Consider the following 72089-nt stretch of genomic DNA (forward strand, 5'->3'; position numbering starts at 1 on the left):
GCCAACAGTCATGGACCTTCTGAGCCTCTCTTATGGACCAATCAGATTCAACCTCTCGTATCATTTACATTTGTATCAACAAAATGGCGGCGCCCAGTCAAGACGATCTGATCGATAATCAAGTTCTTTTGTGTGATAATACGGGTCTTACATCGCGAAGTGCATCAAACTGCGTGAGCACCTTGATTAAAAACTTGAATAGATTTGGAAAATATTTGTTGACAACGAGCTGGCGGTGAACATGCTTTGCAAATCCTGCAATCGACCGAAATCGACACGACAGTTTACTGACCAGATTTTGATTTCGATGCGCGATTTTGGTTGGACTATGCATAGACTCGTTATAGACTCCATAATACCAGCCTAGTTCGGCAAGGGTTGAAACTGGACTTTTATAGTCAGTTAACTCCCTTGGCTCGGGAAGTACAGATTCTAGTACATTTTTGGGTTGAGTCCCATCCGTGATTCGAACCCACAATCCCAGAGTGAGGCACCTTATCGCCAAAGTAAGCGATCTAAGAATATATTTCACAAACACAGTCAGTCCCTAGAGAACCTGGACACTTTACATGTGAGTTGCATAAATAGCGATAAACATACTACTGTATGTCGATGACAACCGTCGCTGATTGTCAATCAGACGTTATCGAACGAATTCGTTAAATCAGCAGAGATCAGTCTTTACGATATTACTTGTAACAATCTTCATTGATCTTCACTCAGACATTCTCGGATGATTTCGTTAACCAATCAGAACCATCAGAGAGACGTGATCTTGGTTTAAACGGCAACTCCTCTTCTAAATCGAGCTCTCAGGATTTCGCAGTGTATTGAACACGCGACAATTAATACTCCCTTCACATATACCGAGTGAGGTCGAACGTCATATGAGGATATATACATAAAACCACACAGGCACACATTTAAACCAAGATTATACAATTTGTACACAGCGTGCAATCATGATCGTGAAATTGCAACTGATTCTTGATTAACCTAATATTTACCGACGGTCGTTAGAGCAGTACCAACTTTCTTTTTCGACTTATCTGTGCAAATATGTGACTAGTGTGTTAGCCAAGTGTGATGCGACTGACAATCGGGTTATTTTTTATCAATACATGACCTCCTCAATCTACTTCACAAACACTGAGATGGACCTTCAATCCCGATATGTTGGTCTGAGAAACGTGCGTGTTCTTCCATTGCCAATATAAAGATGTATTGTGTTGATGGTTAATTAAAAAACAGCTGCAGCGGGTAATCAGGATCAGCTCAAACACATGAACAAATTTTACTTTAATTTTGTTTTAAATTTGGAAAGCTCTAGTTTATACATTGGTGTTTCAACAGAACTGAGTGAGTGAGTATGGTTTATTCCTGCAATATCACGACGGGGGACATCAGAAATGGGCTTCACACATTGTACCCATGTCGGGAATTGAACCCGGGTCTTCGGCGTGACGAGCGAACGCTTTAACCACTAGGCTACCCGACCGCCCCTCAACAGAACTGAGTAAGTGAGTGAGTGAGTGAGTTTTGGTTTACGCCGCTTTTAGCAATATTCCAGCAATATCACGGCTGGGGACACCAGAAATGGGCTTCACACATTGTACCCATGTCGGGATTCGAACCCGGGTCCTCGGCGTGACGAGCGAACGCTTTAACCACTAGGCTACCCGACCGCCCCAAACAGAACTGAAATGGCAAAAGAAATTAAATACTACAATCCATATCCAGTAAACTGAAATGCAAAATATGCCTGTATTTGTTTCGAAGGATAAGAAAAATAATACTTGCTCATGGCCAGCCAAATGCAGCCGAAATAATTCCATCTATCAGAATTGTATTATTTTGGGAGTTTTACTGAATTTTACTACCATATGCCTCGCATTGTAGGCAAGAATAGTAATGTGCCTTTTTCTTTCTGACTGTTTGTATTATAATATTGATAATTTTATGTTTATGTTCGAAAAAACAGTTAAGCTCCTGAACATTAAAAAATGTGGAATAGCAATGAGATGCTGGGGATGTATTCCCCACGGGGTTAACACTTGATTAAGGTTGGCAAATTATGAAACCAAATATTGTAACATGCCTTTGGTTCCAATCATCTACCTGAAATAAGTTCAGGGACTAAAGAAAATGTTCCCAAAAGCAAGTATATAATATTGTTTAATAGTTGTACACATGATCAACAAATAACTTTCGACAAGTAGCTTGGAACAAGCGCAATATATACTGATCATGAGTAGCATATTATCAAGCCATAAAATGGCGGTTACCTAGAGCAACTACCAAAAGGGTTGAGACCGCCTCCGTGGTCTAGTGGTAGAGCGTCCGCACGGAGAGCGGAAGGTTCGGGGTTCGATCCCCGACCGCGTTACACAAAAGACGTTAAAAGATGGTTCTTGTTGTTACACTGTCTGGCGCTAGGCATTAAGGGGCTAAAACAAGGAGTGGTCGGCTCGGAGTCAGTATACTGTGTCTCAGTGGGGTAGACGTACATGCACGTCGCTATGTAAGTGCAATAATCTTGGACGCGACGTTAAACCCAATTTCACCTCACCTCACCTCACCAAAAGGGTGATTTGGCTGGAATATACTTTTACGTGAGACATGTGTGCACCTGTTTCCTCATGGATCGGTGTATGTGTTCATTGTAGACAACGACCTTCTTCTGAAGCCAGCATCAGGTGAGATGTCAACGGCCGCTCTAAACTGGAAACAACCCGTTCCCTTCATGTACAACATTTTCTTTTAAAATCCGAGGTATATTTCCCCTCCTTTGGTTCAAAGTTCCAATTTTGTTGTTGTATTTTCTTGTTTTTCTTGCTTAAGGTTATATATCACTTACATTATATAATAGTCATGAGACAACAGCCGCTCCCACACCTGTCTTACGTTCATCGATGCGCGTCACGTTCAGCCCTGCACAGTAGTGAGAACAGACGCTAAGCTGTAAAGTCATTTCATCCCAGGAGAACATCAACCTGTCTGCTTTACGATTTACTGGAAGCTGAGTGAGATATTTCATTCCGATTATTTCCATATGGAAATAAAACCATGAGGAAAGCAGCGCCAAAACCAACGACGAACCCAGAGACAACGTTCTCGCCTTATTATCCAAGCGAAGGGAACGCGGCGGGGACGGCCTTTATTGTTTACGGCCTTATTATGTATTGTATATTTCAAGGGATTAATCGGCTGAGTCTTAACCGGGAACATATCGTGATACATAACAAAACATAACACGTGTTATTAGGCAGACAACAAACTCATAAAACATCCCAATTTTATAAAGATACATAAAGAAATGCCCGATGAAGGCTTCATAAGAGGATCGATTGATACGTTCGGAGCCTCACATAGAAGGAATTGCGTAATAGTAAAACCTTTTCTTGTTTTGTTTGTTTGTTGTTGTTTTTTGTTGTTTAACGCCGCACCCAGCACTATTCCAGCTATATATGACGGCGGTCTGTAAATAATCGAGTCTGGACCAGAAAATCCAGTGATTGATATCATGAGCATCGATACACGCACTTGGGATACGATGACATGCATCAACCAAGTCAGCGAGCCTGACCACCCGACCGCGTTAGTCGCCTTTAACAGCAAGCATGGGTTGCTGAAGATCTATTCTAACCCGGTCCTTCACGGGTCCCTTTTCTTATGGACATTACATGTGACATACAGGTAAATCCACAAAACACTTGTGTCGACTGAGCAAATCATTTTGCTAGAAAAAGTCAGTAAAATAAACAGGTGACCTCTGGAAAATGGACAAACTTGAAGAACGTGCATTGATCAAATACTTGCAGAAAAAAAGACAAAGCCGAACGCCATCCCCGAACTCTACGGTAGATACTCCTTCCTATGCCAAGAGGATTCTAGGAGGGACATTCTTGAAGACCACCCCTGTCCCGGAAGGCCTGTGACGTCAGCAACACCACAAATGTTATGGCGAATGACTGAACGCCATATTGCTAGTTCAATAGGCATTTCCGAGAAGAGAGTATAATCTCTATTATCACCGGAAAATTGACGCTGAAGAAAGTATCAACTCATTGGGTTCAAAAGCTTCTGACATCTGACCAAAAACGCGCCAAGCACAACATGTCTCGTGATAACCTAGCTCTTTTTAAAGCTAATCCAGAAAGGTCCTTGCAGTTAATATGGATGAAACCTAGGTTCGCCACTTCCATAATCCAACCAACAATCAACACAGTGGAAGCATTTGACATCACCACCACCAAAGAAGGCAAAGCCTGGCCCATCAGATGGAAATGTTATGACGAGGGTGTCATCATGGTGGTCTATCTTCCAAATGGCCAGGCAATAAACGGACCATATCATGCTGCACTGTTGGGGCAATTACGGGACGAAACTAAGACAAAGATACGTGGGGAGCTGAGAAAATGTGTGCTCTTCCATCAGGACATTGCGCCAGTGCCCAAATCCGTCAGTACTATGACTACAACCACAGTGTGGCTTTGAACTCCTTCAGCACATCGCTTATTCTTCTGATATGGCTGTGTCATTATTCCATCTGTTCTCAAACATGAAGATTGGTTGGTTGGTTGGATTGTTGTTTAACGCCGCACTGAGCAATATTCCAGCTATATGACATCGGTCTGTAAATAATCGAGTCTGGACCAGATAATCCAGTGATTGATATCATGAGCACTGATCCACGCACTTAGGATACGATGACATGCATCAACCAAGTCAGCGAGCCTGCCCACCCGATCCTATTAGTCGCCTCTTACGACAAGTATAGTCGCCTTTTACGGCAAGCATGGGTTGGTGAAGAGCTATTTTATCCCGGATCTTCCCGGGTCCCAAACATGAAGAAACCTTTCGACTCGAACGGTGACGTCATAGTAGCTGTGTAGAAGTGTGGACAGCAAAGATGTGAATAATTGAATGTTCATGAAGCTAACAAAATAACGTGCTTATCCTATATTGATTGCAGAAGACAACTGATTGAGTCAGTTTGATTTAACCCCGCTTTGAAAATTATTTCAGTAATGTCTCAGCGTGCTAAAAATCTGAATGAGGTATGTACAGTACTTAAAAGGGTATCAGTTCGTTGTAGATTTGATGAGATATACGTTTGAAAGTTGCATCATGCAGATATCATCGTTGAAATTTTTACATGGCCAATATCTCCCCAAAGCTTTATCGTGACATAGTTTCATACGGCTTCATGGTATCCACAAGAAATACTTCACTGAGTTAAAAATAAGGTGTATGAAACGTTGGCGACCTCATGCCCAGCTACTCTCAAGCTGTAATGTTAGGATTGGTACAACAGTGAAAACTTAGAAATAGCAATGTCGACGTCATGTGGCATGAATATATCTAAAGCTGTACAAAATGTGATGAGAGAATTACGGAGAAGCTTTTAGCTCTAGATTTATGTAAAAAAGAGTCCGCGGTGGGGACTTGCTATCTGTGCGTCCATTAATGGACATATTTTCGTAGAACGTGGGTGGATGGCTTTCATGCCATGATGACGTCATGTCCTGTTTTTAGGCTTTTTACGTTTTTCGGAAGTTTACAATATTTTGAGTAGATGTAGGTCCAGATTATCTCTATTTGTTTAAAATACAGCAATTCTGACTCAAGTTTCGTAAAAGCAACATTATTCACACTCGAGTATGAAAACATCCAAATAGCTATCTGTAGAGCGGTAGTAGTTTCCACGTTGAAATCCGAAAATTCTTAGGAAAATTTGTTGATTCACTTGGGGAAAGGTGGCGTGGAACGTTTCTATAAATTTCCCAGCACAATGTTTCAGGACACCAACCTTGTAGAGCTAGTCAAAAATACGCTGTTGATGTGTGTTTGCTGTTTAACGCCTAATTCAGCAATAGACCAGCTATATGACGGCGGTCAGTAAATAATCGAGTCTGGATCAGACAATCAAGTGATTGGCATCTTGGGTATCCTTCTACGCAATTAAGATACGATGACACGCATCAACCAAGTCAGCGAGTGTGAAGACCGGATCGCTTTAGCTGCCTCTTAAGACAAGCATGGGTCGCTGGAGACCAGTTCTAACGGGGACTTCGCTGGGGCAATTTAAGTGCAAGAGTTAGTTGTGTCTAAGGCCACACGTTTTTAATTATTTTTATGTTTCACGGGTTTAATAAACTGTTCCACAAAGGGTCGAAATTTAAAAAAATAGCTATTTCAATTATTTATTTATTTATTTATTTATTTATTTATTTATTTAATCTTGTGCAATGCATGGTCTGTGGAATAGGTGCAATAAAATATATGCAACACATTTTTAATGTGGTCTGAAAGATTATCACTACAAACAATAAACACTTACAATGTAAATCTGAAGTGTATTTTTATGAACGATTGGTTTGCATGTTTGATGTTTGATATGGTATAGTATGGCAGGACCTGTTTGTTTTTCAAATTTTATTACCGTTTCGTTTTAGAATATGATATCGAATATATTTGCATTTTCAGTAGATATAAAATCATGTCCAGTGTGTCAGTACTGTTGTATGGACATATTATTAAAATAAAGACAGTTTGCACTGTGTGTCCATTGTCTTTATTAATATCAAAATACATTTAAACTAAATTACAAAAAATACTATCAAACATCAGCAAAACTTAATGTGGGGGACAGATCGGTGTCCTGCAGTCTGTAGACGTGGAGACGTGTGAAGATTCCGGGGTAGAATAGGTCTTCAGCAACCCATGCTTGCCGTAAAAGGCGACTATGCTTGTCGTAAGAGGCGACTAACGGGATCGGGTGGTCAGGCTCGCTGACTTGGTTGATGCATGTTATCGATCCCAATTGCGTGGATCGATGCTCATGATATTAATCACTGGATTGTCTGGTCCAGACTCGATTATTTACAGACCGATGTCATATAGCTGGAATATTACTGAGTGCGGCGTTGAACAACAAACCAATCAATCAACTGTAGACGTGGAACCTAAATGAGTGAGTGAGGTGTGATTTTACGTGATTCCCTCAAGAGGGAGGTTCCTCACACTTACCAATTTGATGAGTGAGTGAGTTGGGTTTAACGCCGCTTTGAACATTATTCCAGTCAAATCACGGCCTGTCAGCTTAATGTGGGAGGAAAGTGATGCAGGTCTAAGACGTTTACCACTTCGGTGAAACCCACCAGCACGGGTATGGTGCTGACAAACCTAGAAATATAATTGGGGCGAACCGGGATTCGAACCCACAATCATAGGTTTCTGGCGTGCCCAAGGGACGCAACTCTGCACAGCGAATCGCGGCGCCTTAGACGCCTGGGCCACCCGTGTTTCACATATTGGGCGTACAATTGCATACATTTGTCTCTTAGAGATGACACTTCTCCATCGCATTCATCAAAATGGCTACAGTGGAAGCATATGTCTCATTTAGAGTTGACCAGAAAATTCCCTCCCTCTCAATGATGTCTTCACTATGTGGCCTCACAATGATGTCTTCACTATGTGGCCCATTATTAAACAAGTACGAGCCACGGAGTAGATTTGTTTGTTTAATTGTTGTTTATCGCCGCACTCAGGAATATTCCAACTATATGACGGCGGTCTCTGAATAATCGAGTCTAGGCCAGACAATCCAGTGATTAACATCATGAGCGTTGATCCACGTAAATGGGATCGATGACATGCATCAACAAAGTCAGCAAGCCTGATCACCCGATCCCGTTAGTCGCCTCTTACGACAAGCAAAGTCACCTTTTACAGCAAGCATGGGTTGCTGAAGAGTGCAAGTTGTCGGTCACTATTATTAAATAAGGTGGATGTGGTACGTATAAGGTGTGTATAATAATATCATTGTACTTCTATTCAGGATGCATAAAATATTACACGAAAGCAGAAAATGTTGTGTCAGTTTCTACTGAGACTATAAAATGACTGAACAAGCAGTATATTATAACTTCATTCAGTCTAAAAACATTTTCATCAGAACTTTGCATTACAGCAGCGACGTTCTGAGTCATAAACTTTTATCTCCTGGAAATGAATTGAATAGAAAGTTACTAGCAGCCCTTGTTGGCCCATGTCCGCTTGGCGGCGCGGCGGTAGTTACGGCCCAACATTTCTCGTTGTATCCGCGGGAACATATAAACTTCAGTCGACATTAAACCAACTTGCCTATCTGTTATCAGAATAATACTGATACTTGTAGGCCTACTTGTATCACGAATTACAAATACTGTCTTTTGCCCGAACTGAAGACTGAGCTCAAGGCATTATGGTGTTAGTGTCTTATTATCTCGAAGATCTTAACATTAAGTCCCATGCGTGTAGTTCTTTTGTGACCAATATTGCCCTCATCTTTACACAGATGTCCACATAAATATGTTTGGAATATACATATTTTATGAACATAAAGCATTGTTGTGCATTAAACAATATAATTATCGCAACGTATATTTTATGTTTTTAATATTGGTATTAAATATTTTGGAATTAAACCGTGTCATAAACAGCAAATATCAACCCCAAAAGTATATATACTTGTATCTATCTATACAGCATACACGCTTTAGCGTTAACAACAGAAACTATCTGGACTTCCCGGGGGGGGGGGGGGGGGGGGGGGGGGGGCTTTTTATTTTGAAAAAAAATCTTTATTTCTGTATAAATTAACATCAAAGACAATAAATAGATCTTAATTGTGCAACCCCTTTTTAAAAAAAGCTGTATCCGCCCATGAATGCACATATAGTTAAATGCATTAAGTGTTCACTCTATATAGTTGTGTCGTATGTGAGATGCCCCCATTAGACTCCTATTGTTTTACCAGTCGCCGACCCGTGAAGATCCGGGGTAGAACTGGTGTCCAGCAACCCATGCTTGCTGTGAAAGGCGACTATATGCTTGTAAGAGGCGACTATATGCTTGTAAGAGGCGACTAACGGGATCGGGTGGTCAAGCTGGCTGACTTGGTTGGTGTATGTCATCGTGTCCCAGTTGCGTGGATCGATGCTCATGATGTCAATCACTGGATTGTCTGGTCCAGACTAGATTATTTACAAATCGCCGTCACACAGCTGGAATACTGTCCTTATGCAACATACCAGAGACCATATAATAGATTATATGGTCTCTGAACATACGAACAGTTGAAACAACATAGATCTACCATGCAGTTTCTGAAATTTTTTTTCAGCAAAGGGTGTCTCCTATTTAGGTAAGAAAGCGTTAGCTTCCGAAATTGAACCCCGGGCTTAATTTCGGATATCATATTTTAAATGAGAAAGCCCTATTTTCCGTAATTAGGCCCGGGGCTTAAATGCGGGAAGTCCCGGTCATCAAAGTGTGATTCGGATTGTTTTATTTCGTTCGTGTTTGCCCGTAAGCTCCATGCCGCGACGAAGCCCACTGCTGGTAAAACCAATAACACGAGCCTAGCGTTGTGTTGAGCGAACAAGCTACTAAGGTGAAGGTCAAAATCATCCATGCTCGCCTGCAGTGAGAACGTTGCGAAGTTTACAATCCTAGTTGTCGCTGACAATGAATTATCTGCCAGGAACTGCCAGTCTAATTCAGGAGATAGATAGTAAGTGCAGTATACGGTAGGAGTCCGGACCCACGACTCATTTCAGTCGCCTCTAAATATTAGAAATTGTCTTGTCACTAGGAGTGTCACACTGTCATTTTAAATGTTCTGTGTTCGGATTAATCAAATCCGTGTTGCTAACTGCATGAACACCTAATATATTCTTATACCCATATTATTGCAGAGAAGCTCCTGGTGGTGTTACGAGATGGGAGAACTTTGATAGGGTTTCTACGGAGCATTGATCAATTTGGTATGTACTTATATTTTTGTGAGCGGCCAGAGGGAATAGTTATTGTCATTTTAGACTTATTAAGTTTCTTGTGTCCCCCGCCATGATATTGCTGCAATATTGCTAAAATCGGCGTAAAACCATACTCATGGTTAGTGCATAGTCCCTGCTCAACTTCCTCACAAATTGTCAGGCCCAGACTCAGTTATTTACAGGCCATCAAGTGGTCTCAGGTGGCCCAGTTGTCTAAGGTGCAACAATCTGCTGGGCAGAGTTGTGTCCCTTGGGCATGCCAGAATCCTATGATTGTGGGTTCGAATCCGGGTTCGCACTGATTGTTTCTAGGTTAGTCAGCGCCATACCTGTGCTCATAGGTTTTATCAAATTGGTAATTATCTGAGACTGGCACCACTTGGGGCTCTCCTCCCAGGTTGAACTGACACGTGGTGATTTAAATGGACTTAAACTGTTCAAAACAGTATTAATCCCAAGTCACTCAAGTACAGGCCACCATCATGTAGCAGTAGTATTGCTGAGTGCAATCAATCAATTCTCTGAACTCAGTCTCATGATAATCATATCTTTTACCCTCATACCATACCTCTCTGCATTAAGATCTGAGGACACCTTCATAGGTTGTATTGGGTGGAATTTCTGATCCACCAATCAGTGTCAAGGCTTCTATGTTCTTGGAAAGAGTGCGCAAAACATTAGGACAAGCATATCTGATTTCTGTATCTCAGAAAACCGAGCTAAACAACCTTTCCTGAGTGCACATCATGAAGGCCGCACAATTATATTGTTTTGAATATTTTCTAGACCCAAGTTCCATGTCATCAACACCAAAAAGGAGTACCTTGCATTGAACGCATATTTGTATCCGATGTGGGTTTTTCTTTGTTAAACAAAAATTTCAAATAGAGGTAGTAAAGAAATGAAGCCTTTCACATTACTGACATGATTGACTGAAGAACCCACGCATACTTCATTTAGAATGGCGGTCAAAGGTCCCTCATGTCACATGACCCACTTCATACAGACATGTCCCCAGATCTCAACACAAAGAAGCAACGTATGAGACTAAAAGATCTTATTTTACCGAGATTGCTCATAATTGAGTGTACTTGACAACATTAAAATGAACATGACTGATTTCTGGGCTAATTGTTTTGATATTTGAAAAGGTTGTCTAAATAGTGAAAGCAGGAAGTACTTAGTCACATTCAAAAAGGGAATCTTGAATAACATGAACTAAAAGGTGAAGAATTAAGAGTTAGATTCTCTAACACAATTGTTTGTTTGTGCAGCAAACCTCGTCCTGCATCGGACAATCGAAAGAATTCATGTGGGGAAGAAGTTTGGCGACATTCCCAGAGGCATCTTCATCGTAAGAGGGGAGAATGTCGTGCTTTGTGGGGAAATTGTAAGTATTGCCAAAATTACAGGTTAATCTTGCCCAAGCCCTGATTTGATTGGCTGATAAGTTTTAGGCGTGAATCCTTCTTTTTCAGGAAACGTATATCCAGGTTAAATGGAAGAGTTTAAGTACATACTGTGCGGGTCCCACCAAAGTCTGTGATTTGCTTGCTTTTAAATGTAGTTTCTTGTTGCAAGTATAATGGCAAGTTAATTTTGCCACTGATCCCAAGGCGGACTCCTTTGAGTAAAATTTCCTCCAGTCTATTTGGAAAGGGGGGGGGGAGATGTTAAGGGGTGTGCCTTTTGAATTTCACTGATAACAAGACCAGTAAAAGAGGAAGTGCTGTTATTGTATTGTACATGTTGTATGCAATGTTAAAAAGCCTCCATATGTAAGAAAAAATAACTTTAGAAAATGCCTATTTTGTACAACATAATGACTTTTTTCCTAATTTGCCAGCCCAAAGGACTTTTTTAAATCCTACATAAATCTCTGACTTCTTGACAGCCTGTAAATAATTTAGTTTTGACTTTTTAACAATTTGAGTGGAGCTTTACAGGCCTGTGGCTCCATACAAAGCAAAATAGAGCCACTGGCTGATAAAGCTTAGCAGAAAATGGCATCATGTTTACTATCGGATTGGAATTCTGTGAACACCTTTGAGAGACACCATAACAGGGATCATTCATACAAAGCTTCAGCTCCATTGGCCTTGCAGTTTCAGAGGAAATATCTCAAGTGTGTCAAACATTAGACAAACGGGCTGATGAAAGTCACATGTACCACAAACTTGCTGCCTCTCAAATTTCATTGACACATACAGCAGTTGCTGAGTAATGGGATGACATTCAATATGGCCACACACTGACTTTGAAAAGCTTAATACATAATACATTTTTTTTAATTGTTTGATAACAAGATCAACAACCTCTTGTTAGCAGAGCCCCATCGTATATGGAGAATTTCACACCAAAATCAGTATAATTAAATATCACTATCATACCTCTGTCAGAATGATCAATGATGAGATCTGATTGGTTCACGCCTTTGAGGGTAATAAATTTCTCAGCAGGGGAATAAATCTCTTATACCCTGCCATGAGCAATACAGGCTGAACGTGAATTTCAGAGAGACAGAATAAATCCCTTATACCTCCAAGCAAAAAGCTGCACGCTTTTTCCAAGTCAATGGAAGTCAGGTGAAATATCACAAGCTAACCTCAGCTGAATTGAACAACTGTTTACTGTCAAATTTGTGTTAATTCTTTTTCAATGTCACATTAAAACATGTCAGAGGTTCGTGGTATAAAACCTAACGAGGGACGCATAAAACCCCACGTACCCCTCGTGATCATGCTGCAACTAATAATATTGTTATATCATGACTCAAGTATCACTATCAGGGGAAGTGAGGGAGGCTAGTCTTGGAACCCCAAAAATGGAATTGTGTTGTAAATGTATGTTCATGTTTGTCTCCTCAGGACCTCGAGAATGAGAATAACCTGCCCTTGGAGCAGGTGTCCATAGATGACATACTGGAGATGCAGAGAGAAGAGCAGCTGCAGAAGCAGCAAGAGGAAGAGAAGAAGAAGAAGGCGCTGATGGAGAGAGGTCTGCAGCCCAACGACCACTCCGTCATGGACGAGTTCTTCTGAGGGTGTCCGAGGGGAGATGTAATACTGACAGAAGCTGGAGACTAGATTGTTGTGGAAAGTGAATATTGTGTTTTCTGTCAGGTCCCCACATTGGCATGGTACTTGTTTGGAGAGAATGCTTCCTGAAGTTGATTGATGAAGGAATTTCATTGGCTGAGGAATGGATAGGTTCCAATGTGTGGCTATAGTGAAAGGGTGTAGCAATTCTTGTTGCATTTAATATTTGTTATACATCTTGCTCTTTCTGGCTGGGTGGAAGGGAGCTTAAGAAAATAATGAAATATTCATCACTAGTTATTATGAACACAAAACACACAAATCAATTAAAATGATAAAGTGCTTCTTTCAGTATTTTAAGGAAGGAGTGATTGAGGACAACAAATCCTGTATTCTGTTGCATAGGACATTTTTCATTTTGTTCATTAACAACAAAGTACCTTCAATAATTTATTTCTCTTTTTAACTAAAATATTTGTTCATGTCATCTCGTTTGTTGACGTCAGTCTCTCGGTTGTCTTTCTTTAATGTATCCTGCGATGTATATACGTATGAAGTGCCAGCCTCAGTTTCAACACTTTGCTGTTAAAAACATTGCAGTGACATGGGGGACATATTTTCTGTAACAGGTTTGGACAGTTCTTCTGTTGCTATGGTTACTGTCTTTATTATCATAATCATCTCACACAACGAAATAAGCTAATTACTTGAATTTCAACAAACGCCTCATTTATGTTTTCCATGTGAGATACCATGGGTATATATATATATTTTTGTCCATCGTCTGTTTGTTAGCAATGAATTACAAACTAAAACACATTAACCTGACGCGCCGATATAACTGGGATACTGTTAAAAGCGGCATTAAACCCAACTCACTCACTCACTCACTATTGGTAATCACTGGCTGTTTTCATTTTATGAAGTCAAAATGGCTTTCTCTCAGCATGCTCAAAGCAGTATTGTAAATGTAAATTGTAAATGTTAGAAATTAAGCATTCATGCCAAACTTGTTTTCTCCGACATCAGTAGGGTGTTTGTATTGGAAAGTACAAGGATGTTGATGGAGTTATGCATCATCAGTTTTCTGAAAAAATATCCGATCAGTTCCTTGTGTGGAACAAAACACAAACTTAATGATGCAGGATATCTTCAATTATTCAGTGTAATATGATATGGTAGTGCTGTTGCAGGACCAATTTTGTAAATGTACAGGACACATGTATTTCTTTTGATGCTGTTTTTTCTCAACCGTTTTCAAAATGTCTGGGCATCATTATTCTTTGAGCCAAGCTTTTGTTATTTTGAATACAATTTCATACTTATTGACTATGCTGCCATAAAAGGCTGGGCCGCTTTTGATCATTAAAGAAGCGTTAGATAGCTTGTGGTCAGAGCGACCTGGGAGATCAAACTGCAGTGACTTTCAACATTGTCTCATGACACAGAACTGTCACTTTTGATCTTTCTTCACTTCCAAACGCATCTGGGTAATTATTGCTTTTTCTCATCACATCAATGTTATTGATTTTGAACACGTTTTGTTAACATAATTGGATTAAATTGCTTTGCGGGAAGTTTTGGTCTGTTGATGTTTGTTTTTTGTTGGATAAAATCGCCTAGTTGTAATAAGAAAGCGTGCGGTTACAGTGTAATGTCATTGTGTGTGCACGTGACCAGTTCCTGCAGGTGCTTTCTGGAAGGTGGGCGTCTTGTTCCGAAAGCAATGTTAACAATAGAATGATCATGGTCAGGTGTTGCCACTTCATCAGGTTAACAATCAGCAGAGCTCCAAGCTGCTTATTTATATAAAATAAACAAAATATATCCCAATTACCCAATTCATTTTGAACTGCTTGCATACAAATATGCATGAACTTTTTTAAGAACCCAATGAAGCCTTTTCAGCTTTACACATCTTTATTTACGGATCAAATTCAGGCATCGTCTATTCAGGCTAAAAGAATAATAGCCTTGGTTCTCAGGCACCTCCCGCGTCACAACTGGTGGTACACTACTGTTTATTTGGTTATATTCTACAAATGTAGTTTGAACAAGCAAACAAAAACCAACAAACCACCGCCCACCTGCAATGTTTTCAAAAGCCATTGCCTGAAAACAAATTCTTTTATTATTTTTAAGCCTCATAAACACTGCTGTAACTCTGTCATGTTTTGTATAGATCACATTGCATTTTTACACAAGCATTGGCCCTCAATTGCATTTAAAAAAGAATGTTTGAGTAAATATCTCTTCTGGGCATTACCTGAAACAGGTTTTATCTTATCTCTTCAGCTTATGATCAGTCAGGCTTAAAATGGATGGGTATTTTACCCGAAGTACCAAGTACTGTTTTAGGTGAGGTTGTGAGGTGAAATGGGGTTTAACGTCGCGTCCAAGATTATTGCACTTATATAGTGACGTGCATGTACGTGTGTGTGTGTGGCTGCTTGTACTAGTCCGGACTGATGCCGATTTATAGAGCTAGCTCACTGAGATACCATGCCGCAGTTTAACATGAATACCCCACTCAGACACAGTTTACTGATTGACCAGTCCTTGTTTTAGCCGAGCGCCAGACAGGGTAACAACAAGTACCATCTTTTAATGTCTCTTGGTATGACGCGGTCGTGGATCGAACCCCGGACCTTCCGCTCTCTGGGCGGACGCTCTACCACTAGACCAAGGAGTCGGTCAAGTACTGTTTTAACACTGCAGTCAACAGTATTCCAGTTAGACACCAGGGAAAGTGTCAATCACAGGTTATTATGTCATTAACTACATCCATACTTAGCAATATTCCAGCTCCATGATGGTGGCTTGTAATTATTGAATCTGGACCAAACAATCCAGCGATTGATATTATGATCAATGATTGATGCTGTCGTGTACAATGACATGCAATCGGCCCAAGTCACTGAGCATGACGCCTTAACCTCTTATGTTTGTTTGTTGTTAAATACCACACTCAGCAATATTCCAGCTGTATGACGGTCTGTAAATGATCTAGTGTGGACCAGACAATCCAGTGATTGACAGCATGAGCATTGATCCCCACAATTGGGATACGATGACATGCATCAACCACCTGATCCCGTTAATCGCCTCTTACGACAAGCATAGTCACCTTTTACAGCAAGCATGGGTTGCTATTCTATCTTCCTATCTTCACAGGTTCGTCACCTCTTATGACCACCACAGGTCTCCACATGTCTAGGGAGGAGTTTCAACCTGGAATCCCCACTGAGTTCTAACTACTCTGAGGGGCGGTCGGGTAGCCTAGTGGTTAAAGCATTCGCTCGTCACGCCGAAGACCCGTGTTCGATTCCCGATATGGGTACAATATGTGAAGCCCATTTCTGGTGTCCCCCCGCCATGATATTGCTGGAATATTGCTAAAAGCGGCGTAAAACCATACTCACTCAGTCTAACTACTCTGAACACAAACATTGACCAGTTTCATAGGGACAAACTGAACCATTTATTCATAAATCTATCTTTATTTGAACATTATAGTCACTCCATACAGTATATCTGTACATCAAAATATCCATGTTGAGCTAACATTTGTCTGGTATGAAACATTTCGCTCAAATTACTTGATGGATTAGAGTCTTCTTTGAGATGGTTCCATGACTTTGAAACCTATTTGTAGTGCTAGTGTTGTAGTAATTGTTTGTTTAGTTAACCGAAAAACAGCACTTGACAACAATCACAACTTGGTTTTGTTTATTGTATATAAAGCCACACAGCAATATTCCAGCTATATGATGGCGGTGTGTAAATACAGTCTGGGCCAGACAATTCCACAACATGGAAAAATCATCATCTTGAAGGATTCTGTTAATCCAGGCAGAATTCTCCCTTAGCTGTAAGACCAGTCTAGGGCTGGAACGAGTCCAATTTTACTACCCAGGTACCCACACCCCTGTTACCCGACCCTACCCTGTTACCCGCTGTTGGTGTCAAGAGATAGGTACAAAATGTCTGATTGGGAATAGTTTGACAGTAGCACTGGCAGCATGTATTTAGATACAGCTATAAAACTGTGATCATGCATACACTGAAGTTGACTGACGTTTTAGCTTTGTTCAAACATATATAAGTCAGAAGGAATGTGTTCATAGTCATGAAGAAATGCGAACATTAGAGACTTAAAATTGTCGTGTAACCATGTAGTTATATTGTGAATTTTTGTTATGAAACGATATATCACGGGACAAACCATGGGTCCAGGTATTCCTGTGGGTACCCTGGTCTTACTAAGTACCTACCTAACCCGAGTACCAGAGTTACCCGTCCCAGCCCTTCCCCAGTCCATTCAGCATGTTTTAGCAACAAAGGTATTTACAACTGCATCGTGGGGATAACACAAACCATTATCTTGAGGACTTTACATAAAGAGCTGCATGAAAATTTACCAAAATTGACAATTAAATTTGACTATAGTCCTTGAGGCATTCAGAGATTCTTCAAACTTCAAATTACACCACGCCTGAAATAATTTACATTTACGAACACAAGTACATGAAATACAAGAAGACAGCCCTGTTAGTTAAGCATCTGACATTGAAATGTGAACATTAGACGTGTCTTCATTCTTCAAGAAGCAAGGAGGACATACTCCACTGTTCAGTGTTGTTTTATTACAATGTGCAGACCTTAAACATAAGACCGATGGAAGTCAAAATGCTTCTCACCAAACTGATCTGCCATGTTGTCGCAATCAACAATTGACACTTCTGTCAGGTGAAAATGACAAAATCCATAGACAACTCCAAGCTATGTGTTTTGGTTTGTTGTTGAGTGCAGCACTCTGCAATTTTTCATCAGGGTATGATGACACACAATCAACTAAGTCACGGAGCCTGATGACACGATGCATTTAGTCATCTCTTAAGACCAGCATAGGTTACTGGGGACACATAGGATTACAAGGAAAATCATCTAAAAGAGTTAAGTTGATGAAAATATGCCATAAAACATTTTTGTATTTCTTACATCAGTATTAAGAGTATTTGACAAGAACGTGGTCATCATGACACAGCCTTGACCTTGGATGTCGACGGCTGATCTGTTTCCTGCTCATATTCAATCTCAACACGAGGACGTTTCCTTCGAGCTGCAGCCTTTTTGGGCTTGTCATCTTCAGACGAGGAGCTGTCAGACGAGTCACTATCTCCCATGTCCTGCACAACAAAGAATGACAACATCTACACCATCAAACCTGCTTCAACATCGAACTTAAAAAACAAACTTGAAGGAAATGCAAGACAACACACAAGGACCATGGGTACTGCAACATGAAGCCATATCTGAGTTCTAGCGCTACACAAGTGGTCACCATATTTCTTGTTTTCTGTTTGTTGTTCAACAACACACTTAGCAATATTCCATCAACATGGCCACTGTAAATAATCGAGTCTCTCCCAGACAATCCAGTGGTTGATATGAGCATCTATCCACACTGTCGGGTATACTGACTACCCGATCCTTGAGTAGCCTCGTAAAACTAGCATTGGTTGGGGATCCCCATGGAGGGTGTCATGTTTGATCATATGATGACATATTTATTAATCTGCCTGTACATGGTTCATACAGAGTTTTAGTCACTACATTTAAGGCCCTCTTAAGGCCTTTTCCAGGCTCCTTCATACAGATTTAAGGCTCTAATAAAGAGAAACATATTAAATCATTGACATGTACAACAATCGTGCTATTCCGTCAAAGCGTTAAATAGCCGAGTGATTTGAATAGCTGAAAAGGTCAGAGTTGATATGAATGACATGTTTGAGTGTAGACTGGTACCCTGTCCTTTGCCTCCTAGCAGCTCAACTGTGGCCAGGCAAACCAGTCTAGCTCGAGTAAGCTTCCGAGGTAACTCCAATGTAAAAACACTCACATTTCTTGCAGTCATGCTGGCAACAATACTTTTTATGAACTCAACTATTATTTCTAAAAAGCGAAATTGCAAAATAAACTTGACTTTGATTGTTTATGACCAATTCCAGGCCTTTTCAAGTCATTTTGTCTGAGATTCCAGGCCTTTTCAAGCCTTTTGTATTTAAGGCTTTTTTTTTCTAACGTCTAAATTCAATGTCTTTTAGAGGTCTGTGCAAACCATGCTGTATAGTTCAAGCTGTTGATGAGTTAATGTGTTATTAGGGCTGTTATGGTTCATTCATGTATTCGGTGAATCGAACCGTATCCCTTTATGAATTGGATTCGTTATTCGTGGACACAAGAATCGAATAAAAAAAAAATAATAAAAAAATAATAAAATGAGCTTTTAACTCAAAATATCCATAAGATGTAATATTATGTATGTGTAGATTTCTTCAAAGACAGCACTCTTATATACTTAATTTGACAGTATTGTAGTCACTGGTCTTTGTCACATTTTAGCAGCTACTAGTACAAATGTACCAGGATAAGTGCAGTATATAAATGTATAATATTATAATAATCAATTTCACTGTCAACATGGTCAAACCATGTCAAATAATCTATTTTATTATTGTTTCACTGAACTGATGACCTGTTACTGTATTTGTGAATAAATATTCATGATACAAATCTTATTCCCCTCATAGCATGCTTAGTGTATTCGTTGCAGCCCTAGTGTTTAGCAATATACCAGCAGAGCTACATCTGTGGTCTTGGCTGGGAATCTATTCATAGCAGTCCATGTTATTGTGGCACAATGGCATACGTTCAGCTTGGTCGCGCTTCAACTGATTGTCACAAAGTCAATTTGTATATATTAAAGCTGTTTAGTTTAATTTGAACAAGAAATATTTGAGGTAGGTGTTATCAACTCAGTCATGACAAGAAGGAAATGGCACCAACGAGAGTGGGAGGCATTGAGTTTGTTGTGCATTCCACACTCAATGTTCAATGTGTGCATTGGGCAGAAAAAATACATATCTGCTTCAGTAATTTCTCTACTTCAATGGTGACTTTCATTTGCTTGGTGATACAATCAAATCAATTTGCACCACTGACATGGAAACCTATGGACTGTGGAGTGGTTGAACTACAGCCCAGATATAGCATCAAGTTAAAATGCAGCCTTAGCAGAATCAAACTAGTTCATGCACACAGTTTACTCATTGGTGGGAAAAAGAAAACAACACGATTAAAGACAATCAAAATTAACTTCTCTAAAAAGTTTAAACATATCACGGGGATCGATTTCAATGTTGAAAAATCTTGAATCTGGCTTTGAAACTGGAGTTTAAATGACCATATTCCATTCTTTCCATTACCATGGTAACTATTATATTTATTCCATTCTTTCGATTACCATGGTAACTATTATATTGACTTAACGTGTACTTTACCTCCATGTCTGACACATCACTTTCATCAAAGTCTTCATCGGCTACATACTCAATTTCACCAACTCCCTGTAATTAAAAAATGATAACAATCACATCCTAAGGAGATAAGTTTGGGAGAACAAATTCTAAAATCTGAAATATCATCTTGAGATTGTAGGTCTCACAATCTCATTAAAATCAAATGTTAGAGCTTGAACGAACTGCTTTGAATGGCATTGTTGGTTTCAAATCCCACTTGAAAGCTTTTTATCCAATCAGTGTTGTGCAGCACAATACTCTGAACCAATCAGGTTGCAGCACTTGTTACAACACAGAACCACTTTGTGACATGTTAGTCTACATGTACTTAAAAGCACTCTAACCTCCATTGTCAGGAGGGGTTGCTGAGTAAAGGGAGGTAACTCTCATGGCGTGCAGCAAACAAATAGGTGTGAAGATAGGCAATGTTGCCTAAAAACATCAAGCAATTCATTAGTGAGTCATGTGGGTTTAACGTATTAGACGTAACAAGCGCCCAGGGCGCTCTCACAATTAGAAATAGGGGGCTCTTATTAGAATATTACTTTGGTGGAAAAACAGAGTTGAAAGATAAATTTTGTGGTTTATGCTGACAGTCTGAACTGTTTATATAAGACGGATACATTTTTCCAGAATTTAATTGCCCATATTAAGGGTGCATATAACACACAAGTGCGTATTATACACAAATAAATAAGCCTTGTGTACATTGATAAATCGGAAGGGGTGCTAATTGGGATTGCTCACTAGCCAATATATTAGCATAAATCGCCGTGGGCGCTTATTACGTCAAATAAGGTAACACCAGTTTGAAGTCCGAAGTGTAGCAGGGCTCAGACATTTATCATTTTGGTGAAACCCACAAGCATGGGTATGGTGTTGATAAACCAAGAAAAAAAAACCCGGGCCACAGCCCTACCAATTAAGGCAAGACCATTATGACTTGATTTACCAACTCCACTGACATAAGATAACTAAAAACAAACTTCTTGCTTCAGCAACACAAAGATCTGAAGACCGATCAATAAAATGACAGGACATGGAGCAGCTTTATGGAGTTTAACAGCACCAGTTTCAAAATATCGACTTCCTTTCGACAATGCTTTGAACATGTGTTGAAAAATATTATGACAAAGTTCTCGATTTAAACTTTGAATTCTGAGATGTCAAATGGATGGCTGAGATTGTGTGGCAGTACCCTTCATAGCCCATCTCTTCCATTTCAAATGTTTAGTCCAACACAGAATGCTTCATATTAACCTTCTTGAGGTTGCCTGACTTGAAAACACATTCAACTTTCCCCTATTGCCTAAAGTGACATTAATTGGTCTGATTGGTTTGATGAAAGGTTATTCTTACGAGACCAGAAATGGGGTTCCTTCAGATCTTTGTGTAGCGGTAGTTAGCACTATTATCTGATTTTTAATCATTTAAATTTTCACCCTTTAAATGGTAATAACAAGGACCCATTGACATGATTGACTTATCATGATAAATTAATAATCATAGGTGGATGCAGAGGGGGATTCCAGGGGGTCCGGACGCCCTTAGGAAACCAAACGTAGAATGTTGTAGGCAGTAAAATTATCTGAGAGAGGAAATGAGTGAGTGAGTGAGTATGGCTTTACGCCGCTTTTAGCAATATTCCAGCAATATCACGGCTGGAGACACCAGAAATGGGCTTCACACATTGTACCCGTGTCGGGAATCGAACCCGGGTCTTCTGCATGACGAGCGAACGCTTTAACCATTAGGCTACCCGACCATCCCCAGAGAGAGGAAAAAAAACAAACACTGGATCTGCCCTTGAGAATTGCTCACACACTATGGTGTAACTCTTGCCGACCACACCTCCTCCACAAACCCTACCATCCCTCCTTCTCTCATCAAGGACACTTCCAACACCTACCTCCTCTTCTCTCTCTAACTCCTCATCATCATCTTCCTCCTTCTCTCCTTCCTTCTCGGACTCGCTCTCACTCTCCACCTCCTCCTCGTCCAGCACCTTGTCGAAGGCATGGGTGGGGAAGTTGTAGATGTCTCCATACTGGAACAACACAGAAGCTAAATACAGCAACACTCTCCGGGCTATAGCACACGATTCTACATAATGACATACAGATTACCAGCTGACAAGTGTTTCAAGATCCACCTTGATGTCACTGTACAAAGAAGGCATGAGGTGCTTGGGACCTGTGGACAAGAAATCCCCTGAGTATACAAGCTTTGCCAACAAGGACCTCATCTGACCAGGAACACCAACAGAAAGAATTGGTATGTGTACAGCTGAGATCTTGTGCTGATGTAACCCAGATTTCCTTTGGGAAAATAAAGTGTTACCTTATCTTCTATTATCTTAAAACAAGTATTTGGTACTAGGAATCTATTCTGAAGTGGAATCCTCAATTACAAGTAATTGGTAATAGGGATCTATTCTGCAGGAAAAACCCAGAGTAAGCAAGTAATGGTAATAGGGACCTATTCTAAAGTCGAATCCTCATACGAAACAAGGATTGGGTACCAGGGATCTATTCTGCAGGAAAAACCCAGAGTAAGCAAGTAATGGTAATAGGGACCTATTCTAAAGTCGAATCCTCATACTAAACAAGTATTGGGTACGAGGGATCTATTCTGCAGGAAAAACCCAGAGTAAGCAAGTAATGGTAATAGGGACCTATTCTAAAGTCGAATCCTCATACTAAACAAGTATTGGGTACGAGGGATCTATTCTGCAGGAAAAACCCAGAGTAAGCAAGTAATGGTAACAGGGACCTATTCTAAAGTCGAATCCTCATACTAAAGAAGTATTGGGTATGAGGGATCTATTCTGAAAGGGAATCCTCATACTAAACAAGTATTGGGTACGAGAGATCTATTCAGTCCCGGAACCTGGAGACATGCATGGTTTCAAGGGACCTAGAATCCCCAAAGATAGACATGCATGGTTTCAAGGAACCAAGAATCCAGACAGGATGTATGTATCTGGAACAAACTGCTTGATTTCAAATTTGATACAATAAAATAATATTGATGTCAGCTCCATGAAATCGGGTCCCTCTGATTGTCTGTACTTACCGTGCCTTTCTTTAGCCTCTCTAGGAGCTCCTTCTCAATTGAGGTCGTCAACTGAGCAGCAGCAAAGGCCTTCTCCTGCAGCAAAGAAAAAAGGCTTAGAAACACACAAAGCATATCACTCAAATTCATTCTATTAAATGACCATAGTTAGATAGGTTTCCTTTATTGATCACCTGTATGCATTGTTTACAAATCATTACTACATCTGTCTTGTGAGGCACAGACAGCCATATGAAAAGTGAATATGGTGTCACTTCTGGCAAAGTAGATGCTGATCTCAATCTGATGTTGTTTTGCTTGTTTTAAGCAGAATTCCAGCTGGCAGATTGTCTGGAAAATCAGGACCAGACAAACCAATGATTGTTATTATGAGCTATGTCTATGTTGTCGGTGTTGACAAGCTGTCAAACAAGTCACTGAACCCAAACACTTGATCCAATGAGTTGCTTTGTACAACAGAAATAGGATACTGGGGACCAATTCTGGTTGACAGTAACTACTTCTTGAAAGTGAGAAATTCAGGCAAAAACAAGTGAGTGAGTATGGTTTTACACTGCTTTTAGCAATATTCCAGCAATATTCCAGCAATATCACGGCAATCTCACAAAATCATTTCACCAGAAATGGGCTTCACACATTGTACCCACCAGGGATTTGAACCCGAGTCTTTGCCATGACGAGCGAACGCTTTAACCACTATTTCTTTAAAGAAATATTGCCAGCTCTCTGTGACATACATATCAGGCTCACCTCTTTCCTTGATTCTCTCTTCTCTACCTTCCGACTGAGGGGAACCAACTTCTTCCTGCAACAGACCAGGTCATGGTCATCTCCACGACAACACAGTTAACCTATGGTTTTGTTTGTTAGATGCTTAACGCTGCGCATTGTTAGATGTTTAACGTCACACTTTGTTAGATGTTTAACGCTGCATTCAGCAATATTCCAGCTATATGATGTAAATCTGTAAATAATATGTCTGCAAAAAATTGAGTCTGGTCCAGACAATCCACTGATTGATATCATGAGCATCGATCCACGCAATTGGGATACAATGACATGCATCAACCAAGTCTGACCACCCGATCCCCATAGTCGCCTCTTGCAACAAGCATAGTTGCTTTTTACGGCAAGCATGGGATGACGAAGACCTCTTCTACCCCGGATCTTCTTGCTGGGGACCTACTCTAACCCGGAATCTCTGTGGGACAGTTAACATATGTACAGACAAGAGTCATGTTCATGATAACACAGTAAACCTACATAAAGACTACAGCCATGTTCATGAAAACACAGTAAACCTACATAAAGACTACAGCCATGTTCATGATAACACAGTAAACCTACATAAAGACTACAGCCATGTTCATGATAACACAGTAAACCTACATAAAGACTACAGTCATGTTCATGATAACAGCAAACCTAAATAAAGACTACAGCCATGTTCATGATAACACAGTAAACCTACATAAAGACTACAGCCATGTTCATGATAACACAGTAAACCTACATAAAGACTACAGTCATGTTCATGATAACAGCAAACCTAAATAAAGACTACAGCCATGTTCATGATAACACAGTAAACCTACATAAAGACTACAGCCATGTTCATGATAACACAGTAAACCTACATAAAGACTACAGCCATGATCATGATAACACAGTAAACCTACATAAAGACTACAGTCATGTTCATGATAACAGTAAACTTACATAAAGACTACAGCCATGTTCATGACAACACAGTAAACCTACATAAAGACTACAGCCATGTTCATGATAACACAGTAAACCTACATAAAGACTACAGCCATGTTCATGATAACACAGTAAACCTACATAAAGACTACAGCCATGTTCATGATAACACAGTAAACCTACATAAAGACTACAGTCATGTTCATGATAACAGCAAACCTAAATAAAGACTACAGCCATGTTCATGATAACACAGTAAACCTACATAAAGACTACAGCCATGTTCATGATAACAGCAAACCTAAATAAAGACTACAGCCATGTTCATGATAACACAGTAAACCTACATAAAGACTACAGCCATGTTCACGATAACACAGTAAACCTACATAAAGACTACAGCCATGTTCATGATAACACAGTAAACCTACATAAAGACTACAGCCATGTTCATGATAACAGCAAACCTACATAAAGACTACAGTCATGTTCATGATAACACAGTAAACCTACATAAAGACTACAGCCATGTTCATGATAACACAGTAAACCTACATAAAGACTACAGCCATGTTCATGATAACAGCAAACCTAAATAAAGACTACAGCCATGTTCATGATAACACAGTAAACCTACATAAAGACTACAGCCATGTTCATGATAACAGTAAACTTACATAAAGACTACAGCCATGTTCATGACAACACAGCAAACCTAAATAAAGACTACAGCCATGTTCATGATAACACAGTAAACCTACATAAAGACTACAGCCATGTTCATGATAACACAGTAAACCTACATAAAGACTACAGCCATGTTCATGATAACACAGTAAACCTTCATAAAGACTACAGCCATGTTCATGACAACACAGTAAACCTACATAAAGACTACAGCCATGTTCATGATAACACAGTAAACCTACATAAAGACTACAGCCATGTTCATGATAACAGTAAACTTACATAAAGACTACAGCCATGTTCATGATAACACAGTAAACCTTCATAAAGACTACAGCCATGTTCATGACAACACAGTAAACCTACATAAAGACTACAGCCATGTTCATGATAACACAGTAAACCTACATAAAGACTACAGCCATGTTCATGATAACAGCAAACCTAAATAAAGACTACAGCCATGTTCATGATAACACAGTAAACCTACATAAAGACTACAGCCATGTTCATGATAACAGCAAACCTAAATAAAGACTACAGCCATGTTCATGATAACAGCAAACCTAAATAAAGACTACAGCCATGTTCATGACAACACAGTAAACCTACATAAAGACTACAGCCATGTTCATGATAACAGCAAACCTAAATAAAGACTACAGCCATGTTCATGATAACACAGTAAACCTACATAAAGACTACAGCCATGTTCATGATAACAGTAAACTTACATAAAGACTACAGCCATGTTCATGATAACACAGTAAACCTACATAAAGACTACAGCCATGTTCATGATAACACAGTAAACCTACATAAAGACTACAGCCATGTTCATGATAACAGTAAACTTACATAAAGACTACAGCCATGTTCATGACAACACAGTAAACCTACATAAAGACTACAGCCATGTTCATGATAACACAGTAAACCTACATAAAGACTACAGCCATGTTCATGATAACAGCAAACCTAAATAAAGACTACAGTCATGTTCATGATAACACAGTAAACCTACATAAAGACTACAGCCATGTTCATGATAACAGTAAACTTACATAAAGACTACAGCCATGTTCATGACAACACAGTAAACCTACATAAAGACTACAGCCATGTTCATGATAACACAGTAAACCTACATAAAGACTACAGCCATGTTCATGATAACAGCAAACCTAAATAAAGACTACAGCCATGTTCATGATAACAGTAAACCTACATAAAGACTACAGCCATGTTCATGATAACACAGTAAACCTACATAAAGACTACAGCCATGTTCATGATAACAGCAAACCTAAATAAAGACTACAGCCATGTTCATGATAACACAGTAAACCTACATAAAGACTACAGCCATGTTCATGATAACAGTAAACTTACATAAAGACTACAGCCATGTTCATGACAACACAGTAAACCTTCATAAAGACTACAGCCATGTTCATGATAACACAGTAAACCTAAATAAAGACTACAGCCATGTTCATGATAACAGTAAACCTACATAAAGACTACAGCCATGTTCATGATAACACAGTAAACCTACATAAAGACTACAGCCATGTTCATGATAACAGCAAACCTAAATAAAGACTACAGCCATGTTCATGATAACAGTAAACTTACATAAAGACTACAGCCATGTTCATGATAACAGTAAACCTACATAAAGACTACAGCCATGTTCATGATAACAGTAAACCTACATAAAGACTACAGCCATGTTCGTGATAACACAGTAAACCTACATAAAGACTACAGCCTTCTTGAAAGGCTGAAATATTTTTTACATTGTCCATCATCCCAGTCATTTATGTAATTTATGCATTACAGTACCAATACTGTTCCTAATACACCAGTATAGATCATTTTGTGGTGCATAATATGACTATGAGTATTGTCACTATGGTAACCATGGTAACATACAAATATAAACATGTCTTAGAGCAATACTCACTGTCTTTTCAGTGTCAGCTTTCGTATTCTTATCAGATACTGCGTGATTTTGGTGAACCTCTGTTTGCACTTATGCCTGATAAACCTAAAACATCAAACAGTGTGTAACCATAGCAACATCATCTCAAAGCACATTGGATATAAGTTATTACTAAGTTATTGTAACCTTAACAACAGACATATAGTCAATACAGTGTATCTATGTTTAGTCTGGAAGGTTATTTAAGGTACCGACGTTTACTACAATATCTGAAAAGCTATCGGACCTACTCCAGTCAAAGTTGCACGCACGGATACGGTGTTAGCGTTGGGCGTCTCAACGTGCGTGATTCCTGTGCACCCTTTTGAGTTGAGTTGATTGGTTCAACTGTGTCATATGGCCCTGTGAAGCAGGGGTAGCATTATGCAGATGGATGTTTCAATGAATGCTCGTTCCACCCGTGACCAACAGGTCTGGATGAAATATAGTGATAGCTAAATAGACAGATTTTATATACATGCACCGATTGTCTTTAAATGTAACATCAAGTTATGTATTACTGTTTAATAATCTCATACCAACTTTGACAGGAGTAGGTCCGAGTGAGTGAGTGAGTATGGTTTTACGCCGCTTTTAGCAATATTCCAGCAATATCACGGCGGGCGACACCAGAAATGGGCTTCACACATTGTACCCATGTCGGGAATCGAACCCGGGTCTTCGGCGTGACGAGCGAAGGAGTAGGTCCGATAGTTTTTCAGATATTGTAGTAAACGTTGGTACCTTAAATTACCTTCCAGACTATATCTGTGAGTCTTTGAGAATTTGGGAGCATGTGGGGAGGGGGACAGGTCTCAGGCACCTATTTTGTAAGTTGTCTAACACTGCAATCAGCAGTATTCACCTTTATGAAGGGTGACCAGTGGGTCAGCAACAAACTCATTTGTCGAGCCTGTAATTGTATTTGTTTAAGGCCTCAGAAAATCATGCAGAAATGTTTTTGTTTGTTTGTTTGTTGTTTAATGCCACACTCAGCAATATTTCAGCTATATGACGGCAGTCTGTAAATAATCGAGTCTGGACCTGAGAATCTAGAGATTGAAAACATGAGCATCGATCCACGCAATTGAGATCGATGACATGCATCAACCAAGTCAGCAAGCCTGACCACCCGATGCCGTTAGTCGCCTCTTACGACAAGAAGAGTTGCCTTTTACGGCATGCATGGGTTGCTGAAGACCTAATCTACCTGCAGAAATGTATTCATTTTGGTCTATGTTATATGTACCATGTTCATCCCCAGATGCTATGGAACTGACCTATAATTAACTCACCTTGGCCAATAGATCAGATTGTCATCAATCTGTTTGAGCGCCTGTTCATAATTTCTGGACAGTTTGACCTTTTCCCAAAGTTTGCTGGGAAAAGCTGCCCTCTCGATCACCTTCATGTACAGATAGACCACGCCTTTCTCTTCCCGTATTGTAGCATACTGGCTGTTGGCCAGGGGACATGACGCCCTGCTGCACAGGCCAGTCAGGTTGTACTCATTTCGACAAAACTTTTGAGACTTGGTTCTGAAATGGTGAACATGGTGAAAGAATACTGATTTTTTTATGCCAACATTCACCATTTTATGTACTATTTTTTTTTGTAGTAAGAAAAACAAGTGGACCTATTTCAGGTCACGTGAAGAGATATACACAATATTTGACAAAAAAAGCCAAAGAGTTCGTTTTTTTCATGAATGGAATAAAACACGACTCTGAGGTTTTTGTTGACGTCGTAAAACCTGAGGGAAGCAGTGACCAAGCTAGTAAAACAGGAGGTGTTAGCGTAAAGTTTTACTATCTAGGTCACTGCAGCCCTGAAGAATTTACTTACTATGTCAACCAACACCAAGCAGTATTTTATCCGACTCATGAACCATTGAAACAACGTCAACTAATATTTGTTTACTATCATGTATAAAAGTGTGTCACAACAGTCTAAAGAAATGCTTCTAAAATATATCTGGCCAGGAAGTAGACTCTAAACATGGTATCTTCTAATGAACCACCCATTGTTCAACCAGTTCTGTGGTCTAATGGTTCTATTCCCGTCATCAATAACCAAAGCATTTCCATATTCTTGTCAGTTTTAGAAAATTGGACATTTGAAACCTTAAGTCCAAACTTAAAGTCCAACTGTTATCCTTGTTATCATCCTTGGAAAAAGCAAAACCTCATAGTCAATCTTTCTAGGAAAAAGTAAAACCTCATACCCCGGACGAGGTCTTACAAGAAAAAAGTAAAACCTCATACTCAATCATCCTACCCAGGATGAGGTCTTAGTTGCAAAAAGTAAAACCTCATACTCAATCTTTCTAGGAAAAAGTAAAACCTCATACCCCGGATGAGGTCTTACTAGCAAAAAGTAAAACCTCATACTCAACCATCCTACCCAGGATGAGGTCTTACTAGCAAAAAGCAAGTAACGTCCAAAACAACAGCGAATAACTGATAGATCTATATATATTTTCCAACCGATAGTCATGAAACCTTTGTGCAATTGAAGCACACTGAAATTAGTTTTGGCCTGAGCATGAAAAAGTCTTGTTTCAATCGAGTGAGATATCAATTTATATCATTTAGATAAATATAGTATTTCATCACCATATATATGATACAACAAATTATACTACATTAATCAGTGCTTGTGCTCACCTTTTTTGAAGGAGCAGACTGAATCATTTTATGGCACAAAACCATTTAGAAAGTAATCAAATGTAACAAAAGTTATATTTGGGATAAAACTTTCGTAAAGTATTGATTCTAGTACTTTTCCTGTTGAGTCCCATCCAGGATTCGAACCCACACAGCCAGAGTGAGGCAACAAATTATACTACATAAATCAGTGCTTGTGCTCACCTTGTTTTGAAAGAGCAGAATGAATCATTTATGATGCTCCAGATCACCTGGGGAAAAAAATAACACACTGAATGTCTAAAACACATCTACCCAGATATATGCAATGATATGTTGAATGAATACACAATGCCATTTAGAAAGCAGTCAAACATAAAAAAGTTATATTTGGGATAAAACTTTCATAAAGCACAGATTCAAGTACATTTCGGGTTGAGTGTCATTCGGGATTCGAACCCACACTGCCAGAGTGAGGCACCTAATAGCCAGCAAACAGAGTCAGCGATCCAACATAATGGTTCCATTGTATACAGGGTTGACTTAACCATGTTAACTGCCTGATCTCAACTATTGTTCTGACTTGCAGGCACTATGTTCATAACATATCAGATATATCCACAACTCTCCAGCTGCTTTTGAATTAATCAGTTTCTGAACTGTAACTTTACATTAATGGTGCGGATGTCAAGATTGTAAGGGATTGAGTGAGTGAGTTTGGTTTTACGCCGCTTTTACCAATATACCAGCAATATCATGGCGGGGGACACCAGAAATTGGCTTCACACATTGTACCCATTTTGGGATTCAAAGCCGGGTCTTCGGCGTGTAGAGCAAATGCTTTAACCTCTAGGCTACCCGACCGCCCCTGTGAGGGATTGAGGTAAAGAGCACACCTGTGGCATATTGCACAGTTGACCAAGTATAACTGACAGCTGTGGTTGAAATAGACGGTTCTGGGCAATAATGCAGTTTAATGGTGCAGCATATATATAAAGCACTAATTGGCTCAAGCTGCCAGCTGTGGCTCTTACTTCAAAGATCTTACGTGTCTCTATGATCCTTAGTGTCAGTTGTGGCTACCCCACCACTTGCCAATCACACACCTGTTGGCAATCCGTTTACAATCCTTAGGGTTAGTTGTGAGGTACGGTATGGGTTAGTTTTCTCTTTCAAAGAATCAATCCAATGTCTTTTCAGTAAAATCTCTCCAAATAATACAAAGTTTCAATTTCGAGTAAAAAATGGCTAACAATCTTTCTATTGGAGGTCTGTTTTAAAAAATGTTCATACAAACAGAAACGATATCTATACACAAACAGGTCACAATAAACATAAATCATCCTCACATCATCGTGTTGCATCTTCGACTGTTAGATCAAATACCGCAGCTAAAAGTGTTTACGATGTAAGTTCATTCTGCGATGCAATACACGTGCTGTGATGTTTCCATCTGAAGTAGGCTCGAATGTTGTCGTAAACCGGAAGTTTACTAATATTGAATTTATTTCAAAGATCAGATTGCAGCAAGCATATCTTAACATCAACTATATTGAGTTAGACGACATCTTGTACCATGTACATTTTATCGCCCTTTATTTGATAATATATAAATACGGCATGTCGTAACTCGTGTGGGAAGGGAGACTACTCTTCTCACTAGTTTGCTATTTGAAACTCAGCAGCTAATACACACGTGAAGTAATTAAAGATCAAGTCTCAGTTTACCTCAAATGCAAACATCTACTTAGATATTACCTTCACAACAAATACACACTGAAAATCTTTCAGAATGTTCAGTTTACTCACAACCGAAATCCTGTTGTAATATACATCGGCAATATTTCAGCCATATAAAGTGACAATAATAATTTATTCACTAATAATAATAATACATTTAGTCTATCGCGATGGACAGTAAAATAACTAGAGTATCACACACATTTCATTTTAAAACTAGTATACAACAATAAAATATGACTATTCATAACAAATTAATGCATTATAAAAACGGGCCATAGATAATCAGCAAACGAAGTTAGGCCACCATACGAGAGGGACCATCGACACTTCAGCTACCTGCATGGTTCCCCAGCAGGATTAACGCCACCCTTTTGATCGCTGGTGAGTGAGTGTATGAGTTGTGTTTAACGCCGCTTTTTAACAATATTCCAGTTATATCACGGCGTGTCAGCTTAATGTAGGAGGAAAGCAAGAAGTGATGCATGTCACTCAGGTGAAACCCACCAGCACGAGTATGGTGCTGACAAACCTAGAAACATAATCTGGGCGAACCGGGATTCCAACCCACAAACATAGGCTTCTGGCATGATTAAGGGACGCAACTCTGCACAGCGAACTGCGCACACAACAATAATTCATCGAGTATCCATAGTCTTGTTAAAGCGACACAAATTAGAATCTGTTATACAATAGCGTTGGCTCATGCAGCGGAGACTCGTTGATTCTAACCCTATGCACTGGAGATATCGATGCAACTTAATGGTACTGAATATAATATTAATAACAATCAGGAAACAGCAGAAAACTTTATGTAAGTGCATGGTCCCTATGATAACGAGGTTTGACTATGAGACATCACATCTATTTTATGGTCTCTTGAGACTGATTGTATGAGACTGATATAAAGAAGATGATGGTCTAACGTGGACGTTATTATTTTATTATATATTACATGTACACCGAGTGAACATTTACCTCATTTTTGTATATATATATATATATATATACCATAAAACAACCTAATCAACAAGAACCATATAGCATGTCTGCGACATTTCGTAAAATCCTTTCTATTTTATGAGGTGGGCACGGGTGGCCCAGTCGTCTAAGGCGCCGCGATTCGCACTGCAGAGTTGCGTCCCTTGGGCACACCAGAAACCTATGATTGTGGGTTCAAATCCCGATTCGACAAGATTATGTTTCTAGGTTTATCAGCACCATACCCGTACGCGTGCTCGTGGGTTTCACCGAAGTGTTAAACGTCTGAGACCTGCATCACTTCAGGCTTTCCTCCCACATTAAGCTGACACGCCGTGATATAACTGGAATACTGTTAAAAGCGGCGTTAAACCCAACTCACTCACTCACACTATTTTATGAGCATCAAGTAAAACGCTGGCAATCAAATGTCCTTTCATTACCGTAGGATCGGCTACATTCAAATACAATATCCGTTATGTTGTCCTGAATTGTTTGTAATTGTAGGACAGGAGTTGCTTACAATATGACAATCTTAATTAAAATCGACATCAAGTTCAAAAGGGCAATTCTGGTTCATCATTTCGACATAATATACTGGTCCTGCTGTGACAAGGTTCCTGTACGTGGTATGTACCGCGACTACTGGTGCACGAACATTAAATGATCAAACGTGGGCGTTGTTGATATACCTACGAAATTCGAAATTGAAATTGTGTGAATTACATGGCGCTAACAGTGAGAAACAGATGTTAATTGAAATTTTAACAAATTATAACAAACGTCCATAGTTGTAAACGGAGCTAGCCCCAAAGAAAGTGTATCTGTTTTGTCAAAAATCATCCGTATGTCGGACATTCGCACCCCACGGATTATTACGAGTGCTTACGCGTTGTTTACGATTTCATTCGGTTCGTGTTGTGATGGCTTTACGTATTGTTACGAGTTATTACGAGCACATTACGTGTAGTTACGAGTACTTTACGAATAGATACGTATACTTTCCGTACTCTTACGTATTGCTTACGATTTGGGGAAAGGTATAAAAGCTGCAAAATCGAACACTTCATTTTCAGTTGTTATTAAGAAGTCATAGAAGTCACATCTCTGCATATCTACTCTACAATATCTACAAGCATGGCTCCAAAGAAGAAGGCAGTCAATAAGGAGTCTCCTGCTCTTCGAAAAGGACTCGTAAATACTCGTAACTAACTCGTAACTATTCGTAACAACACGTAAACAGTTCGTAACTAACACGTAAAAGCTTCGATGAATAGAAAAATTTCTAAATATACTCGTAACAATCCGTAAAAAAGCTCGTAAAATGCCCGTAAGTTGCTCGTTGTTATCCGTAACAAATCGTGGAATTTTGCCGTAACTACATCGTAATAACTCGTAATAACTCGTAACAACTCTTAAATCGGTTGTAAAAGTGGCCAAATCGTAAGTATCCGTGAATTTGTGCGATCCGTAAGGACTCGTAAGAAAAAGCCGTGTATGTGAAGGTGGCATAAACATTACAAGAGATTTCCAAAAGTGCGTGAAGGGTTCAGACGATACTTTACAATGTGAAGGCACTTCAGGAAACAGCAGACCCTTGTAACAAATGAACACCAGTGTTTGGGGCATCCCAGATGATACAACTGTCGATGTGTATGGAGGCGATGAGTTCTAATTATAGTTGATATCACTTGATTGATAGAGTATGGTTTTACGCCGCTTTTAGCAATATTCCAGCTATATCACGGCGGGGGACACCACAAATGGGCTTCACACATTGTACCCAAGTCGGGAATCGAACCAGGGTCTTTGGCGTGACGAGCGAACGCTTTAACCACTAGGCTATCCAACCCCTGATATCACTTGAAGTGATACCAGTTTTCTATACTTCAGTAAGCCTTTGCCAATCAGTGATAATTTAAGTCCTGGCTTCCAGTTGTCCATCGCCAGTCAGGGCAAATCAACTGTTAAAATAAATGTTGGCTTGCATTTGTCCCTTGCTATTCATCCATCTGCGCTAATATACTGTTGCCCCCACTTGTTAAGTTTCCACCTTTGTTATCTTATTACTTATGATATTCTTACAGGTACATATATGTGTTCTCTGCTTCATAGCATTTATTCACCTGATAAAGGTGTAAATATATACCCCGAAACGTTGTTTTCTTCATAATAAAGAAGTTGACATCCATTACTTCTCTTCCTTTTTTATCTTCAGTGACTTAGTAAAATTGCATTAAGGGTTACCCAGGCCAACGCGGCTTCAGCTACATGCTATAGTGTTGCTCAGTGTGCATGGCTTGTTCAGCTTTGAACCTGTACACATTACCAGTACCTGTACATCGATCATTTAAAAACTAACGCTTTCAGACTGTTTATAACGTGTTTGTGATAGATACTGTTATTAACCATTATCATCCAAAATTTGCTCCCACAGGAGATATCGCTTGGGTGAGATCAAGCGATATCTACGCTGTAGATATCGCTGCAATAAAATTGAATCACAATGCTTTGAAGACCATTGTGACGTCATTGTTACCATGACGTCACAAACAAATGACATCACTAATGGCTCTGCTACTGAAGCTGTAAGCATTACTTTTTACACTTTAGACACTGCTTATTACTGTCTACAAACTGAAAAAGTTGGAAGAATGATGATGCATGATAAATAGAATCTCACCCTCGTGTATTTTGTTACCAAGCCTCGGCGTTTTTCCACTTTTATCAACTCGTGTTGATATATTTGGTATCAAAAGCCACTCGGGTGAGATTCTCTATGTATATGTCTTTGTATAAAGGAAGACTGTACTGTGTTCATTGACTTGAAAGCTGCGTTTCATTCTGTCTCAAGGAAGTCATTTCTATATAAGTTATGGCTTGGTTATGTGAAAGGGAAAATGTTTCGATTAATTCCTAATATGTATGAACATGTTATTTCTTGTGTGATTCTGGTAGATAATAGTTGTACACCATTCTTCGATTGTCTTTTCGCCGTCCGTCAAGGCTGCCAACTTTCCCCATTTCTGTTTTCATTCTATTTAAATTCTATTGTAAAGTTTCTTATTGTTCATAACCAAAGATGTATTGATGTAGATTTATTAGACTTGTTTATTCTCTTACTTGCGGATGATATCATTTTATTTGTTAGCACTGTCATTGGTCTCCAGTAGAGGCTAAATAAAGTGGGTGATTACTGTGATAAGTTACAGATTAATACGGATAAGAGTAAAGCTTAGTGTTCCGACAGGCTTGTCGATTAAGGAAGTATGAATAGTTTATGTTAAATGGAAAAGTCTTTGATATTTTCCCCACATTCAAGTAACTTGGTGTTCATCATGCCAGCTCAGCGTCATGGTATACAACTCAGAAAGTTTTATCATAGCCGGCATGGAAAGTTGTGCTCATATTAAAATCAAGTATAAGTTGAGGTGAGGTGAAATTGGGTTTAACGTCGCGTCCAAGATATAGCGACGTGCATGCACGTGTGCGTGTATGGGTGCTTGTGCCAGGCCGGACTGATGTCGATTTATAGTGCTAGCCCACTGAGATACCATGACGCAGTTTAACATGAATACCCCACTCAGACAAAGTATACTGACTCCGAGCCGACCAGTCCTTGCTTTAGCCCTTTAACGCCGAGCGCCAGACAGGATAACAACAAGTACCATCTTTTAACGTCTTTTGGCATGACGCGGCCGGGGATCGAACCCCGGACCTTCCGCTCTCCGGGCGGACGCTCTACCACTAGACCACGGAGGCGGTCCTGATAAGCGTCGAAAAAGCCATGTGGGGCAAAAACGACATATTCGTTTTTGCAGTGTGATATATTCTGTATATTCTTTGTCAGGTAATCTGTAGGACTGCTGTACACAAAAGAGTACATCATTGTGTATACACATTTAGTTTGATAGCAGGTGTTTTATTCAATTATCACCCGATATTCCATAGTATACAAACAAATATGCAATGGTAAAATAAGGTTACTTTTTTATAAGGCCTAGAATAAATCAAATGTTCTTTTTTAGTACAATAGATCTGTTTACATTACAAATACACGTAAACATCACGCTATTAAACAGAAATGCGATCCAAATCAATCTCAGTCTCAATGAGAATTCCCAGCACGCCTTTACTAAAGCGATACCTTAACCATCTACTAAAATCAAGTGATTTTCTAAATAACGACATCCAACGTGTTTATGTTGAAGAAGTGATAAACATGAGCCCTTTGTTATATCGATTTCTTCAGGGACCAAGGGTAACAGTGTTCAGAAATACGTCTGAATATTGCTTCAAAGTTTATTTCCACTGTCCGTATAGCCAAGCCTGCCGTCATGTTTTGTTACAGGAAACGTAATTCAATAAACAAACTGGCAAAGCGTCAGATGACAGAATACCCTGGCATGCATAAAGTTAAACATAGATTAGCCCAGATCAACCCTTTTCGCATTTCTACAAAGAAACAATTGAGGTAAATCTTTGGAAAACGTCATGAAGCCATCAGAAGTGTTGATATATAAGAGGATATTTAATGTATTTGAGAACACACACTGAATTTTCTATTTATTATATACATGTTTTATTTTTATTACTAGCAATTTATATATTTTTTCGAAAACAGTGTCTGATAAATTACTAAGTTCTCCCCGTCACCGCCGTATAAAGGGTTTTGCGAAAAGAATATAGTTCGTGTATACTAGCCCTGTTAATATATGTTATGCGAAATATATTATTTCATAACGAGTATTAAGTTCCGTGGACAGTCACTAGTAACTGATATAACTTTTTTTTATATCAGTCACTAGCAACTGATAACTTGATCTATCGTCACTGATAAATTCCAGTATTTCATTCATATGTAAATAATAAATATGAGAATTAATAGTTTTTCAAGGTATGGATAACACTGTTGAGTGAAATGTCAAAAAAGATGAATTTGAAAATTGACCTGTGATCAACTCCTTGGTTCAAGTTGAATTTCTTTGATATAATTGAAAATAAACCCCAACCTATTATAGACAAAATGCTCATAGTTGGATGGTCAAATCTGTCTAGCTGTATCCATTAACTTTGATAACAATACTTATAAATGATATTTTCAGTGGGCTAAAATGAAACTCGATTATAAAACGTCCTTTGTGAAAGGTTTTTTTTGTGTCTGTAAGCTGATAAACCCATTTCAACCTTGACTCAATATTGAAAGGAAATGTTCACTAAACAGTCAATAATCAACATAGCAGCTTGATCTCATTGTACGTTTAAAAGTCTGGAACCTTTCTCCCAACCATGCTAAAGGCGGCATCCGCATCGTAATATTCTTGCTGGGGTCGTACACACTCGTCCCAGGATATGATCTCAATCCCAACCTTCTTCCATGTAGACTTCAACTCATCTCTCGACATCCCAAAACTGATGAACCTCTTTGATCCCAGTGTGTAGAAAGTTCCTCCTACACATCCAAACATGACCAAGTGGCCTCCGGGTTTCAACATTCCGACCATATTCCTGGCGTACTGTTCATAGGAGGCCTGGTCTGTGGCAACTGCTTCCAGACAGAGGGATGATGTGATGATGTCGACCTGCGGAAGGAAATTGGTCGAAAAAAGGTTCTCGTCCCTGATGTCGCAATGTAGAATCCCACGAATCTTGTCTCTAACGCCTGCAACTCTCTCAGAGATATCACTTTTGCTGTTGATTAAAAACATGACACATATAAGTCAAAAGCTGTCATAATACCATGAATACATCGTCGCCTCTTACCCGTCATTGATCCTTATCTGTAACATATATAGAAAACATTTCTGCCCACGCACAGTTAACCGTTCCCAGTATGTTATGTTTTAATATCTAAGAATGTAATTGACCAACAAACGTCCTATCAATAACAAGGGTGCCTAATTCAAAATCAAATTACAATCACCATGATACAGGCTCATGTACCACGAGAATCATTGAACATGTGTTACTCTGTAATAACATCTTCAGTTACTGATGTTAAATTATGACTATTTACATAACGTTTATTTTGATTTACTTATTTTACATTATCTGTATGAATGTATGATCTTCTGCTGACGGTTTTATCGTCCTTTAGTTGTCAACATATTGTTATTTTAATATATGGATTTCATGTAATAAATATAAGTTTTTGAAGGAAAATGTAATAGCAATGCTCTGTTTATTTGTTTGTTGTTTAACGCCGCACTCAGTAATATTCTAGCTATATGGTCTATAAATAATCGAATTTAGGCAAGACAATCGTTGACATTATAAGCATCGATCTACGCAATTGGGAACGATGACATGCATCAGCCTGACACCCAAGTCGTCTTTAATGACAAGCATGTGTTGCTGAAGAACAGTTCGAACCCGGATCTTCACTATTATGTAACTGCAAAGAAATCCGAAAGAATAATCAATATAATAAAAAAAGTTAACTAGCCTTTTCCCTTCTTGTTTGAGTACAAATTCAAAGATTTTATCAAAACTGAATTCCAAAGATCCATCGTGCCATTGCTTTAAGATGTCCCTGTTGCTCTGGCAGAAGTCTGACAAGAAGATATTATCACAGTGTGGTGCTGCGCTGATGATGTTGTGTATTGTTGGACCTGTCCCAATATCCAAGAGCGTCCTCCCTTTGATAGTACCTGCAACACAGAATGAGAATAGGTAGTATTGACTTTACTACCACTACCATCAGCTATTTTGAGCGCATGTTGAACAACACTAGGCTACATTCCAATTTTCTCTCCATATGACCAACATCAACCCTCAGCTAGTATGTCTTGCAAACGTCATCATTGCTGGACATCGAAAATGTTGTAACTTAGTTTTTACATGAGTGAGCTGTGTTTGAGAAGTACTTCAGTTATATCACGCAGTGTCAACATGATAAGGTAGGAAAGTACGACGATATGTAGCTATTAGGCGGTTTCCACGTTGATGAAACCCATCCTAGAAACCTAGAAACCTAGACACATAAGCATAGCGAACCAGAATACGAAGCCACCACCGTAGATAACTGGCATGCCTACATGATACAACTCGGTCCCCGTAATTTTGTTTCGTGTTTTTGTTATCATTGTTAATAGCTGAAGGCTCCTTCGACTAAAAAACACACTTTTCAAAAACCGAAACATTATAATCTTCTCAATATAAACGCACATCACAACTGCATGTTGCATGATCAAGTGATTCTTGTGTGTTTGAAATTGTGTGGGTGTGTTAAGTAGGACAGTGTCTAAAGCTGTCGCTGGTTGCGAGAAGAATCACATGGTTAAAATAAATGAACCCATACCTGGTGTCTGAGAAACCCACGTGAAGTACGTAAACACTTAAAAATCCAACCCCTGAAACTGTTTGAGTCACGCCAATATTCGAGGCCCTGTCAGGAAGGGTTTTTAAAAAATAATTTCCAGCAATTGAGGACATTTCTCAAGATCATTATATACCCTCATTGTGGAATTTACATGCAGGATGCATGCCGCAATCTTCTAAATATTATGGTAGTATCCAAACAAAACACAGAGTAAATCCTTTTCAGAAAGTGTTCCTGTCATTGGCCCTGGTGAGCAAATGTGTTGGGTTTAGAACTCATACTAGAACAGCATACCTGTCATATCACGACATGTCAGCTTGATATGGGACAAAAGCCCGAAGTAATGCAAGTGTCAGGCGTGTACCACTTTGGTGAAACCACGAGCACGGATATGGTGCTGACACAACTAAGGGTCACAACTCTGCTCAACGAATTGTGGCGCCCTGTCCTGGAAGTGACCGTGGGGTCGCCTACGACAAGTGTGTAAAAGGATAGTAGAGTGCAGTTTCTGTTCGCTTACTCAAACCATTAAATTCAATTCGGTTCCGTGAAGGCCTCGATTACCTTATTTCACAATATGTTATGTCACCTATCTTCAATTTTCTCATAAGGCAGAAAAATAATTCGAACTCGTTTTCAAACATTGTAGCGCAGTATATGCTGGGAATGATAACTCTTGCATTCAATTCCAGACAACATGAAAGCAAAAGAATGAATATTACAACAAGATGAACAGGAAAAATGTGTCTAATATCAGAAAATATGTCAATTCCTCTTTTGTACTGGCTTCCAAAGTTCCACAAACATCCGAACAAGAGAGATATATTGCTGGGTCCAGCAAATGTACCACCGAATCCCTGTTTCAAAGATGTACCATAATCCCTGATACGATCAAGGAATGACTTTCTTCATATTCACAGAGAGTATTTGAGACAAGTGGAATAAGTACCATGATTGTGGATTCTTAAAAGCTCAATGGATTTGCTTGGCTTGTTGTAATCGCAGAAGAGAACCAGATTCAGTCTGTCAACATTCGATGATTCAACTTTGTACACAACTATCCCACATGACAAACCTTAGGAGATCTTCAGTCCTTGATTTATGGGTGACCATAGATATAGTTACCTATCTGTTGTGAGGTTAAAAAAATGAAAGCAAATGCCATCTGAAGTTAATTGAAAAAAAACAGCATGTGAAATGCTTGACTTCGTCATTGATAACACCTATGTAAAATTTGAGGGTAAGACATTCAGGCAATAATATGATACAAAATTTCTGGTCGGATTTGGAAAGGCAAAACAATGTAAATTGGCCACGAAGGTTAACGTACGTTGATTGGTTTGTTGTTTTACGCCGCACTCAGCAATATTCCAGCTACATGACGGGGGTCTGTAAATAATCGAGTCTGGACCTGATAATCCAGTAATTGACATCATGAGCATCGATCCAAGCAATTGGGATCGATGATCAACCAAGTCTGCGAGCCTGATCACCCGATCCCGTTATTTGCCTCTGACGACAAGCATAGTCGACTTTTACGGCAAGCATGGGTTCCTGAAGACCTAACCTACCTTCGGATCTTCACGGGTGTTTAACTTACGCTTCAAGTATATGGATGGTCTGATATTACTAAATAACCATCAAATAGCCAATTCTCTTCTTCTAATTTACCCACCTGAACTAGAGGTAAAGGACGATATAGAGACCACGTCATCTGTTTCATATTTAGATCTATGCACAAAGGTTCAGAGTTACAAAACACTTTCCACAAGACTGTATGACTTCAACTTTTCACTAGTCAACTTTCTCTTCATGTTCAGCAATATTCCTGCAGCTCCAGCCCTTGTGGCCTATCAACATTTCACAACTTTTGAGGTGCAATCGAGCATGCTCTTTCTACCAAGATTTCAAAATTTCATGGGGACTACTAATTTTAGTTTAGTTCGTTATAACTGTAGTTCGTTATAAGAATATATACAGAATAACTACAGCAAATGGTCGGGACCAAATAAGTAAGTTCGTTATATCCATCAGTTCGTTTATTAGCGTGTTTGTTATGACCGTAGTTTACTATAATTGTATTGTGATTAATAAAAACATGCTCATAATACTTTCAGAACCGTAAACAGACACTGCTTTGAGCAGAGCTGTCTTGTGGTTAAGGAAAGGGTTTTGTCGGTTTTGTTTTGTTACGGAAACAAAACTAGATCGTAAATGAAAAGATCGCCCTTGTACGAAACACATTTTTTAACACGAACCAGTCATTGCTCTATTCGTTGTAAAGTAATCTGACAAGCAGATAAAGTGTGTATCGACACTAACGTGCAGTTTTACCTGAGTCAAAAGCTTTGTGATAATTGGTCAAGGTGAATGACATTAGGTCCCCAAACATTGGGTTAGGCTCTGGATCTTCATATAGTTGTACGTAAAAGTTTGGGTCAAACTCTGTAGGGTAGTCGTCACTGTAGAACATTTTTGTGTCTTCCATTGTTGGTTCTTCAGGTTACTTCACACTGAAATAATAAGACAACTCAATACCACTCGTTGCCACTCAAAAAGCTATACATTCATTTCGTCTAATGTTATTTCGTAATAATTGATGAAGTAAAAACTTAAGTGATAAGTCAAATAAGACAAACAGATAAGGTTTTCAGGGACCTGTATATATTTGATATTCATTTTTTTATAAGACAGTGTTATTATTTAGTTAGTTGCACCGATGAATTCCCAAGTTGTCTAATAGCATCTAAATGCACACATATATACCCCGTGGTTAAATGGAATACAAACGCACAGAAGCTTCAAATTGAATAAGGTTAAAATGTATTTTGTAAAGACCCAACAAAGGTTGTGCATTATTATATGAGTTTTTAAAGTAATACCATCTATAGCATAATCCATTCTGTAGAACAGTTTTTAAATCTGCCATTGCATATTTGTTACACGAATGTGTGCGCTCCCTCAGACTAACGTTCAAATCGAGGCGTATTGTGAAGTACGTGAGTTGAACTAATTCATTTTGTATGTTGTAGACGAATGAAATAAGATAACATATCCTCGAATTCTAAACATCATTAAAAATATATAGATACCAATAATATCTTTGTATGCACTCGGAATATATGATTATAAACGTGTATATACAATTTTGAAAATGTCTTACCTCTTTGGGCTCTGGAGTGAATAGCAACTGCATGATATACCTCAATATATATATACCACAAAATAGCCAAATCAATTAATGCCACTTAGCAAGTCTGCGACATTACCTTACTTCCATTCTATTTAGGAGTAGCAAATAAAACGCTTGCATTCACATGTTCATTTCCATTTCCATTACCGGAGGATGGGCTATATTCAAATGCAATATTCGTTATGTAATACTTTGTCCCTTGTATGTTTGTAATTGAAGGACGGGAGCTGCTTAATGTGACAATAATAATTAAAATCGACAGCCTGGCGGTCAGAATGATCGTTGTCCATACATATAGATATAGTCTAATAGTTTTCCCATCCCGCGAACCAGGTGTCGCAGATCCGTTGACGGACACAAGCTGTCAACGCCCACCTGAACGAATACAGTGCCCTTAAGCTTCGCACCAATAACATATCGTCTTCTGCTTTCTTCCGAGTCAGTTTCCTCTCCAGAACCACTCACGGACGTGTAGAAACCGTCAGGGCAAACTTGTACTACTCGCCTCATAAGTCTCTCTCTCTCTCTTCAAAGTGCAGATTAACTTACTTCTTCGTTCATGTGTTCCCAAAAAACACATACCAGTACCCTCTTCAAGGCTTTCATTTTGCGAAAGTAGGAGCCTATTAGTTTTACAGTGTTAGTTTTCTCACATTTCGTTTAATCCTTTGTGTTTCATCTTCGAATCTGAACCAAGGTTTCAGCTTTCTCTTATCACTCCCGGCATAAGTTCTCACGCTGAATTTTGCACCTAATATGATGCATCGACTAGTATGGGGATTTGGATAGCGTCTCCGAAACACGGTGACGTTGCTTGTGTGATAAGAACGTTGTGACAGTTTCAAAATAGTTTACCACAATAAGGAAGCCCGCTTTGCCATTTGGCCATTATTGCAGCTGGCATTGGGTCATATCACCTATCGTGGCCAATAGATTTCTGAAGTAAACAATATTTAATCAGCGAGGGATCCTTTTTTCCTCCTCATTCGGCTGCTTGTAAAAATCTGATATCTCTCCTCACTGCTGGTTTATATATATGTTCTGCTGAATAACAGAGTGAGTCAGATCCGTGAAGATCCGGGGGAGAATAGGTCTTCAGCAACCCATTCTTGCCGTAAAAGGCGACTATACTTGTAAGAGGCAACTAACGGGATCGGGTGGTCAGACTCGCTGACTTGCTTGGATCGATGCTCATGATGTCAATTACTGGATTATCTGATCCAGACTCGATTAATTTACAGACAGCCGTCGTATAGCTGGAATATTACTGAGTGCGGCTTTAAACTACAAACAGACAAACAGATGGTTTGATCGACCTATGTATATCTCCTCTATTTAAAATGGCTACAGCGCTCCAGTTTAAAGAAGAGCGTGTGCTGTTTAACGCCCCAATTATATAAAGGCGATCTGGAAATATTACGGTCCGGATAAAAATGTCGAGTGATTGATATTAAAATCAATGATTTACGCCGACAGGGTACGTTGACACGCCAACAACCCGATCCATTCAATTGCCTCGCACTATTGCGAGGTTGCTCTGAATCACTTCTAACCCGGATTCATCGCCGATATACCACAAAGTATATTGACAAAGTGACAATGAATAATTTCACAATCATTCTATGACATTGAAAAGTTCCATATTTATCATCATTGTCATGATATATATATTGTTTCAGCTGTATTTTTCTTCACACTTAGAGTGTGCGTAATTTTGAAGATGCATGAACGAGAACATGTCCCTTGTAGTGTATTCGTTGTTTTTCACACGGGTGTCTACATACTTACACAACGATAATGTATCACATGAACGTAGATTGATTAAACGTACATACAACATATGAGATTCTCTACAACACGCCTGGAGTTATCCATGCACAAAGGAGAGACTCGGCGTCGACGAATAACAGATATAAATTGTATAATTGATACAGGACTAAACAGAAAATCGGTTTAGCTGGTTATCTGGAGAAGAACACAGAATTGTTGCAAAAGTTTAATTATGATGTGATGGTTTGATGTTAACAAGAATGAAATCTGATTAACTTAGATTGTCATTATTGCTAATAATTGATAACAAAACTATATGTAAGTTAAAAACAGAATCTGCTTGTTTACGTTCACTCCATTAACTCTTATCAGGAAACAAATATCGCAGTGCAGCGTTTTTAGAACTCCCAGCATGTGTGACGTGGTGATCACGCTCCTAACAGTTGACAGTAAAACCACACAGTGAGTGAGTGAATTAATATTTCACGTCACGTCGGCAGTATTTCAGCCATATCGTGACAAAAAGTTATACACATATTAATACATATATTTAGACTAAATAAAAGCTGTCAACGATGGACAGTACAATAACTAGAATATCACAGATTCGATTTAAAACTATTTGAGAATATCTAAAAGCAGAAAGTATTAGTTTACAACACAATATAAAAATGGGCTAGAGATCTTCAGTCACTGAAGGGTGATCACCTTACTGGGAACCATGAGAAAAACCAAACAGAGCAATATGGACATGCCAGAATAAATCGGACCGTTTCTTACGAATTGATTGCAAATATGATTGAAATAAAACAAAAACAAATTACAGATGATAAGTAGATCTTTTTTCTCTTGCTTTTATTTCTCTTTGTTTAAATAAAAATGCGTCGTCTTCTAGAGTCATCTGTTGGTAAGTGATCATAAGCTGTCACCAAGTGGCATGGTCCAGTGTAAGGGCTAGCACAGAACGGCATAGCGTAAAACCTGGCCTTTTGCGTGTAGTGTTTGGTGTCTGGCGGTTAGACTTGGACAAATCTCTAAGTCACTATTTGTTAGTATATTATAATTTTGATAACATCAATAAGAACAATTTGTCACTGTAAGAGACTGTAAGAGTAATGCTATCTGGCTATCTTTCGGTTATGGTTTCATACAATATCAAATAAGGCAGAGAACAAACACTTTCACATCTCATGTAATCACTTGATTCGTGATCTAGACCCGTGAAGATCCGGGGTAGAATTGATCTTCAGCAACCCATGCTTGTCGTAAAAGGCGATTATGCTTGTCGTACGAGGCGACTAACGTGATCGGTTGGTCAGGCCCCTGGCTTGGTTGAGAGCATGTCATATGATACCGAAGATATCAATATTGACATCAACCTGTTGTTTACTGAAGTATGCCCATTCAAACAAGAGGTTGATAGCATAAACAAGAATGCATATCCCTTTTTATGAGACATTTCACACAACGAAATATGTCAAACATTGTGTATTTATCTTGAATTTATTACTACCGAAATTGCATGTACACGTGCGAAACTACATTACACAATTTTAAACATCAGAATATGTTACCGGTACCACAATGTTCCTATTACGACAGGCCGAGGACAGTCCAAAAGAAGACGTGTCCTTACGTCACGCAACTCATCCTCTGTTCAAAAACTCAATATTTACACTTTGTCGCCCATGGGCCTAAATATTTGCCTTTACTCAAAACCCGCGATTTAGTGTCGCAGATACATAAAGGTGTTCTTAGAAGTTTCATGACATATAATTTAACTCATTTAAACTTAATTCAACTATTTGATGGCTTATTGAAATATTTCGCCTTGGACGAGAAAGTTTGGCCCATGGGCGAGAATATTTTCCTTTGTTCGACAGTTTTAGTGTCGCAAATACATAAAGGTGTGTCTACAAGCATAACACATGATTCAACTCATTTTAACTTAATTCAACTAATTTGTGGCGTTATTAAAATATTTCGCCCATGTTTTCATCAGTCCCTTTAATTTTTTTTAACTAATTGTGTGCAAAGTATTTTGTATCATATACTATTTAAAAATCGCCTTTGGTTGGAAGTTTCCTTTATAGAAGTTTTACAAATTTCACCTTTTTTACATATTGTTACGATCTTTAATGAACCCAGCCTAACCTCTCAAAACGTTTTAATAGTTTAACATACGAATTCATGCGTGTTGTACTCCAATTCATTGGCGTTATTTTCCACCACATTAAAGTTTGACTAGTTTCTTTTTCATTTCCCATTTTATGGCTCGTTGTTACATCACACTGGACAATTAAGTGACAGTAGGTATGCAATATACACTTGTGCATATTTTAATGGGCCAAAATATCCGATTCCTCTTTCACTGCATAACGTCTGGCTGAATATATCACATTCTAACGAAATTGAGAGTTCACTTGAACAGTAATTTTGTTTGTCAATTGTTTAACGCCGTAATCAGCAATATTCCAGCTATATGACGGCGGTCTGTAAATAATCGATTCTGGACCACACAATCCTGTGGTGACATCATGAGCATCAATCAGTGTCTGAAATGCCCCCAAACTCCAGACAATAATAACCCAAGCGTCTGCCTTTCCCCTGGTTCACCTCCGTGATCCTTGAATTCTGTAATTCAGTGACAATGTTGCTGAACAGTAGATAGAATCTGATTAACAGTCCCATGCTGAGATCTTTCTCTAAATTCAGGCCGGAGATTTAAATTCAAATATCGCTACCCCGACACAAGTGTGCTCAGTCAAACAATGAACTTACAACCGGCAGAAATAAACTCCAGTTGAGTATGCCGATGTTGTATCTCAACCGTGTTGGCCTGTACACGTGTTTGAAGATGTATGTAGACCATAATCATTAAACATGTTAATTAAATCCATAATCATATTCATATAATTATTTTTGATAAAAACCGTATCTTACTTTGTTCGTGCACTGTATCATATCGTGTATTTCATCTGTATATGTGTAATGTGTATATTTTTTAATGACTACACTTATACCGCATATTCTGCAACAGACTAAAATTAATCACCTTTTTATTGTCTCTCCATTTACCATGGCTGACTGCACTTATACCATTTTAACAGTTGACACCTATTACAGTACACATGAGGGTTTTTTGTTCAAAAAGGAATATGTAGGAAATTATATGTAACAGTTCACTGTGTACTAATTACATGTTTGAATGTTATCAGTTTTGCGTTCTGAGATACAGTGATGTAAGTATCTTCTACAATTAACAATACATGAACTTAAGAAAATACCCCCCAAAACAATCTCTGTCGGAATGTTTCGTGGAAATCATTCGATCAAGTAAAATGACTGCGGGACGAGACGAATTAACTATTTATACCCGATAAAAGAAACTGCCTTATTTTAGTAACAGTGCTATAACATGACATTTGAAATTTCTAACTTGCAGATACATTAGAGAAAGTGACTACATGTACGTAATCCGTATCAATCAAAGGTGTAAAAAATCCCTGAAAATCATATCTGTCGGAGATTAACAAATTGACAAGTTTTATTAATTACTATATTTATTACAATGCAAATACTTCAGTGATACATTTTCAGGAGAGAGCATACACACAAGAAGTATATTGCGTCCGTGAGTGAATGCAGGTTATACTTGGCATCTCAATTCTCAGCTTCATATCGGTGGTACATCTGAATTTGTATATGGAACCATGCGTAAAGCATGACAATTACTTGCTAGTCGTCAGTCTACACCACACAATATACGTCCAGATATTGCCTCAAAGTTTATTTCCACTGTCCGTATGGCAAGCTTGTCGTCATGTTCAGTTGCGTTAGCCAGAAAATCGAGCCACACAGCAGTTGATGAGCCCGAACGGCAAGGGTTAGACAGCGTGGAGAAACCAGCTTTGTGACTGGAAACGTAATTCAATGAACAAACTGGCAAAGCGTCAGATGACAGAATACCCTGGCTTGCATAAAGTTAAACATAGATTAGCCCAGATCAACCCTTTTCGCATTTCTACAAAGAAACAATTGAGGTAAATCTTTGGAATACACCATGAAGCCATCATAAGTGTTGATATATATGGTAATTAGTAGTTTTTCAAGGTATGGATAACACTGTTGAGTGATGTGTCAAAAAGGATGAATTTGAAAATTGACCTGATTTCTTTGATATATATGTAATTGAAAATAATTATTATGGACAAAATGCTCATAGTTGGATGGTCAAATCTGTTCAGCTATATCCATTAACTTTGATAAGAATACTTACAAATGATATTTTGAATGGGCTAAAACGAAACTCGATCATCAAACGTCCTTTGTGAAACGATGTTTTTTGTGTCTGTAAGCTGATAAACCCATTTCAACCTTGACTCAATATTGAAAAGAAATGTTCGCAAAACAGTCAATAATCTGCATAACAGCTTGATCTCATTGTACGTTTAAAAGTCTGGAACCTTTCTCCCAACCATGCTAAAGGCGGCATCCGCATCGTAATATTCTTGCTGGGGTCGTACACACTCGTCCCAGGATATGATCTCAATCCCAACCTTCTTCCATGTAGACTTCAACTCATCTCTCGACATCCCAAAACTGATGAACCTCTTTGATCCCAGTGTGTAGAAAGTTCCTCCTACACATCCAAACATGACCAAGTGGCCTCCGGGTTTCAACATTCCGACCATATTCCTGGCGTACTGTTCATAGGAGGCTTGGTCTGTGGCAACTGCTTCCAGACAGAGGGATGATGTGATGATGTCGACCTGCGGAAGGAAATTGGTCGAAAAAAGGTTCTCGTCCCTGATGTCGCAATGTAGAATCCCACGAATCTTGTCTCTAACGCCTGCAACTCTCTCAGAGATATCACGTTTGCTGTTGATTAAAAACATGACACATATAAGTCAAAAGCTGTCATAATACCATGAATACATCGTCGCCTCTTACCCGTCATTGATCCTTATCTGTAACATATATAGAAAACATTTCTGCCCACGCACAGTTAACCGTTCCCAGTATGTTATGTTTTAATATCTAATTCAAAATCAAATTACAATCACCATGATACAGTCTCATGTACCACGAGAATCATTGAACATGTGTTACTCTGTAATAACATCTTCAATTACTGATGTTAAACTATGACTATTTACATAACGTTTATATTGATTTACTTATTTTACATTATCTGTATGAATGTATGATCTTCTGCTGACGGTTTTATCGTCCTTTAGTTGTCAACATATTGTTATTTTAATATATGGATTTCATGTAATAAATATAAGTTTTTGAAGGAAAATGTAATAGTAATGCTCTGTTTGTTGTTTCACGCCGCACTCAGTAATATTCTAGCTATATGGTCTGTAAATAATCGAATTTAGGCAAGACAATCGTTGACATTATAAGCATCGATCTACGCAATTGGGAACGATGACATGCATCAGTCTGACACCCAAGTCGTCTTTAATGACAAGCATGTGTTGCTGAAGAACAGTTCGAACCCGGATCTTCACTATTATGTAACTGCAAAGAAATCCGAAAGAATAATCAATATAATAAAAAAAGTTAACTAGCCTTTTCCCTTCTTGTTTGAGTACAAATTCAAAGATTTTATCAAAACTGAATTCCAAAGATCCATCGTGCCATTGCTTTAAGATGTCCCTGTTGCTCTGGCAGAAGTCTGACAAGAAGATATTATCACAGTGTGGTGCTGCGCTGATGATGTTGTGTATTGTTGGACCTGTCCCAATATCCAAGAGCGTCGTCCCTTTGATAGTACCTGCAACACAGAATGAGAATAGGTAGTATTGACTTTACTACCACTACCATCAGCTATTTTGAGCGCATGTTGAACAACACTAGGCTACATTCCAATTTTCTCTCCATATAACCAACATCAACCCTCAGCTAGTATGTCTTGCAAACGTCATCATTGCTGGACATCGAAAATGTTGTAACTTAGATTTTACATGAGTGAGCTGTGTTTGAGAAGTACTTCAGTTATATCACGCAGTGTCAACATGATAAGGTAGGAAAGTACGACGAAACGTAGCTCTTAGGCGGTTTCCACGTTGATGAAACCCATCCTAGAAACCTAGAAACCTAGACACATAAGCATAGCGAACCAGAATACGAAGCCACCACCGTAGATAACTGGCATGCCTACAGGATACAACTCGGTCCCCGTAATTTTGTTTCGTGTTTTTGTTATCATTGTTAATAGCTGAAGGTTCCTTCGATTAAAAAAAGCGATATGCCTTGAAATACACACTTTTCAAAAAACCGAAACATTATAATCTTCTCAATATAAACGCACATCACAACTGCACGTTGCATGATCAAGTGTTTCTTGTGTGTCTGAAATTGTGTGGGCGTGTTAAGTAGGACAGTGTCTAAAGTTGTCGCTGGTTGCGAGAAGAATCACATGGTTAAAATAAATGAAACCAATACCTGCTGTCCATCTCCATACTCCATAATATTAAAGACTTATATAAAAATAAAACGTCACTCACTCATTCTGCGTATTCAGAATCCGCATATTCTTGCGCACACTCTTCATAGAGCCTAAGCAAGCAAACGCACGTAGTTCTGTTTTCATGAACAAGTCACACACTATATTTAACACCACAAAATTGCAACAACATTCACGTCACTTATCGTCATTCCATTAGAGGGGCATTGAAGGATAAGCCCTCATCAAATATTTTACTAAATGTAGAAATAATGTGCTATTGGAACCTACCTGATAACTTTTCTTTTAAATGTCAACCAATTTATACGTAGAAAATCTGTGATCGCCAGCAGCCCGAAGTAATGCAAGTCTCAGGCGTGTACCAATTTGGTGAAACCACGAGCACGGATATGGTGCTGACACACCTAGAAACATAATCAGACTCGAACCCACGATCATATGTTTCTGGCGTGCCCAAGGGACACAACTCTGCACAACGAATTGTGGCGCCCTGTCCTGGAAGCGACCGTGGGGTCGCCTACGACAAGTGTGTAAAAGGATAGTAGAGTGCAGATTCTGTTCGCTTACTCAAACCATTAAATTCAATTCGGTTCCGTGAAGGCCTCGATTAACTTATTTCACAATATACTTATGTCACCTAGCTTCAATTTTCTCATTAGGCAGAAAAATAATTCGAATTCGTTTTCAAACATTGTAGCGCTGTATATGCTGGGAACGATAACTCTTGCATTCAATTCCAGACAACATGAAAGCAAAACAACGAATAGGATGAACAGGAAAAATGTGTCTAATATCAGAAAATATGTCAATTCCTCTTTTGTACTGGCTTCCAAAGTTCCACAAACATCCGAACAAGAGAGATATATTTCTGGGTCCAGCAAATGTACCACCGAATTCCTGTTTCAAAGATGTACCATAATCCCTAAAACGATCAAGGAATGACTTTCTTCATATTCACAGAGAGTATTTGAGACAAGTGGAATAAGTACCATGATTGTGGATTCTTAAAAGCTCGATGGATTTGCTTGGCTTGTTGTAATCGCAGAAGAGAACCAGGTTTAGTCTGTCAACATTCGATGATTCAACTTTGTACACAACTATCCCACATGACAAACCTTAGGAGATCTTCAGTCCTTGATTTATGGGCGACCATAGATATAGTTACCTATCTGTTGTGAGGTTAAAAAAATGAAAGCAAATGCCATCTGAAGTTAATTGAAAAAAACAGCATGTGAAATGCTGGACTTCGTCATTGATAACACCTATGTAAAATTTGAGGGTAAGACATTCAGGCAATAATATGATACAGAATTTCTGGTCGGATTTGGAAAGGCAAAACAATGTAAATTGGCCACGAAGGTTAACGTACGTTGATTGGTTTGTTGTTTTACGCCGCACTCAGCAATATTCCAGCTACATGACGGGGGTCTGTAAATAATCGAGTCTGGACCTGATAATCCAGTAATTGACATCATGAGCATCGATCCAAGCAATTGGGATCGATGATCAACCAAGTCTGCGAGCCTGATCACCCGATCCCGTTATTTGCCTCTGACGACAAGCATAGTCGACTTTTATGACAAGCATGGGTTGCTGAAGACCTAACCTACCCCGGATCTTCACGGGTGTTTAACTTACGCTTCAAGTATATGGATGGTCTGATATTACTAAATAACCATCAAATAGCCAATTCTCTTCTTCTAATTTACCCACCTGAACTAGAGGTAAAGGACGATATAGAGACCACGTCATCTGTTTCATATTTAGATCTATGCACAAAGGTTCAGAGTGACAAAACACTCTCCACAAGACTGTATGACCTCAACTTTTCACTATCAATTTTCTCTTCATGTTCAGCAATATTCCTGCAGCTCCAGCCCTTGTGGCCTATCAACATTTCACAACTTTTGAGGTGCAATCGAGCATGCTCTTTCTACCAAGATTTCAAAATTTCATGGGAACTACTAATTTTAGTTTAGTTCGTTATAATTGTAGTTCGTTATAAGAATATATACAGAATAACTACAGCAAATGGTCGGGACCAAATAAGTAAGTTCGTTATATCCATCAGTGTGTTTATTAGCGTGTTCACTATGACCGTAGTTTACTATAATTGTATTGTGATTAATAAAAACATGCTCATAATACTTTCAGAACCGTAAACAGACACTGCTTTGAGCAGAGCTGTCTTGTGGTTAAGGAAAGGGTTTTGTCGGTTTTGTTTTGTTACGGAAACAAAACTAGATCGTAAATGAAAAGATCGCCCTTGTACGAAACACACTTTTTAACATGAACCAGTCATTGCTCTATTCGTTGTTTAAGTAATCTGACAAGAAGATAAAGTGTGTATCGACACTAACGTGCAGTTTTACCTGAGTCAAAAGCTTTGTGATAATTGGTCAAGGTGAATGACATTAGGTCCCCAAACATTGGGTTAGGCTCTGGATCTTCATATAGTTGTACGTAAAAGTTTGGGTCAAACTCTGTAGGGTAGTCGTCACTGTAGAACATTTTTGTGTCTTCCATTGTTGGTTCTTCAGGTTACTTCACACTGAAATAATAAGACAACTCAATACCACTCGTTGCCACTCAAAAAGCTATACACTCATATCGTCTAATGTTATTTGGTAATAATTATTGAAGTAAAAACTTAAGTGATAAGTAAAAACAAGACAAACAGATAAGGTTTTCCGGGACCTGTATATATTTGATATTCATTTTTTTTTATAAGACAGTGTTATTATTTAGTTAGTTGCACCAATGAATTCCCAAGTTGTCTAATAGCATCTAAATGCACACATATATACCCCGTGGTTAAATAGAATACAAACGCACAGAAGCTTCAAATTGAATAAGGTTAAAATGTATTTTGTAAAGACCCAACAAAGGTTGTGCCTTATTATATGAGTTTTTAAGGTAATACTATCTGTAGCATAATCCATTCTGTAGAACAGTTTTTAAATCTGCCATTGCTTCATCGGGCGTTATGGTTGATATAACAACCGTGGTGATTATGTAAAGGCATCAACGAGGAACAAATATTTATAACAGTCTGAAGTTTCTTTGTGTATGTGACCTATTATTTGGAATCAACAAAAACAACACACACGTGCATATTTGTTACACGAATGTGTGCGCTCCCTCAGACTAACGTTCCAATCGAGGCGTATTGTGAAGTACGTGAGTTGAACTAATTCATTTTGTATGTTGTAGACGAATGAAATTGGATAACATATCCTCGACTTCTTGATATATTAAAAAATATATAGATACCAATAATATCTTTGTATGTAATCGGAATATATGGTTATAAAAGTGTATATACATAATACAAACTGTCTTACCTCTTTGGGCTCTGGAGTGAATAGCAACTGCATGACATCCCTCAATATATATATATACCACAAAATAGCCAAATCAATTAGTGCCACTTAGCATGTCTGCGACATTACCTTACCTCCATTCTATTTAGGAGTAGCAAATAAAACGCATGCATTCACATGTTCATTTCCATTTCCATTACTGGAGGATGGGCTATATATTCAAATGCAATATTCGTTATGTAATCCTTTGTCCCTCTTATGTTTGTAATTGAAGGACGGGAGCTGCTTAATGTGACAATAATAATAAAAATCGACAGCCTGGCGGTCAGACTAATCGCTGTCCATACATATAGATATAGTCTAATAGTTTTCCCATCCCGCGAACCAGGTGTCGCAGATCCGTTGACGGACACAAGCTGTCAACGTCCACCTGAAAGAATACAGTGTCCTTTAAGCTTCGCACCAATAACATATCGTCTTCTGCTTTCTTCCGAGCCAGTTTCCTCTCCAGAACCACGCACGGGCGTGTAGATACCGTCAGGCAAAATTGTTCTGGTCGCCTCATAAGTCTCTCTCTCTCTCTTCAAAGTGCAGATTAACTTACTTCTTCTTTTCACACCAGTGCCCTCTTCAAGGCTGTCATTTTGCGAAAGTAGGAGCCTAATATTTTTATAGTATTATTTTTCTTACATTTTCTTTTAGTCTTGTGAAAAATCCTTTGTGTTTCATCTTCGAATCTGAACCAAGGTTTCAGCTTTCTCTTCGCGGGACTCACGTAATGTCGCACGTAAAGCGTCGACTAGTATGTGGATTTGGCTAGCGACTCCCAAACAGGATGACCTGGCTAGTGTGACAAGAACGTTGTGACAGTTTCAAAATAGTTTATCACAATAAGAAAGCCAGCTTTGCCCTTCGGTCGTTATTGCAGCAGGCATTGGGTTATATCACCTAACATGGCAAAAAAATTTCTGAAGTAAACACTACTTAATCAGTGAGGGATCTTTTTCTTCCTCATTCGACTGCTTGTAAAAATTTGATATCTCTCCTCGCTGCTTGTTTATATATATTTTCTGCTGAATAACAGAGAGAAGCAGACCCGTGAAGATCCGGGGTAGAATAGGTTTCAGCAACCCATGCTTGCCGTAAAGGGCGACTATACTTGTCGTAAAAGGCGACTAACGGGATAGGGTGGTCAGGCTCGCTGACTTGGTTGATACATATCATCGATCGCAATTTTGTGGATCGATACTCATGATATCAATCACTGGATTGTCTGGTCCAGATTCGATTATTTACAGACCTCCGTCATATAGCTGTAACATTGCTGCGTGCGGCGTTAAACAACATACTAACCAATAGCCAACCACTATTGTTAGTATATTATAATTTTAATAACATCAATATGAACAATTTGTCACTGTAAGAGACTGTAAGAGTAATGCTATCTGGCTGCTTTCGGTTATGGGTTCATACAATATCAAAAAAGGCAGAAAAGAAAAACTTTCACATTTCATGTAATCACTTGATTCATGATCTAGACCCGTGAATTGATCTTCAACCCATGCACTCCATGCTTGTCGTAAAAGGCGACTAGGCTTGTCGTGCGAGGCGACTAACGGGATCGGGTGGTCAGGCTCCCTGGTTTGGTTGAGAACATGCTATATGATACTGAAGATATCAATATTGACATCAACCTGTAGTTTACTGAAGTATGCCCATTCACACAAATAGTTGATGGCATAAACAAGAATTCATATCCCTTTTTATGAGACAATTCACACAACAAAACATGTCAAACATTGTGTATTTATCTTGAATGTATTACTACCGAAATTATATGTACACGTGCGAAATTACATTACACAATTTCACACATCAGAATAAGTTACCACAATGTTCCTATTACGACAAGCCGAGGACAGTCTTTACCAAAAAGATGACGAGTCCTTACGTCACGCAACTCATCCCCTGATGGAGACGAGTACCACTATGTCTTTAGATGTGACGCTTTTCACAAGCAATGCTTATTGAATATTTGCCTAATGTTAGACATATATTATCTGTAGGAATTGAAACATATTATTGGTACACTTCCATGTGTTTGATGTCTTTCAATAGTGAGGAGTGGCATCTCTGTGTTTGTACTCTGTGTCCGTAGTTTATTTAGGTGAACAGTTGACTTGTCTTTGCATGTGGGTTTGCGACCGATGTGGCAGGATACGCTGACCTTTACGCGTAAACCCGGGGAAAGGCCTGAACCAGATCGGGCTTTAATGTCACAACAGTCTGGTATGCTGTGATATAACTGAAGTACTGTTCGAAATGGTGTTTAACTCACTACTCATTGTATGATGTGTTACTGCAACTGTCAATATCATGTGCAGTGATGTAATGCAATATGCATATATGAAGAAATCATATTCAATTATTGTGTCAAGGCCGACATAGAATATTTTTAAAACACTAATAAGAACAGATCATCTACATGCATGGTACCATGTACCAACTACTATATACTCCAGTGGTCGGAATTTGTAGACTGACATTTATATCCAGAAATAAAGTTATCGTATTTCTATAATATATATCTACAAAATAAACAAAATTAAATCAAACAATCCTGAACTTGAGTTGGACTCCTTTTTCAATTTGTTCTCTAGGGTCTGGAAGACAGACGAGGAATTTGCTATGACCTGAAATAAACCTTTAATCTATGAACTATAAGAGTTTAAAAGCAAAGATTAATATTTCAGATTGCATTTTAGCTTATTAATTTTCTCAAATTTTATTGCATTTAAACATTTATGGTTCTTGTTTCGAACATTAATTAAATATAATGTATATCCGTTTGGTGGTCATGGACAAGTCCCAACTCCAGCCAGGTACATAGGTCGCGGTGTATACAGTGCTATAAAAATGTAATATGATAGAAACCAAGGAATTGTACATTTTGTTACTTAATATTGAGTAGAAGATAAATAAAACACAGTTATTTTTTGTTTTTGTTTTTTTTGTTTAACGCCGAACTCAGCAATATTCCAGCTATATGACGGCGTCCATAAATAATAGAGTCTGGACCAGACACTCCAGTGGTTGACGTCATGATCATCGATCCACGCAATTGGACATGCATCAACAAAGTCAGCGAGTCTGACCATCGACCCCGTTAGTCGCCTATCTCTTACGACAAGCATAGTTGCATTTTACGGCAAGAACGGGTTGCTGAAGACCTATTCTACCCCGGATCTTCACGGGTCCAGTTATTATTAAGATAGCATGTGACATGGGACGACTGAGATTGGTCACGGGACTGCAGAGAGTGATTGGGTTTTTCATCCTGAGGACAGTTCATTACAATTACAAACAATAACAAATTCAATTTCGAGTATACGCATCTAAAATTAATAATAGTCCATCCTAATAACTATATATAACATCTCATATTTCTTAAGATGTTATTTTGTTTGTTTCTTGTTTATCACCACACGGTGGGCACCGATCCAAGCAATTGGGATACGATGACATGCATCAACCAAGGCAGCAAGCCTGACCACCCGATCCTGTTAGTCGCCTCTTACGACAAGCATAGTCGCCTTTTACAGCAAGCATGGGTTGCTGAAGACCTGTTCTCACCCGGATTTCCACGGGTGTTCTTAATATTTACTTTCATTTATTGTTATAACCAAATAATACACAACCGATTGTCCAATAGAGGTGATTGTGCAAAGAGAAGGCGTATGTGATCTCAATAAACTTGGTGACATGGTTTCCGTTGCCTAAATTCCACTGACAAGTGACTTATCAGCAAATCTCGCTTTACTGCGCATGACAGATACGAGAGAAACGCATGCCACCGCAGCCAGAAATGCAAAACCCACTCTTTCCTGAAGGAAGCTTTGTGCATCACGTTGCGTCAAGGGACTGGCGCAATGTCATTGGCCGTTAACATTTGTACCGTTAAGCAACTCTCGTCATAAACATAAAAGGGAAAAGAGTTGACATAACGGATATGACATTTGAAAGTAGCCCATCCTCCGGTAATGAAAATTTAAATGAACATGTGATTCCAACGCGTTTCATTTACTAGTCATAAAGTAGAATGGAGGTGAGGTAATGTCGCAGGCATGGGGAGTGGCACTAATTGATTTGGTTAATATGTGGTATATATATTGAGGCATATCATGATCATGCAGTTGCTATTCACTCCAGAGCCCAAAGAGGTAAGACAGTTTGCATTGTGTACATACACATCTATAAACATGTCTTCTGATTGCACATAAAGGAATTATTGGTATCTACATATTTTTTATTGATACTAAGAATACAAGTATATGTTATCATATTTCATTCGCGCACAACAAACTGAATCAGTTTAATTCACGTACTTCACAATACGCCTCGATTTGGACGTTAATCTGTGGAGCGCACACATAATTATATAAGTGCAACAATATGCAAGTGCGTGTGTGGTTTTGTTTGTTTATTAAAAGAATGTGATATGCACATAATACGTTTACCTTCAAAACTTATATAATAATACATATCCTTTGTTCTGTAATATACACATTTAAAATGAGTCAATGTCAGTCTTGCTATATACGAAGCATGTGTGTGTTTTCTATAAAAACTGAGTATAAATGTGTGCATTCAGATGATAGCAGGTGACTTGCGAACTGATTGGTGAACATGCATATTAAGTATATAATTGCGCCTGAAATTCATATTTGTTGGTGTCGTCATGACTTATCACTTCGGGTTTTACTTCAACAATTATTACGAAGTAATGTCGAATGAAATGCACAGCGTTTTTGTGCATCTTATATGTCAACGACTGGTATTGTATTGTCTTATTTTTTCAGTTTGAAGAAATTTGAAGAACCACAAATGGCAGAAACAACGTGACAAGTATGCTGCAGAGTTTGACATTCTTGCATACAGCTATTTGACGATCCAGAGTCCAACCCAGGCCTTGAGGGGAACTTCATGTCCTTCATGTTAAAATTGCAAGTTTGTGTCGATATACACTAAACAGCCCACCTTAACAACGAATGAGGTAATGGCTGAATATAGTCCTTTGGTTCGTGTTGTCTGGTACAAGGGCGATATAAATCTTAACAATCTAGTCTTGTTTCGGTAATAAATAAAAGTGACAAACCCCTTTCCACGGGAACAAAACATCTCTTCTTATATTGTAAATTGTACGATTCAGAGAGTAGCATCATCATGTATTTATCAATCACTATCAAATAGTGACTGGGCCGCGATTCGCTGTGCAGAGTTGCGTCCCTTGGGCACGCCAGAAACCTATGATTGTGGGTTCGAATCCCTGTTCGCCCCAATTATGTTTCAAGGTTTGTCAGCTCCATACCCGTGCTCATGGGTTTCACCGAAGTAGTAAACGTCTGAAATATGCATCACTTCTGGCTTTCCTCCCACATTAAGCTGACACGCCGCGATATGACTGGAATACTGACTGTTAAAAGCGGCGTTAAACCCAACTCACTCACTCACTCCTCCCATGTTAGCCAAGATAAATGCATACGTCCGTTGTACGATTCTGAGTTGAGTTGTTCTGACCCCTAACAGTAACAGAAGACAATACTGTCCACTCACGGTAAACTGTTCCCAATATATTATATTTTAATACTTGAAAATGACTTTTGATAAAGAGACGGATAAGTGCTCTTTGACGTCTTCGTAGAAAGAGCATGAATGGTAGACCGCGTTTGGCATCTTCTTTCCTGAGAGTTTCTAGGGCCTCGGTCCTGCCCCACACTGAAACACACCTTCGGCAAGTGACTTTGTTCGAAACATGCCTCTGTTCACCAAGCAGTGAATGGGTACCTGGTAATGTCTCACGGGCAGCTTGGGTTGATCCCCAGGGAGCTGAGAATTAAAACCGATCCATAGACCAGGATAATAATGGTTTCGCTCTTTGAGCAATCACTTTGTGAATGGAATCTGGCGCATTATGAATGGATAAAAGCAACACGATGTACTCCACCGATTATATACATCCAAGAAATAACACTACAGATTCATTTATGGCTGTGAAATAACAACTTTATACCAGATACATTATATGATATAACAGAACCCAAATTTGATGACATCCCTTCTACGACATATGGAACTGACAGAATTAAAACACAATTTGCATAAAAAATTATGGCAATTTGATTCATTAAAATAATTTACTTTTACGCTTCGTTAATTCTAATATATAATAAACCTTAATTCAGTTTTTGACACGGGATATTGGATTACAGTATATTGTTTACACGAGCATTCGATACCATCATTTAAAAGAATATGAATTAAACTAGAATCAAATGCTACTACAGTCTGTATCTTGCGTGTCACTTAATGTGATGAAAACATCTCCGATTATCATGCCCAACAAATGTTTCTAATTGCATATGTATGTATCATGTGTGTATTTTCATCAGTATACCGTAACACCGTATATAAACATGAACCTTAAACACAAAGTAAATATCCCCTTCAGATACAAGATTATTCTGTTTCCACTTTGAAAAGGAATTGAGTAAACTAACTCCGTATACATAGCGGGTATTGGCGTTTCCTGTCAGATAGCATTTAACAAGGTCAGATAAACTAGACGAATAAACAAGCAGAGGTATATATCCCATATATTATGTATTTCTTTACTGATTTTCATTGTCTTATTTTGAGTAAGCGAGTATGGTTTTACGCCGCTTTTAGCAATATTCTAGTAATATCACAGCGGTGGACACCAGAAATGGGCTCCATACATTGTACCCAAGTCGGGAATCGAACCAGGGTCTTCGGCGTGACGAGCGAACGCTTTAACCACCAGGCTACCCGACCACCCCGTCTTATTTTGAAAAATCAGAGGGGCCTTGAGGCAGCCTGGAAGTAGTTCCGGTCAACTCCCCCGGGTCAATTCCCCAATGTCATTACGTGGAGTCTCTGTAGATTTTCCTCTTGGGGGGTACTGAATGAGAAGCCTGTGCATTGCTATTTACTGGTCCTTATCAAATTGCAGCCTATAATTCTTTGAATTAGTAAATCATGTTAATTCATATACATCAGAAGCCAACGTCTTTTCTACTGGTCGTACTGGGGACGTAGGGAGGAGAAAATAACGTCTATTGTCGCCACGTTACTTATGATCATAGACATCCACTTATGTAACTTATAGAAAGCATCTCTGTGTGGTTCTGTTAAGATCTCACAACGCGGTTAATTTTCATAATTATGTCCCACTTGGAAGAAACTGTTCAGATCACATAAATATTAAGCAAATCGGAGCGGCACATTTTTGTTGGTAAGACGTTAGAAATGCCCCATGTAGTCAGTCGGTTTTAAAAAAATCTAAATGAAATACGTTATAACGTATTCATATGTAATAATCATAACCATTCAGGGACATGTTTGGGGCAGATTCACACAAACATTTTACAGCCTCGCATAAGACATTGAGGGCCCGTGTATGTAAGTGTACACTGATTATTACGTGCTGATTTACTGTATAGAGGATAAACTTCAATATTTTGTCATTTGTCATTTGATACTGTGCACATATGAACAGTATAACAAGAAGAAGGATAAAACACGCCCTAACCAATAAGTGAGTTGCTGAGCCGATCGGTGACACAGGATTGAAACTCACCACGTGTATGATGGGTAAAACTACAGATATATTCAGCCCTACAGGTGGCATCGCATTCGTTGACTGTAGCCTCGCCATTAGCAAGAACGGTATTGAATCGGATATATTTGTCCAGAACATGTTTATCAGCGCTCATCTGCTTAACAGCCATGTTGACGGATGTAGCAGAGAGATCCTTGACCTGGTAGGCCTTGCTGGCGTCGTATACGACCTTCCACGATGACGCGTTGGCTTCATTGCTTTCAGTCAGATCCATGTAGTACTGAATAAAGTCCAGGGCTTCACCAGTTTTCTGATCATACTTGACCAATCTGACGGCTGGGTTGTGTGGGTCATCCGACTCTGTTCCGCTCTTGTAGCGCCATGGAGTCACCGATGGCGCTATGAACATCGGAATACCCGGTGTACCTACAAATAATAGTTTTTTATTTTACTTCGTGGTTGATTAAGTGCTGTTTGTGCTGTGTCAACAACATTCAAACTCAGTCATGGTGGCATGTAAGTACCCAAGCATTGTCCAAGAGAAGTAGTGGCCGATATTATGATAAACGTCCCACGACGTCTGGGTACGATGTCAGCAGAGACTGACATCCAACCCTTTGGTACCTTGTCTGACCCGGAGTTCCAACAGGGCTGCTTGAAATAAACCCAAGCATACGTGTACGGGCATCCTAGAGGCCACATGAATGCTTGATATTGATCAATTCAATGAACACAACACCCCATGTAAAGAACTCTTCTGGGTAATTGCACTCACCGACTACAAGACTACCCATATTGTTAATGGAGTTTATGTAAGTGTGTAATTTATTAGGATATACATTTTTTAAGAACAATGTAACTTCAATGGGAAGTATGTGACTTAACATAATTACGCCAATCAAAATAGGATAAAGAAGTGGTATATAGGTAGGCAGCAAGCGGTATGGTAACACACAGGGCGCAGCATACGTAAACAATTCTTACTTCTACTTTCGATTTACGGTACACAAACAAAAAGCGTCAATAACAAATATACAGTTTCGGCATTAGGATGACATTTTTTTCTGCAACATATTTAGTTCAGCCGCTGATTTGAACAGCACATCAGGCACATTATGGCATGTCAGGCTGATGTTAGAATAAAGCCCAGTTTACACCGGTCCAAGACGTTAACACGGTTTTCGCACCTACGAACACTTGTATGGTCATCATGAACAATGAACATTTAAGGTGCAACGAATCCTGTCTCGTCAAAGGGGCGCAGCCCGCCATGTACGTTACTGGGCCACCCGAACAGCAATCACAAAGGAATGATGCAATTGTTAAACCACATTACAGCATGCTCTGGTGACCTACCGTCTTTCTTCAGTAACAGTTTGAGTCCATCAGCGTGGTCATGGCCGAAGTACATCCCGGGGATGATGTCCGCGTACTTCTGCACGAGGTCAAGGAATTTGGTGTTGAACTGCTCATAAAACCACTGAACCTTTCCCGGGACCTTAATACCCGGGGGCACGTGGGCGGTCAACATGACCTAAATATAATGATGAAATCATTTTCATAAAGAAGCAAAGGACTCTTTACAATACTGCATGTTTTATTACATTAACAAATTACTTATGTCAGTATTTTCATTGGTTGACTACGTGTCACGTGACCGTCTTTAAAGGGCCAGTACGTCCACCGTTCGGAAGCATTGTTTGCAAACAATAGGCGATAAACCCCGAGCTCACTCGTCCCCGCTCGTCTTTCTCCGCGCGATAAGTTTCTGTTCCGCGAGTGTAGGCTTTTCTCTTGTTTGTAAGCAAACCCACTCATTATGAAATAAGCACAAACGGGCATAATGCAAGCCTTTCGGTGCGCTTTACATCAAAGTGACCGCATTGCTTGCTCTCCGTAGGGCTTCGATGGCGGCACGTGGAGCGGTGCAACCAATGCAAGCAAAGAATACATACGCAAATGGAAATAGTTTTTCACGTTTATATTTTCGCAATGAAAGCCAGTTATTCTGCTCAGCGCTTGGTTGTTGGCTTCTCTGGCGGGAGCCCTACTGCTTTGGCCTGAAAATTGAATCGTGCATGAACTAAAGGTGAGATGCCACTCTCGGAAATTATTTCATGCACTCCGTCGACGTACTGGCCCGTTAACACACAGTGTTGCCCTACGATCCACCCTGCCGTGCAGCGATCAAAAGTTGTATTTCCCTGCGTGATTAAGCCAATGGACCCAAAAGAGAGAAATATTTTCAGCCAATCAGCGTGAGCCCAAAGCAAAGTTTATTGTGAACGAGCATCTCCTGTCACTTACTGTAACATTTGGTCTGATTCAATTATTGTCACATTAAAAACTCAAATGGAAATTATTGTTGTTTTTAATATGTATAATTATTGACCACAATATCGTGTTTTATAGACCCGGTGATTGATAACAATAAACTGATGAGAACATTCATCACAAATGAATGTTGATATCACACACGGGCTATCCGTTACAGAGAGAAACACATGGTGCATATATTGACGACTCTGCAAAGACTTTAGAGAGGGGAAATATGTGTATTCTAATAAAGTATCCTTATTGAACTTCACTTTGTATCTACATGAACAGTATTTAGGGGAATGCAGAAGACAGCTGTTATTTAGGTGAACACAAAGAAAAGTCCTTATTCATCAGCCAACGTAAAACACACATCTTAATTATTTGAAGGAATGCAGACGATGTCTGTTATTTCAGAGCAGGTAGAACACACATATTATTTGCAGGTGCGCTGCAGACACCAATTTTATAAGAGAACGTATACATGTACGTAGATGACACCTGTTAATTGAGAGAGTGTAGAGGAAGCAGGGGAATGGCGTTATTCACCTTCGGCTATAAATGCCCGAGACAGACAACGTCCACAACCGTGTAATTATGCAAGTTATACCTTCTCTCCAGCGTTCCTGGCGTCTTGTAGTACCCCGTCCAGCCAGGTGAACTGACCAGCTGGGTCAGGCAAATGACGGGTCAGTCTGTCCGCGGTATAGTAGAACACTGTGTTCAGACCTACGATCCTAAGACCGTTAACTGTCTTAACTGTGTAGTACCCACCTAGAACAACATCAGTGAGACGGATACTTGAATTTAGCATGTCACATATCTTGGCCATGCACTCTGAATACGCTGAACAAGAGCTAAGTGAATACTGAATTCGGATCCGGAGCGGCTAGTTTCATCAGTTCGTTTTCAACATGTTATACATATTGCTAATTTCCACTTTTAATCTAGACGTTACTAATGACATTATTTGAAATAGAGGCATTCATTCTGTGACATGAGGGTGAAAATAAAGTGATTATAGTAAGAACTAAAATTCAGTCACCATACAAATATATTTAGAACTGCCAAACGTTGTTAAGAATTGACTATCACTTTGTGTGAGTTCATTGGAGTATGAACCTTCATAGATTGAGGGCGAAACTGTATGAACGTCGGAGCTTGCGTCCATGTCGACAGTTATCGGCTGTCGTGATCAGAGATCAGCTGGGTTTGTAGGAAAACGAGGATTGCCGTTTCAAAACCGAGGATACATGTAAGTTCTAAATCTTACACATTGTTCTATATACAGTGCGAAGTTGCCGGATATATTCTCTTGTGGAATCCGAGGTTAATGTCATGTTTAAATATTATTATTCGTTATTATTCACAAAATAGATTGAAGGAAATAAATACCTACAATCTTAGGTTGTCTCTCCTGAAACTGTATCAGTTCATTGTAAGTGTATTTAATACTGGTAAAAGGATGTTTACATTCTTTATATGAATAACCAAAAAATATGTTATTTGATCTTATTAATAAATGTTGATTGATTGTTACCTGCACCATTCGATCCCCTTAAACCGTTACACAGTGTATGATGGAACGGTTACTCCCGTAGTCCTCAACACTATGTTGAAAAGAAACGTTGGTGAATTATAACAAATGTTATATTTGGGATAACACTTTCTTAGTAAAGTACAGATTCTCGTACTTTTTGGGGTTGAGTCCCGTGCGGGATTCGAACCCACACTTGCCAGATTGAGGCACCTAATCGCCAGCACACAAAGTCAGCAATCTAACCCACTCGGCTACCGAGGCTTCCACAAAAGGAAAGTCCGACAACTGGTAGCCTAGATCACGTACTTTGAGTACCCCTCTGTCAAGTGTAAATAAGTACTTCTCCCAAGGCCGAAAGCTATGAATACACAATGCCATTTAGAAAGTGGTCCCAAGTATAACATTTGTTACATTTGACCACTTTCTAAATGGCATTGTGTATTCATTGGTGAAATAGTTATGCTCTCAGCCTTTGTGATTATATAAACCTTAACGTTAGAATGTTATGATTAGCACTCAATCAATTACATGGTAAATTGTGCTCGTGTGGTAATTCATCTTATAACTTTTGACAATTCCAACTCTAGTAATTCACACTCGCATATTCTAAATTTTGACTCACACCTAATATTCACTAAAGTAATAAATAGTTTCAAAACCAGAACCAAAACGCCACAACATTTCAAAGATAATGACAGAAAGTAACCTTTCTTAAAATTGTCCATCTGCTTATTGTCTCCGATCCAGTCTCTCCAGAGTTCAGCTGTAGCATTATACAGGAAGGCCTGATGTGCTGGGAACTGGCTGGCCGGAAACCAGTCATGGTTGCCCATTGTCCCGTAAACTGGAACGCCTGGAAACTCTGTCTTTAAGGCAGCTGTTATATTCTCGATGATCTCAAAATTCAGGCTTTCGCTGAGGAACTGGTTTCTTATGTGCGCCACATTGTCCCTTCCGAAATAGAAATGTTTTAAACAATGGAAAATTGTTCGTGAGCCTTTCCGATGGATATGAGGGGTCTGTGTGTGAGAAATGTGATTAATATTGTGAGCAATGCATAACGCCGTCGGGATATGATCAATCGAGTCACCGAGCCTGACCATCCAATCCATTCAGTAGCCTACTTATCTAAATTACAGTAGATTAAAACAAGCACGCTTATAACGAACTGACGGATATAACACACTTACTTTTTGGTCCCGACTATTTGCTGTAGTTATGCTGTATATATGCTTATAACGAACTACGGTTATAACGAACTAAAATTAGTAGTCCCTTTGAGCTCGTTATAACCGTAGTTTACTGTATTTTAAAAAGTTATGTTGCTTCACTAGACTGTTGAAAACAAAGAAATAGCTTGCCACAATAAATGCGCTGTTGCAAGGTGTCATTCTTTTTAAAACGACCTCCTTCGTGGTCTAGTGGTAGAGCGTCCGCCCGGAGAGCGGGAGGTCCGGGATTTGAGCCCCGTCGGCGTCATACCAAAAGACGTTATAAGATGGTACTTGTTATTACCCTGTCTGGCGCTCTGCATTAGGGGCTAAAACAAGGACTGGTCGGCTCGGAGTAAGTATACTGTGTCTGAATGGGGTATTCATGTTAAACTGCGGCATGGTATCTCAGTGGGCTAGCACTATAAATCGGCATCAGTTCGCACTAGTACAAGCAGCCACACACACACGTGCATGCACGTCGCTATATAAGTGCAATAATCTTGGACGGGACGTCAAACTCCATTTCACCTCACCTCTTTTAACAAATGGTGCATAGGTTTTAACTAAAACAATATCTGGTTTTAAAGCTGTTTGCAAAAACAACAACATGCACTGTGTTCAGCATCATACCCTGTCCAGAGGATGAAGTCGACGTCACGTTTAACGTTGGCCATGGCGGCGACGCTGTCGTTGACGAGGCGCCAAGGAGAGTCGCACCAGTGGTCGCCGTAGATACCACGTACAGGAACCTTGTCATTACAGGACCGCATTTCTGACCAGTATGTAGGGTCGAAATGATGGTCTGTGATGTGCCAGAAATGTCCTCAAGAAAAGATAACGTCACATAGCATATAAGTCAATATACCATGAGTTGGCTTTGTAGTAACTACAGTAAAGCTGATTTTGAAAAGAATCCTGGAATCGGAACATGATCGTTTGCTTTGTTATAAAAAATAGGAGTGAGTGAGTGAGTGAGTTAAGATTTAACGTCACATCGGCAGTATTTCAGCCATATCGTGACGAGTACATTAATAATACACATAATTATACGAAATAAAAACCTGTCAACGAAGGACAGTAAAATAACTAGATTTATCACAGATCATGTCTAAAACTAGTAGTTAGCAATAAAAATATAACAACATACGAAACAATACAAGATAAAAATGAGCTATAGATCGCCAGCCACTGAAGAGAGATCACCATGCTAGGGTCCATGGGGACTTACAGTACTTTTGCTACCTGCATGGACCCTAGCCGGATTTACATCATCCCTTCAGCTGTTGGCGATTATTGATAAATTTAGCTAACATTAAAATAACACATATGCTACGATTAAAACCATGGTACAAATAAATATACTTTGAAAGACGTGGTCCTACATACCCTCTTAGGGGGACAATAATTTTACACTACTTCAACCCCCTTCGAGGATATAGCCACTAACGATCTCAGTTATTAATTTTATTCGACCAATTATAAAAAAACTGATTATGTACAGAAAATAACATTCAAAATTTATGCAATAATTCAATTTCCTTTAAAAAAGCAATAATTAAATGAGAACTAATAGTATTAAAAAGATCCTTCATAGATGTAACCTTGAAATAGTTATCCCTTGTGATGGCAAAATCAATACAGTCAAGCAGGACATGCTTGACCGTGATTCTTTCATCACAAGGGATGCAAAACGGAGGATCCTCACCTTTCAATAGATATTCATGTGTATATCTTGAATGGCCAATACGACATCGTCGCATAATGACCTCTTCAAACCTGGACTGACAACCCAAGTAGGTATAACCGATATTTGGTTTTATTGCATGTAATTTATTTATACCCACTTGGGTGTCCCACTTCTTCTGCATTAGATTTCTGATGTAAGAACGGATAACAGGTTTATAGTCACTGTAGGGAAGAAGAAGTGGTGTCACAGATTTGTTGAGTGCTGCTTTAGCTGCAGCATCAGCCATTGTGTTGCCTTTTATGCCCACATGACTGGGCAACCAACAAAAGACGATGTCGTATTGGCCAGTTGAAAGATCATTATAAAGTTCTAAAATGTTTAAAATAATTGGATGATTAGAGGAGACTTTTTTCAGTGCCTGAAGGCAAGACAAAGAATCAGAAAAGATGATAAATTGTTTATATGCAGACTGTCGTTGAATGTATTTTAAGGCTGTAAGAAGAGCATTGGCCTCAGCAGTGAAAATAGAGCTAGTGTCTGGTATTCTAGATGAGATATGTTTTGATCCAACGACAGTGGCACATGCCACCTTGCCACCATCCTTGGATCCATCAGTAAAGATTGAACGGTGGGTGTCATATTTATTTCTTAGTTGTACATATTCCTGTTGATATATAAGTTGATTGGTGTCAGATTTAATAAAACGGGTTAGAGAAACATCTACTTCTGGCCTCACCAGCTGCCAGGGAGGAGTAGACAAGAGACGATATGGTGAGATAATATCAAGATCTATATTTGCAGCAATAATATGTGATTTCATCCGAATTCCAAGTGGTGGAATCAGCTTTGTTTTTTTCAGAAACAGCTCTTCATATAGGGGTTGAAAAACGGAGTCATAAGCAGGATTAGAAGGATTAGAGTGTAATTTAGTGATATATTGAAGAGACAATTTAACACGGCGTTGTTTCAAAGGGAGTTCATCAGCCTCGACATAGAGGCTGTCAACAGGAGAAGTTCTAAAAGCACCAAGACACAGTCTGAGTCCTTGGTGGTGGATTGAATCTAGCTTTTTTAAATTGCTCTTGCAAGCTCCAGCATATACAATGGAGCCATAATCTAATTTAGAACGAATCAGTGATCTATAAAGGTGAAGGAGGGTTGTCTGATCCCCTCCCCACTTAGAATGCGAGACGACTTTTAACAGATCTAGGGCCTTCAGGCATTTAGTCTTTAGATATTTAATATGTGGCAAAAACGTCAAATGGTGGTCGAAAATTAATCCCAAAAATTTGGCTTCTTTAACAACCTTAATTGGAGTGCCATCTAAAGTGAGTTCTGGATCTTTATGGAGTTTATATTTCCGACAGAAATGAATACAATTTGTTTTGGTCTGTGAAAACTTAAATCCATTCTCAAGACACCATTTATTAATTTTATTAAGACACAACTGTAACTGTCTTTCAATGGTATGCATATTTTGACCACGACATGAAATATTAAAATCATCCACAAACAATGACCCATCTATTGAGTCATTTAATACTTTAGATAAACTATTTATTTTGATGCTAAACAAAGTGACAGACAAAATACTGCCCTGTGGAACCCCCTGATCCTGATTATAATGATCAGACAGGGTTGATCCAACACGAACTTGAAATTGTCTGTCAGTTAAAAACTGTGATACAAATTGAGGCAAGCGGCCCCTTAAACCAAAGTCATGTAAATCTTTTAAAATACCATGCTTCCAAGTGGTATCATAAGCTTTTTCAAGATCGAAAAAGATAGATACAGCATGCTGTTTATTTACAAAAGCATTTTTAACAAATGATTCTAAACGAACCAAATGGTCAATTGTACTTCGGTTTTTACGGAAACCACATTGGATGTTACTAATCAGATTATTGGTTTCTAAAAACCAAACTAATCGATTATTTACCATGCGCTCCATGGTTTTACAAACACAGCTAGTTAATGAAATAGGTCGATAATTTGATGGATCGGTATGATCCCTGCCAGGTTTTGGTATGGGTACAACTATCGCATTTCTCCATGAAGGAGGAAAATGTCCAGTTGTCCAAATATGATCAAAAATATTCAGTAGCGTTGTAAGACAAGAATCAGGCAAGTGTTTTAAGAGCTGATAATGAATATCATCAGCACCAGTCGCAGTATCATGAGCTTGCGCTAAAGCAGTGTGTAGTTCATTTAGTGAAAAAACTTCATTATAATCTTCGCCGTTGTCAGAATTAAAATTAACGTTTTTCTTCTCTTGTTGTTGTTGATACTTCTGAAACTTTGGATTATAATTTGACGAAGAAGAATGTTTAGCTAAAGTTTCGCCCAATTTATTGGCAATATCTGATTTTTCAGTCAATAAATTATTGTCATCTTTTAGATGACGAATACTAGGTTTGGAACCTTTGCCTTTGATTTTTTGGATCATATTCCATACCTTTGACATAGGCGTGCGAGAATTGATTTTAGAAACATAGTTCTTCCAAGACTGACGTTTATTGTGTTTAAATGTTCGTCGAGCCTTGGCAGAATTGATTTTCAAATT

General features: G+C 39.0%; 5 protein-coding genes across 5 annotated transcripts in view; 1 reads left to right on the forward strand and 4 right to left on the reverse strand.

Moving 5' to 3' along the window:
- Positions 1 to 9454: 9454 nt before the first annotated feature.
- Positions 9455 to 13466, forward strand: LOC139452297 (U6 snRNA-associated Sm-like protein LSm1). The gene is made up of 4 exons (XM_071233718.1): positions 9455 to 9562; positions 9747 to 9815; positions 11102 to 11217; positions 12695 to 13466. The coding sequence occupies exons 1-4, from the start codon at positions 9517 to 9519 to the stop codon at positions 12866 to 12868; spliced, it is 405 nt and encodes a 134-aa protein (XP_071089819.1). The 5' UTR covers positions 9455 to 9516; the 3' UTR covers positions 12869 to 13466.
- Positions 13467 to 16205: 2739 nt separating this feature from the next.
- LOC139452179 (protein MAK16 homolog A-like) lies at positions 16206 to 31777 on the reverse strand. The gene is made up of 9 exons (XM_071233540.1): positions 31674 to 31777; positions 30550 to 30596; positions 28975 to 29217; positions 27662 to 27745; positions 24052 to 24106; positions 23302 to 23376; positions 22136 to 22273; positions 20209 to 20274; positions 16206 to 18054 (listed from the first exon to the last, which is right to left on the reverse strand). The coding sequence occupies exons 1-9, from the start codon at positions 31686 to 31688 to the stop codon at positions 17902 to 17904; spliced, it is 876 nt and encodes a 291-aa protein (XP_071089641.1). The 5' UTR covers positions 31689 to 31777; the 3' UTR covers positions 16206 to 17901.
- A 6529-nt stretch (positions 31778 to 38306) lies between these two features.
- On the reverse strand, positions 38307 to 42854 carry LOC139451885 (nicotinamide N-methyltransferase-like). The gene is made up of 3 exons (XM_071233178.1): positions 42701 to 42854; positions 39491 to 39695; positions 38307 to 38736 (listed from the first exon to the last, which is right to left on the reverse strand). The coding sequence occupies exons 1-3, from the start codon at positions 42852 to 42854 to the stop codon at positions 38307 to 38309; spliced, it is 789 nt and encodes a 262-aa protein (XP_071089279.1).
- A 6926-nt stretch (positions 42855 to 49780) lies between these two features.
- On the reverse strand, positions 49781 to 54333 carry LOC139451886 (nicotinamide N-methyltransferase-like). Its single transcript, XM_071233179.1, has 3 exons — positions 54180 to 54333; positions 50910 to 51114; positions 49781 to 50210 (listed from the first exon to the last, which is right to left on the reverse strand). The coding sequence occupies exons 1-3, from the start codon at positions 54331 to 54333 to the stop codon at positions 49781 to 49783; spliced, it is 789 nt and encodes a 262-aa protein (XP_071089280.1).
- An 8401-nt stretch (positions 54334 to 62734) lies between these two features.
- The window catches only part of LOC139451887 (acid sphingomyelinase-like phosphodiesterase 3b), a 10389-nt gene continuing 1034 nt past the window's right edge, over positions 62735 to 72089 (reverse strand). The window contains exons 2-6 of the mRNA XM_071233180.1: positions 68470 to 68662; positions 67332 to 67576; positions 65696 to 65859; positions 64126 to 64303; positions 62735 to 63195 (exon numbers count right to left, since the gene is read on the reverse strand). Of these exons, the coding sequence (XP_071089281.1) occupies positions 62735 to 63195; positions 64126 to 64303; positions 65696 to 65859; positions 67332 to 67576; positions 68470 to 68662 (1241 nt within the window). The remainder of the gene's footprint in view (positions 63196 to 64125; positions 64304 to 65695; positions 65860 to 67331; positions 67577 to 68469; positions 68663 to 72089) is intronic.

Source organism: Haliotis cracherodii, unplaced genomic scaffold (genome assembly GCF_022045235.1).
Source record: "Haliotis cracherodii isolate W230 unplaced genomic scaffold, xgHalCrac1.p SCAF_9, whole genome shotgun sequence".
In the NCBI taxonomy this organism is placed as follows: Eukaryota; Metazoa; Mollusca; class Gastropoda; order Lepetellida; family Haliotidae; genus Haliotis; species Haliotis cracherodii.

What these genes read in the sequence shown, in the direction of transcription:
- LOC139452179 (XM_071233540.1), bottom strand. An exon ending in AGAGGCTAAAGAAAGGCACG is followed by an intron (nt 22,274 to 23,301) that starts GTAAGTACAGAC and finishes GTGTTGTTCCAG; the next exon opens with TATGGAGACATCTACAACTT. An exon ending in AGTTAGAGAGAGAAGAGGAG is followed by an intron (nt 20,275 to 22,135) that starts GTAGGTGTTGGA and finishes TTTTAATTACAG; the next exon opens with GGAGTTGGTGAAATTGAGTA.
- LOC139452297 (XM_071233718.1), top strand. Translation starts at nt 9,517, where the DNA reads ATGAATTATCTGCCAGGAACTGCCAGTCTAATTCAGGAGATAGATA. An exon ending in TCTAATTCAGGAGATAGATA is followed by an intron (nt 9,563 to 9,746) that starts GTAAGTGCAGTA and finishes ATATTATTGCAG; the next exon opens with AGAAGCTCCTGGTGGTGTTA. An exon ending in ACGGAGCATTGATCAATTTG is followed by an intron (nt 9,816 to 11,101) that starts GTATGTACTTAT and finishes TTGTTTGTGCAG; the next exon opens with CAAACCTCGTCCTGCATCGG.
- LOC139451885 (XM_071233178.1), bottom strand. Translation starts at nt 42,854, where the DNA reads ATGGAAGACACAAAAATGTTCTACAGTGACGACTACCCTACAGAGTTT. An exon ending in TCACAAAGCTTTTGACTCAG is followed by an intron (nt 39,696 to 42,700) that starts GTAAAACTGCAC and finishes TCTGTGTTGCAG; the next exon opens with GTACTATCAAAGGGAGGACG. An exon ending in CTCAAACAAGAAGGGAAAAG is followed by an intron (nt 38,737 to 39,490) that starts GCTAGTTAACTT and finishes TTTAATCAACAG; the next exon opens with CAAAAGTGATATCTCTGAGA.
- LOC139451886 (XM_071233179.1), bottom strand. Translation starts at nt 54,333, where the DNA reads ATGGAAGACACAAAAATGTTCTACAGTGACGACTACCCTACAGAGTTT. An exon ending in TCACAAAGCTTTTGACTCAG is followed by an intron (nt 51,115 to 54,179) that starts GTAAAACTGCAC and finishes TCTGTGTTGCAG; the next exon opens with GTACTATCAAAGGGACGACG. An exon ending in CTCAAACAAGAAGGGAAAAG is followed by an intron (nt 50,211 to 50,909) that starts GCTAGTTAACTT and finishes TTTAATCAACAG; the next exon opens with CAAACGTGATATCTCTGAGA.